This window comes from Peromyscus leucopus, chromosome 1 (genome assembly GCF_004664715.2).
Source record: "Peromyscus leucopus breed LL Stock chromosome 1, UCI_PerLeu_2.1, whole genome shotgun sequence".
Lineage (NCBI taxonomy): Eukaryota > Metazoa > Chordata > Mammalia > Rodentia > Cricetidae > Peromyscus > Peromyscus leucopus.
In genome coordinates, this window is record NC_051063.1 from 150,444,346 (window position 1) to 150,515,844 (window position 71,499).

The window sequence follows — 71,499 nt, forward strand, 5'->3', positions numbered from 1 at the left end:
AGGTCTCTATAGCATTGGAGGTACCAGTCAGAACAACATCAATCTTCTACCACCATCAAGCCCATAAGGCAGAGTACCTTTTCTGTGGAATAGGGACACGGAAGACTGACAGTGTCCTACTACTTGTCCAAAGTCTGGGCTGGGTCCTGGAGGCAGGCGTTGCATTGGGGCATCTTGCCCTGTGGTCAGTGTTGTTCACAATTCAGGTGGCATCTTTTGTCATTCAATATCTTTTTTGGAGACCTTGGGAGTCATTGCTAGGAGCTGGGGAGCTGGGAGTCTCTGTTTCCGATAGTAAGTTTTTAATCAAATAATTTAAATGTCATATTCATCAGATCATTGACAGGTTCATCTATTAAATCTATCTATCAGGATCATCTATTAAATGTATCTGAGCCAAACAAATCTAGGCCTAATCTTGAAATATCTCTAAGTTTGGTAATAATGACCAGGCTAATTTGTTCTCTTATAGATATATTAGTCACATATACCTGTCAGTTTGTTTTTATTTAAATAGAAACGTTTATGCTTTAAACTAGTATCTGGATAGCCAGATGACTAGTATTAACTTGTATTCCTTAACACAAAGGACATGCATGCAAACTCAGACATTCAAAACCAAACATACATGTGGCCACATTTTCATTCATACCTGCAGAATAGACAGACATTTTTAAAACTATCACCCTTTGGAGTCTCCATGTAACAACAGAATAACAAGAGAAAGAAATCTGAAACATGTTTACTTAAACTTTAAAGTTAGACCTTAAAGTTTTATTATATTTTTTAAACCCTCATGACATGCTTAAGTCTTTAAATTTTTACATCTTAAACTGTTTTCTCAAGTCAAAAAATCATTTATTTAAACTTTTATCTTAACCAACAATAATTTGAAACCAATTTTCTTAAATGATGGCAAGTATTTATAACACATTGAACTCAAATGACCAAAACCCATGTAAATTTTTATTTTTCCTGTGGAAACAAAAGCATAATTTCCCCAGTATCTTGAACTGGTAATTTAACATTTCTTTATTAAGCAATATCAGTGTTATGCCCAGATCAAGTCCCCAAAGAAGCCATCAGAGACCTTAGGTACAGAATGCAAAAGCAAGGTTTATACAAATGAAGTTTACAAGCCTTGGCAGGGGGCTAGTTCCAAACTTCTCACACACACAGCAGGGAGGTTGGAAGGAGCACATGCCTTTCTTTGTGAGGCTAATACAGACCACATAATTCATCTCCCACTGCCCGCATCCCTCTTTAGGTTCATATCAGTAGTTTTTCATGTTATCTTTATTTCTCATTTGTTTAGCAACCGTGTTTAGGAGTTTTATGAGCTGTCTCCCGGGTTTGGGGAGTTTGGGGAGTTTGGGATGTTTTATGACCACTTAGTCTCTGTCAGATGGTCATATATCCTAACTCTGTGTTTTCTTAAGTTTCTGTAGTTGATAAAGCCACCTGGAAAAAGGCATCTAAGTTCTTATCTACATTTAAGAATCCTGGTTTTAGCTTCTCTTTGTCTGTAGGGGATGAAGTTGGGGGGTGGTTACTGAGGTTTCACAATCAGGACAGAAAAGGGTTAACAAGAGAAATTCCTGGCTGGCAGAAGAGACTTTGAAGTTATCACAGTAAAGGAAGGGAGGGGGAGCAGTGGTCATAAAGTATGTCCTTGGCTGCCAGTGTTCCTGAAAAAAAGTTTTTGTTAACTCCTCTGACTAAAGTCAGATTCTCTGTTCAGTGTTCACACAGTTTTGTCAGTTGCAGGCAGCCATTGTCCTGTCCAGAGCAAGACATGAGAATCTTAGCCCGCCTGTACCGAGAGCATGCACCCCCACCCTCGTGAGAGCAGCCAGCTGCCTGCAGTCCTGATAGCAAGAGAGCTAGGGAGGGAGGGAGGTGGCCCTCGTTGTGCCTCTCTCTACTTCTCTCCGGGAAAATAAGGGAGGTGAGTAGCAGAAACAGATGACATTTACACAGACAATTCAAGTACCAGCACATCAGCACTGAGATGATGATGGCCTCACTCACAGCAAGCAAGCCCCTCGATTGTGGCTCGCATATCCCTCCAGTGGGCTGGGCAAAGGTCTAGTGGAGAAGAAGGAGACTGTCCCATAGCGTCCGTCACCGTCAAGTCAACAATGAGAACAGTTAACACACTACACACAAGACCAAGGGCACGCAAAAGAAAAACTTTGCCCCAACGAGACAACTAACAAAGCTCCAAGAACAATGACAGCCTGGTGTGCTCTGTGGAGAGTGACCCTCCAGGCTCAATCACACCAAAAACAATCGAGACTCTAGGATCTCTGTCCTTGATCAAACAGACATCAGGGGGCTTTCACATCCCTGTCAGTCAGACATGTACCTTATTTCTTGGAAGAGAAACAGAGTGTAAAGTAACAATGACCACAATAAAACATACAAAAAACTCACACAGAATGGCTCTAACAATTTCCCAGGACAAAATACAAAGTGGCACTTCCTTCCATCAGGGGAAAGGTACCCAAAGATGCTCCTCTCCTGAGCACTCCCTGGAGGAGACTCCTAAAATCAAATGGTCACCTCTGAGGTGGCCCCAAATGGCTCGGGACTAGGGGGTCCCTTGCCCAAATCAGGGAATGAGACGTCTCTCTTTCCCTCCCAGGATCACTGTCCGGACACGTCTGTCCCAGTGAGCCTGCAAAGTACAAATCAGTCGACTGGCACAAAACTTAACGACACAAGACAGAGACAGAGACAAGACAGAGAGCGCTCTTACCGGTAGATGTCAATAAACCTCTGGGCCCTTGAGGGTCCCGGTGGGGTCTTTTGGTCTTTTGTTCAATGTGATTTGTGGCAACCTCACTCTTACTGTCTTCTGGGACGGACACATCGTTTAATAGGTCCTCAGCAAGTGCTAGAATATGTGACACCCTACTATCCTTTTCTGAATCCTATAAAACATCTCTGATTACTCCATAGAAACTAAAGAATGCATGGGGATGTACTCTCCATCCTTAAGCAAGTTATTGATATCTTTTCCGACTTTATTCCACGTCAAAGGGTGGATGCCCGGGCCATTAATAACCAGCCAGGGACATTTTTCTTCCACGAAACAGAAAAACTTAATTAAATCTTTTTTTTTTCTTTCTTTTTGACTCTTATTCCCCTCTCCCTGAAATCTTCATTTCCTAAATGAAGAGAGCCTCTTTAGAGAGTACTTTACCCATTGATTGATGAACGGCACTTACCTCAAGGCTGCCCGCGGTGCACAAGTGATGCTGTTGGGGCACCTCTACCCTAGTGAGTCTGGCCAGACCACGTTTTCTCTTTGCCGTCCAGTAGTGAGCCGCCATGCCTCGAGCCCCACGTTCGGGCGCCACTTGACCCGTCCAGCAGGCCAGGTTATTCGAGGGTCTCGAGGAGGGACCACCTGTGAATCAATGGGGGGCGAGAGGGAAAGGAGACCAAGCGCGTGAAGAAAGACAGAGTCAGTCTGAGTTGCGTCAAGGTCTCACTTTATTGACTGGTGTTAGAGCTTATAAACAGGGCTTCAGGTAGGGAGGGGGAGCAGGAGTGAGGAGAGGACAAAGAAAATTCCTAAGGAGGGTCAGCAGGAGGTCGCTTTGGTCCCAGGCCCCTGCAGCTAGCTGATTTAAAGAGGTTTATTTAATCCTACATTCCTAGGTTAGACTAAAAGCCTCTTATTTACACGAGGCTTGATAAATCGTGGCAGGTAACACAAGGTTCAAGACACAGCTGTCCAGAGTCGGTCTCCAACATTCAATGAAGTTGTTGGCCAGTGGGGTTCCATGGAATTCCCCAAATTATCCAGGTGGTTGCTAAGATGGAGCCCCATTATCAAGGACAACACCCACACCACTCATTGAACATGGAAAAGTAGAGCTGGTGCCTACATGGAGCCTTCATCTGTAAGTTCTAGTCTCTTTGGTATAGGAAGGTGCTCTGCAGGCTTCCAAAAGAGAAATGTAAACATCAACCTAGACATAAAACCTTTGACCTAAAATCTGTCCTGCCTGAAAGATATGCTAGGGCAAGAGTGGCTCAGAACTCAATGTCTACTATGATTGAAGGCACACTCCACAAGAAGGAACCCATACCCAACACTGCTTGAGTGACCAAGAACCAGAGATTAGATAGCCCAGAAACTTAGGATAAAACCAAACTCTATTGATCTAAAATGAAAAGTATCAGTAAAATGACTCCTACTGACATCCTGCTATACTTATAGATCAGTGCCCTATTAAGTCATCACTAGAGAAGCTTCCTCCTGCAGCAGACAGGGACAGATGCAGAGACCCATAGCCCAACATTATGTGAAGAGTCCTTGGAACACACAGCTCTAAACCGAATGACTCCATCAAATCCCTCCTCTAATAGCTCAGGGAACCCCTTGGAAAATGAGATTGAAAGGGCATAAGAGTCAGAGGGAATGGGGGACAGCAGGAGAAAAGGCCCTTTGAATTGACTGATCAAGGCTCATATGAATTCACAGACACTGAAGCAGCAAGCACAGGACCTATAAGGATCTGCATCTGGTCCTCTGCATAGGTATTGTAGCTTTCAAATTAGTATTTTTATGGGACTCCTGATGATGTGAATAAGTGGGTTTCTGATTCTTGTGCTTACACTTGGGATTCTTTTCTTCCTGTTGGGCTGCTTTCTCGATGTGATAGTTGTTTTATCTAATTATATTTCATTTTATCATGTTTGGTTATCCTTTAGAAGCCTGTTCTTTTCTAATGAGACAGAAAGGGAATGGACCTGTAGTGAAGGGGAGGTGGAGTAGAAGGAGTAGAAACTGTAAAAAGGATACTATATGAGAAAATAACCTATTTTCAATAAAAAGAAAAAAGTCTTTAAAATAATTCAACCATAGAAACCACCTGAGTCATGAATATTAAAGATTAGTATACATATAAAACTGTGCTCTAAGAACAGACTGAATTAAAATAGAACTAAAAACCAAAAATGTTATATAAATGCTATTACAGGTTTGGGACAAAAGAAGTTGAGACCCATTGTCCTTCAGATGAAAACTGTATTATGAGCATTACAACTACTGGCAGCTTGATGGGGTCCTGAAGGGGAAAAAAATCTTTCAACTCTAAAGAACAAAGAGGTTCCAGCTTAGTTTTTCAAAAGAGTGAGTAAATTCCACATTATGTGATGCTATGTGCCAGTAGTCAAGGAGGAAGGCATTATATAAGGGCCAATTTATAATTCAAAACTGTTTTGGGTCTAGGCATCAGGGGAAATGGGGTTTGCCTGCAGCTGAAAGGTGGAAGGAGAGAACTCAAGATTTTGTGAGAGCTGCAAGGTCACAGCAGGTATTGTCAGCTCTACCTGAAGATCTAGAGGCTGCAGTGAGGGGTGGCCTGATTTGGGGTAGAGAGAGCTGCAGTAGTCTGTCATCTACCGAGAAACACTTGGACAACCTCCAATATGTAGTCCATTGTCTTGACAAAAGCTAGAAGAAACTCAGTGTGGAAACTAAGGTCTTCTCAACAAATGTTACTAGAATACCGAGTCATCCACACACACAAGACTTTACAACGTTCACAAAACTAACCCAGAGTGGATCCTAAGCCTAAATGTAAACTGCAAAGTGCAAAGATTGTGCAAGAGAACCCGAGAAACTAGGCACTAACAGGCGTGCCTCAAAACTTCCAGGCAACTGAGCCCGCTAGGAAACCACTCTACCAATTAAGCTAAAACACCATTCCAGTTATCCTTTCCAAATAAAAGATCTGTCACCTACTGGGAAGCTTATCCCTGCACAGAAGAGCCTCTGCTCAACAGTCTGCAGCAAACACGGCTCATGGGGCGAAGCTATCCAGAGGCCTCTAGCCTGGATCCAGTTTGCAGCCAACAAGACCATACAGAGATAGCATAGGAGGTTCCAATGGGCTGCTGACCCAGTCCTTCCCCAGCCACAGGGAGGATCTACACTTCTGACTCCAGTGGCTCAGCCGCCTGCTCCTTCAGGTCGCGGTCTGTAGCCCCTCGCTCACTACGACTGGCTTCCATGCTCCCCTATGTACTTCTCACAGCTCAAGGCCGTAGCTTTCACATCAGTCCTGTGACCATCGGGTCCCAGCCTACAGCTTGGAGTCCCAGATAGGCCTACTTCCCGCCACTCGTGATTGGACTAAGCTGCCGAATGTTCTGATTGACAATAGAGATCAGAGTGACTAGAGCTGCACCCTTACTATGGGAGTGGAGCAATTATCTTTGGGTCAGCATGGTTGGTAAGGTAGGCTCAAACCTGGACCAGCTGTCGATAGATTTGCAGTTAAGCGGGAAGTGTTCCCGCTACCCAGAGCTCTGGGCATTTTCCATTCAGGAGGCACTTTTTGTTATTATTCCTCTTTGCATAGATTGCTAACCAGTAACACCATTACACACCCAAAGTCCAAAGGAGTGATAATAAAATTTGCTGGAAAGGAGCCCAGGTCATGCCAACTTCATTCGAACCCCACATGATTTCCAGGGATCAGGAATTTACATTAAGGATTGCTCACACATTACCTCTCAGGATGCATAAGTTCAGCCAAAAGAGTGGAGTCCCAAGTTTGTAATTCCAATGCTCAGAAGGAATGGGCAGGAAGCTCATGAGTTAAAGCCCACCCTTGACTCGAGGAGAAATGTTTTGTTTGTGTTTTTTTAAACAAGAAGCAAATGACCCAACAGATATCAAAAAATTACTAATGTATGGCAAAAATGAAACTTAGAAAAAAGATTAGAGGAGATATCTATCAAATAGGCATTTTTGGAGAAGATTTGATACCAGATTTTGATTATATTTTTAATTATATTTAAAATAACAATCTATTAATTTCAGAAACAAAATCAGAATTGAATATAGTGTTTGTCAGGTCCCAAAGAAACCTGGGACAAGTCTCACTCATTACCTGCAGATCCTCCCAGCTCTTCTCAACCTGCCACGTCATGAAAACGTCTATGGCACAGGGGCTAGGTTTACCTTCCCTCAGCTTCTGATTCCTATATAATCCTGTCATTGCAGGCATGCACTCTCTTAGCCTATGGATCCCTGGCTCCTCTTTTGGTCCACTGGCCATCTCTCCTCTCTCTTTCTTTCTTTCTTTCTTTCTTTCTTTCTTTCTTTCTTTCTTTCTCTCTCTCTCTCTCTCTCTCTCTCTTTCTTTCTTCTCTCTCTCTCTCTCTCTCTCTCTCTCTCTCTCTCTCTCCTTCTCTTCTCTCCTCTTGTGGTCCACTTCAGGTTGGACCCTTCCAGATGCCTCTGGCTATACTCTCACTCATATCTGCAATAAATTCTTCCTCCTCAACCATACCTTGGAGTAGTCGTGTCCTTATTTTCTTGCAGTGGTTCACTACTGTGATCCAAGTACTTGAAAGGGGAAGTGTGTTGGTTATGCTGTGGCACTCATGGCTGGCGCAGAAAGGAAGAGAACACACAGAGGGCACACCTGCTTTTTAGGCTGGAATGCCATCACAGGCTGGTGATGTAATTAAGGACATAATCCTTACATCCCAGACTTTCACTTATTATTTTAAAAAAGCAGGTAGATGGGAATAAGTGTGTTGTTCCTCTCAAAAACTGCTTCCAGCTGACTTTTGGACGTCAGTTGGCTCTTGGAGGAATGGAGAAGGGAAGTCTTCTGAGGTAGACAGGCATTGTGGGATGCTGTGTGTCATCCATTTGCTCTGGAGACATGTATCCCTCTTTGCCATGGCTGAGAGCTTTCTGTTTGACAAGATACTCGTGACACACACACACACACACACACACACACACACACACACACACACACAAATAGAGAGAGAAAAGAATTATTATTATTTTATGTTGACATTTATCTGAGGTAGATCTGGCCTGTCCCTATGGATTTTGAAACATGTTAAGCTTTATCAGAGAAAGATTATTTTAAAGTACTTGTTTTCTTTATTAGTTTGGCATCCAGGAGACAGGGGATCAATTGTTAAAAGCATCTTACAGTAATAGATGTTTACATTAAAGTCTTTTTGTAGCACCAAAACGTCTTTGGGTCTGGGGTGTAAATACCTTTTAGCTGTTATAGTTTCTTACTTGATGATCTTTGGACTCCGGCTCTGTGGTGGTCCTGTACCATTAGCTGAACAATGAATTAGAAGAGGGAACTGGGAAGAGAAAAGCTTGTGGTGCATGAGAACTTTTTTTTGGAATTAGGAACAAGGCAAAGATCAGGGCCCTGTCTTTGTGCACATGAGAAACACAGGCAGTGGATCTGGAGTGAAGCAATGAGCTCTTATTTTAGATGGAAATCTGTTTTCATTAACTAACTCTGAAAGTTCAATTAAATCTGGTGAAGTGGGTAAGGCTGTCCTCTGTACCTGACAATAAAGGAGAGATGACATCCCAAAACTCCCAGGACTGAGTCAGTGGCTCTGGTGTCCTGAAGGAAAGAAACAGATCACTTCCCTGCTGTGTTCTGGGTTCCCTATCATGTCTGTAGCCAAGCCTAGGTCTGCTGGATGTCTTAGCTTGATATATCCATGTGTCTTGGCACTTTGGGGCAGTCAGCTGACTGGTTGTCTTTCTAGGCGGCACTTTTAACAAGGCTGCTGATGGCCTGGCAGGGCATTCGCTAGCCCATGGCCTTTTTCTCACTTAAAAGAGGAACCCAACAGCTTTTAGGAGTCAGCAAGTGCCAGCATTTGGCAATTTTGTTTTCAGGCTTTTATCTTTTCCCTGGCATACCTTAAATGCCACAGATGACTTTTTTGCCTGTGGGGTCAGGAGCCTTGCTCTCTAGATGTTTAAGTTTTAGTCTGGAAGGTCTGGGGAAAAAGAGATGGATTTTACTCCATGTCCTGAATTTTTTTCCTGATGATTGGTGGCTTAAGGACAGCTTTTGGAAGATCTGCCAGGAGGCAGACTATAAACCAATCCTTTTGGAAGGCTTGTCTGAGGCTTTAAGTTGATTTTTGGCTTAAGAGCCATCCTGACTATTGTAAACTTATTTGTATGGATCTTAGCTGCTACCAGACCCGTCTGTGCTTCTCAAGGCAGTTTGAGAATGAGTGGGTGGAGTTAAAGTGAGCTAGGGTGAAAGTCACAGAAGCCGCCCAAGCCCGCCCATTTGAGCCTACCCACTGCCTGCAGAAGTCAGACAGAAAAAGTTGCATGTGGCAGATGCAGAAGTGGGGAGGGAGAAGGGTTCAGAGCTTTAGCAAGAAGTTTGGAGATAAAGTAACTCTTTTATTTGCCTGTTCGCTGGCAGAAGTTCTCACGATGCTGTTATGTGGCCAGGTTTACCGGTATCCACCCCTATCCGACAGTGTAAGTGGTAAATGTATCCGCCCCTTTGTCCCATGGCTGTAGCTGAAAGAAAAATAAAAAAATTAAAATAACAAACCGGGATCAGACTCCAATCATGGGTGTCCCCAAGAGTGAAGAGAGCTCTAAGAATCAGCACAAGTTCACCATCATCTTCATCAAGGCCTGCAGCTGTGCTGGAGTCGGTCCACGGTGGACCCAAGACAGCATTTACCCCCTCATCAGGAGCAAAAATGTGCCTTCTCTTGCCAGAACAGCCCAAGGACAACCCACAGGGTGTCTGTCGCAAAGAATATAGCTTAGACTACAGCCGCAAGAACGGCAGACTCACTGTGGTGAAGAATCATGGCGGTATCAGTAGTGGTATCTGTATAGGGGTCCAACGGAGGCAAGGGATGTGAGCAGTCTCATGGTCTCACTGGATGGGGGAGGAGGCGGCAAGAGCAGCAGTCAGCAGGTCCTCTGTGGTCTGAGTCTGAATGGCACAAATAGCACAAAGGTCACCAGGTCATTAACAATATCCACTCTTAGCCTTCTGATAAGGAAAACAGATATTTTATCTCATCCATTGGGGAGAGGCCCCTATGTGCTTAACATTCCTGGCTCCCTACTGCTCTGGGGATATAAGGACCTTTGTGCCCCCAACATGTCCTGATTTCCCCCCAAGATGGACTGTAACTTATAAACCACATAAACCCTTTCCTCCCTGACTTGCTTTTGGTAAATGTTTAAACACATCATCAGAGAAGCAAACTAGAAGTGTATGGGTTAGCTATGGGATATAATCTTTTTGTCACATTCCAAATGTGCATTAAAACAGTATCAACACCAGACAGAGTGGCACAGAATTAGAGTTGAAAGGCGTAGCAGGAAGACTGCAACAAGTTTAAAGCTATTGAATGAGTTCCAAAAAATTCAAAAAGGAGCTAGAGAGATGGATCAAAGAGTAAAGATGAATTCCCAAGTATAAGACCCTGACTCTGAATCTCTAGTACCCACATAAGAATGTTGGGGGCTATGGGAGAGATAAGGGAATCACTGGGGTTGACTAGCTGCCAGTCTTACTTTAGGTTCAGTGAGAGACTTTGTCCCAAGGGAATAAAGCAGGTGTGTCATAGAATATGATACTCAACATCCTTCTCTGGCCACACACATATACTATATATACACTGCATTAAAAAAAAAGGTTAAAGAAGAAAACTTGGCCAATGAGTTCATTCAGTGGGTAAAGGAACCTACAGCCAAACCTGATGGGCACTCACATGGTAGAAAAAAAGAACAATTGTCACAAGTTATCCTCTGAACTCTATAAGTGCATATATGTGTACCCCCACATAAATAAATAAATAAAATGCAAAAACAAAAAAAGAAAATAAAAAACAAGAAAAGCTTGCTAATTAAAAGAAAAGGATAAAACAAAAAATGAAAAAAAAAAAACAAAAAAAAACACAATTACGAGGCCTGGCCAGTGGGTGGACCAGTAATGGTTACCAAGACTCAGAAAGTAGACCTGGGTCCCCGGCTCCCAGAGAAGAAGAAAAAGAAGGTGGCTGCAGAGGTCACAGATCCAGAGACTCAATACTCAGTCTTAAACAGTAATGATTATTTTGTCGATGGCTCTCCTCCAAGGGCCACATTCCCCTCTAACAATGTGGGTGAAGGGCAGGTCTCTGAGATGCCACTGAGCAAGAGAAAGAAGAAAAAAATGTCCCCTAGTGCTCACTTGGGGGAGCGCCTGAAGTCTGAGGCCACAGGAGCGGGACGGAAAAAGTTCCCCAGCCCTAAAAGGCAGGTCCGCAAGCAGTCAACAGAATGCCTCAGTGGAGAGAAGAAAAAGAAGAGGAGGAAGTCCTTACCACAGGCTACCTCCCAGTGCTCAGGGCTGAAGACCTCCCTAGACCCCAAGCATGCTGAGAAGGTAAGCAAAGCTGGTAAGAAGTCCAAAAAACACAGGAAAGAAAAAAGGTTCTGAACACTGAAGCCTTTCCTCCCCAGGACCCTTGGCTCTGTGAGGCTGGGGATGCTCTGCACCCATGCTCAGAGTGGGCAGAGGCCGGGGAGCAGGCAGCCTTGGGGCAGAAAAGGAAACAGGGGAGATCCAGAGAGCACAGCATGAAGAAGAAAAAGAAGAGCCACCAAGAGGGAGACATCCTCCCAGTCCACTCCAAGCTCTCCATGGAGAACGGCCTGAAGAAAGGAAGTAAGAAGTCAGTCAGAGTGAAGCTTTGGACTATATCCCTATAGACAGCCCAAAGGCCTCTGGGAAGAAAGGCAAACCCAAGAAAAAGGTGGACCAGCCGGATGGTGAAGGGCTGGCTGTGAGAAGGAGGAAAAAGAAGAGGAAAGAGAGTGAAGTAAAGGAAGACCCTGGGCAGGAGGAAGAAGAGGAGTCGGACACAGACCTGGAGGTGGTACTGGAAAAAAAAGGCAACATGGATGAGGCCTGCATAGATCAGGTGAGGCGGGAAGCCTTGCAAGAAGAGATTGATCGTGAGTCGGGCAAGACAGAGGCTTCAGAACCCAAGAAGTGGACGGGAACCCAGTTTGGCCAGTGGGACACTGCTGGCTTTGAAAACGAAGAACAGAAGCTGAAATTCCTGAAGCTTATGGGTGGCTTTAAGCATCTTTCCCCATCATTCAGCCACTCTCCCAGCATGTCTAGCAGGTTCAACATGGACCTGGACAAGAAGTCTTCAGACACGCTCCAGTAGAATCTCCAGCGGGACTATGACCGGGCCATGAGCTGGAAGTACAATCGTGGGACTGGCCTGGGCTTCTCCTCTGAGGCCCGCAAAGTCTTCTACATTGACCTTAACGCCTCCAAGTCTATCAAGTTGCAAGATTAAACTTTATTGCTCTGTTCCTGTTCTTGATCAGTTTTGCATCTGCCAAGTTGGTCTGAATTAATCACCTGCAGATAATTGAGGACCACTCACGATGAGTTTTGGACAAGCAGGTGGAAGCTGCTTGTGTGTCAGGAGCCAGTACCAGTGGCTAAAACCTCCTATTTTCTATATTAAACCTTCCATTTCTTTGGGTGAAAGTGTTTTAAGTAATAGTTGCGAGCCGTTGTTGACATATGCAGGGCCCTGACTAAAGTGTTTTCCTGCATTGATGTCTTTAAACCTAATTATGGAATGAGTGCTATTCTCCTCTCCATCTTCTAGATGCCGAAAGTTAAGTTCAGGGATAAAGTAATAAAATTGCCCAGAATCACCTTCCATTAAGTGCCACCAAGAGTACATCACCCAGCATCGCCAATGATCAGTGAATGGAGAAAGCAAGCGTTGTGCTGTGTCTTCCATGGGACCAAGAAGTTTGTTTCCTTTTGTCCTCATCAGGAAGCCAGGGAGGTGCGCCAAGCAGATGTGGCCAAGCTTCTCCTCTGTGGGAGATACACGTCAGCGCTGGCTGCTTTCCTGCTGTGATCCTTCCTTTGGAGTGCTGTGCTTGGACCTGACGGGCCTGTGCATTGACTGCACCTCAGACAGGACATTGAACAGCAGGGAATCCTGCATGTGGACCCTGGCAGAGTCAGAATTGTGTTCACGGGACAGACAACCTTGGACATCTTGTGTGAAGTCAAATGTAAGGAGGAATGGAGAAGAAGGTCCTTCATCTGCTGTGGGCACCGTCCCCACCCTGAGGAAGATTCTATGTGCAGTGTGGGGTTTTCTGAGGGAAAAGAATCTATGTATACCATGCTTTGTATCCATTTACTTTATTTCTCTAGGACAAAATTCTATCTATACAACTTCAGTTCTCTCCTGACATCCAGTTCCTCTCTGTACCTACTTTTTCTGTCCCCTCATAGCCCTAGTAATAACTAAGCCCTTATGCTTTTGATCTCATATTCATCCTCTATTCCTTCATCCTGCATCTTTCCTCCTTACTCCTGGCTCTGAGAAAACTCTACAAGAGATCTGCCATGCCATCTATAGAATCTCTGCATTTGTCTCTTCTCTCTGGCCATGTGGCCCTACTACTATCTACAGAATCCTGCCCACCCTTCACAATACCTGGATATGCAAAAACCTCCTTTGTTCTGAGTCAATTGCTCTGTAATGCCATTTTCCTGTCTGGGGAAGGGAAGTCTGAGCTTCATTTTCACAAGAAACAGCTATGCATGTACAGCCTGCTTATCTCTAAGGCTCTGCAGGGGTGTTAGCTATCTAGTGGATCAACATCTGAGAAGCTTACATTGTTTGCCAATATGGTCTAGTAGCAAATCGGCCCACAGGAATTTCTTAACAGAAGACAGCTGAAATATTAAAAACTGAATAACACCAAATACTTTTTGATAAATGGCTTCCTCTAGAAAAATGCCTTGAAATTTCAAGGTATAGTTTTAATATACAACTGAATCTCTACAATATATTCTTATGGTCTGCTAGATTTTCCAATCAAATGGACTTAAAATGTAAGCTGGTGTAGCTATTCTAATATCTAACAAAGTAGACTTCAAACTAAAATTAATCAAAAGAGATAGAGAAGGACATTACATACTCATCATAGGAAAGATCCATCAAGATGAAGTCTCAATTCTGAATATTTATGCCCCCAATACAAGGGTATACACATAAGTAAAAGAAACATTACTAAAGTTTAAATCACACATCAAATCCCATACACTAAGAGTGAGAGGCTTCAACTCCCCACTCTCACCAATGGACAGGTCTGTCAGACAGACTTAACAGAAAAATGAGGGAACTAACAGACACAGTAAATAAGACAAAATGACAGCCTACAGAATGGGAAAATATCTTCACCAACCCCACATCTGACAAAGGGCTGATCTTAAAATATTTAAAGAATTCAAGAAACTAGACATCAAAGTACTGAACAATCCATTTAAAAAATGGGCTACAGTGCCAAACAGAATTCTCAACAGAAGAATCTCAAATTGTTGAAAGACATTTAAGGAATTGCTCAACAGCCTTAGTTAACAGGGAAATGCAAATCAAAATGACTCTGAGATACCATCTTATGTGGACAAATTTCTAAACAGTCTTATTAAATAAGAAACACAGAGCCAAATACAGATGTAACAGCCAAAGAGATCAGAGCAAATAGCCATGACTAGCCTTAGCTTCCACAGAGAGAGCTTCTTCCCGTATAACCTGTGTTTTTATTGCCTTCCTATTCTGCCTTCTCATTGGCTCCAAACCCAGTCACATGGCTTCATCTTCACTGCATGTCTATACAGACCTCCAGGTCTCTATGGTTGGTAATGGGATTAATGGCTTGTGTCACCACACTTGGCTGTGTCCTTGACCACACAGAGACTCTCCCTGCCATGTGATCAGATTAAGGGCATAGGCTACCACCACCTGACTTCTGTTTATGGCTTGTTGACCTCTGATACCCAGGCAAACTATTTATTAACATACAAATAAAATATCACATTTCCTCACAAATAAAGTATCACCATAATCTTACACCTGTTAGAATGGTTAAGATCAAAAACACTGGAGAAAGCTTATGTTAGAGGATGTGGAGTAAGGGGAACACTCCTGCACTGTTGGTAGGAGTGCAAACTTATACAGCCACTTTGGAAATGAGTATGGAGGTTTATCAGAAAATTGGGAATCAATTTTCCTCAAGACCCAGCTATACCTGAGTCAGAAAGCAGCCACTTTAACTTTTCTTCCCCACTTAATATGGATCTTTCTGTGAAAAAAGACGTATTTGGGTGTGGTTTGTGCCTAAGTGGGGATCTGAGAGGGCACTCAAGCTCTGTGTGTGTAAGAGGGGGGGTGTCTTCTTCACTGTATAATAGTTCTCTCTGTTAAAAATCCATTTTATCTAGACATAGCCATGTTACCTACAGCACTGTTAATACTCCACATACAAAAACAAAACTCGGGGTCTTTTAATGAAAAGCCAGTGGAAAACTAGCACTGAATTCACAGTGAAGTATTTTGTATTCTAGGTGTAAAGCAAACCAGGCTAACTCACTGATGGGATGATAAATGGCGCTGTTTGCAGTGCTGGCTACCATGTGGAAAGGTCACAATCACGACAGAACCCAGTGGTAGTTTTTAGAGCTTTATTAGGAGGGAAAAGGGGGAAGGAGAGCCAGTGCTTGGGGGAGGGAGCAGAACAGAGAGCAGAGAACAAAGAGAGAGGGTGGGGGTCCATGTCCAGCTTTCTAAGGCACAGATTGTGACCATGCCATATGTACATAGACACCAGTGCCCGTTGATGATGTAAGATGCAAGACCCCAAGCTGTGCATGTGCTGGAGTGAGGGCAGGATCCTAACACTCACAAGGTTCATATTTAGCAACAAAATTCCTAGAAAGCTTATGCAGTTAAGAAAGTTTGCTGCTCTTGAAGAGGATTGAAGTTTGGATCCCAGCACCCATATCAACACCCAAATCCATGTACCTGAGTTTTAAGGAATCTGATGCCCTCTTTGGGTCTCCATAAGCTTCTGCATGCATAGTGTGCCCATGTGTGCATACTTTCAGGCAGACACATATGTATGTAAAATTATCTTTAAAAATTGAAAAGAAGAGCTAGCTGGGAGTTGGTAGCTCACACCCTTAATCCCAGCACTCAGGAGGAAGAGCCAGGTTGAACTCTGTGAGTTCAAGATCCAGGACAGGCACCAAAACTACACTGAGAAACCCTGTTTCAAAAAAACAACAACAAATAAAATGAAAAGAAGAAAGAAAACAACTATAGCACTGTGGCCAGGAGTTGCGTTTGGATTTCACACAAGTGATTCATGGGGTTTTGTTGTTTGAGACAGGGTCTCTCATTATGTGTCCCTAGCTGTTCTGAAATGCTCTATGTAGACCAGACTGGCCTCAAACACACAGAGATCCACCAGCCTGTTCCTCCAGAGTGCTGGGATTAAAGATGTGTGCCATCATGCCCAGCTGTTTGTCTTTTGAGACAGGGTCTCTTTGTGTTACCAAGCTGGCCTCTGACTTCTGGGTGTAAGTGATCCCCCTGCCTTACTCTTAGATAGTTGGCTGAAACTAATTATAGTTGTGTATCAGAATGCACCTTCAAGTTTTCTAGTTTGGGGTTTTGTTTTTGTTGTTGTTTGTCCATTTGTTTTGGTATTTTATATAAAGTCTTGCCATGTAATCAACCCTTGGTGATCACTACATAGTCATAGTCCAGGCTGGTTTCCAATCTTCTCTAGACTAGAATTACAGGCATGAGTCATCTTTATATTTTTATTTAAATTATGTGTACTAGATTGTCTATGTATGGCACCAATGCAGAAATATGCCCCCCCTACCTTAGCCCAGTGAGAATTCACTCCACACACACAGGAAAAATAAGAGTCAAAAAGCTTTTTAATGATAGTTGGAGTTTGGCTATTGCTAATGTACAGAGGAGCTGGGTGGGAATAGAATATTTTGTTAACTTATATATCCTTTAGACTTAGGAATTCTACAAATGCTGTCATCCTTAAACCTCTTTCAGGTCTTGTCCCCAGGCAACACTGAACAATTTAAACAGACAAGAGACTATAAGTTTGGCCACTTAGGCATATGGGAGATTTATACAGCAAAGTTATTGCCAGAATTATTTCTAAGTACATCAGTGTTTTTCTTTTCAAATATCTTGCCCGTCTGGCAGATTTATACTTTTCCTGAGAAGAGCTCAGGGAACTTAATGACAGACAAGGACTTAATGGTGGTTGTGACTCTGTGTTGTTCCCTTGAGCTGCCCTTTAGAGGCATGTTTTTTGATATGGGGCTTTGATATGGGGATGAGTCGTATTGCTGGTAGTAAGTCAAGATTGCTTCCTTTTGTTATAGGAATGGAGCCAGACTGGAGGTCAGTCAGGGAACAAACATCACTATAACCTTTCTCAGCAACCCTAAACTTCAATTGTACAAAATTTTCTTCCTCACAGTTTCTAACAAGCCTGTTTAGTACACTAATTATCTTCCAGTCATATTGGAGACAGCTCCTTTAGTAGAATTCAACTTTGTGTAACTTAATATTTCCTAAGCAAGTTTATTAGTAAATCCTTTATAGTATCAATTTTATTCACATTTCTCCTGCATCAGTATAAGCATGTGTGCAGTGCCCCCAGAAGCCAGAAGAGAGTGTTGCATCCCTGGGAGTTGGAGTCACAGGTTGTTGTGAGCTGCTGAGAACCCAGCTCCATCCTCTGCTATAGCAATACACACTATTGATTGCTGAGCCTCTTATGGGTCTGTGGTCATTCAGAGATACACCAGTCTGACCACGGATATATTTTTAACAAAGATGAGGCACCAAGGCTTCCTCCAGGATACAGGATTCCTAAATGTAACCAAGAGCCACATAAGTCAGGGATTTGTTTACAAACACACACACACACACACACACACACACACACACACACACACACACACACACACCCCATAAAGTTATATTCTGTTTTTCAAGCAGATGTCTTGCACGTGTCCTGGTTATCTCCAGCAAAACATGCTTTTGTTTACAGAAGCAGAAACAGCGGATACCTCCGGGACCATCTTATACACACAACAGTTTTGTTAAAGCTGTACAAGACCAGGCCATTACAAAACAACCTTTAACATTTAGATGTACAATTTTGCTTTGTAGTTAAACTTTTAAACATAAAACTACCCATCAACATAACTAACGTTAGCCATCACAAGCAAATCTCCTGCCACCATACGGCTTTTTAAACACCAAAGCATTTCACATTTGACAGCACCAGCTCCTAGAAAATAGAAAGAATCCTATTTTAATTCGAATATGGCAGTGCAAATGTCCAGTAGAGAAGGAAAAAGTATGGGCGATTTTACATATCAACCCAAAATATCTCAGCTTCTGTGTCTGGTTTTTGTGAAGGCCATTATTTCCACTTGTGGATAAGAAACATTTGTATATCAGTTACTAGCTGATAAAGCTTTAGGAAGGGGTTTTAACTTTAATATTCAATTAATTGGGGTCAGGCTTCTGCCTTAAAATATCAGTTAGGGAGAACAAGTTAGTCTTACTATGGGGCTAGAGAGATAGGGCAGAGGGAATCCTACGACCTCTTCTGGTTTTTATGAGAACTTGCACCCGTACCTCGCCCCCCCCCCCCCCCCCCCCCGCAACCACTGCACCCCTCTCCTGTCACTCTAGAAGGCAAAAAGCTGGAAACCCCATCCAATCGAAAGCACTGTTATAAGAGTTTCCAATCAGATTCCCTGACAGACTAGGGGGCGGACTTTCTTCCGAACTAAGGTTCTCTTACCACCTCTCCCCGACACCCCCATCCTCCGTCCCCTCTTGGGATCTGTCCTGCTCTTCTTTTAGGTCTAGGTATATGGAATTCTCTGTCTCATCCTGTCGCCAGTAACTTGCTGATCGCTGCTGCGGGGAGCGACACAGTGAGGACGCGGGGGTCTAGGAACCGGAAATGGTGAGCGTGTGGCGTCCAGACTTGGGCTCTGTGTCGGCCCTCCGCACCTTCCCGCCCTGCCCCTTCGGGCCGTCCTGTCTTTCCCCGCACTGGACTTGCGCCTGGGCTGTCGGGATCACGGGCACCGGGCTGGGGTGGCCAAGAGCGGCGTTCGAAGGTGGTCTGACCGGGAGTCCCCGGGCCAGCGTTCGAGCCTCTCTGTCCTTTCCGCCTAGGGCTCTCCATGCGCTTCTGGGTTTATGTGTCTATCTGCGAGTCTTTGGGGTTTTTGAATCTAACTCTCCAAATCTAGGTCTGTGAGCGCCTTTATCCACTATGGCTTTGCTGTCGCGGGCTGGTCTCACCACCCTCAGGAAGCATCCCTTGAGTCATTTGGGGTCAGTAGGACATCAGCTAGATTCTCACTGATACTAACTTTTAACTTTCAGCTTGTTTCTCTTTGTGCGGTGAGGGGGCGGTTACTGAGAATAGAACCTAGGATTTCCTACATGCTAAACAAGAGCTTTATTACCGCTGATGTTGATCTTTTCCCTTTAATTATTGCTATTGTTTATTATTATTATTATTATTATTATTATTATTATTTTAAAGGCAGAGTCCCTCTGTGTAGCCCTGGCTGGCATGTAACTAGCTATGTAGACTCATTTTTTTTTCTTTACTTTTTTGAGACAAGGTCTTAACTTTTTAGATGATCCAGACTGAATTTGTGATCTTTCTTCCTCAGTTATCCAAAATGGAATAACAGATCTGCACTATGAAGGCTGGCTCCAGTTCTTTGTAGAAGTGGAGAGAGGAGCTCAGGGAAGGGGATAATACTTGGCAGATGCCCAGGAGTCATTTGCCCATCTGTCTCCTCTGCTCCCCCTTGTTGCTTATGGGTTTAGGAGTGGTTAAGGGATTCTCAGAAGCTGAATGGGTGTCTCCTTAAAGTGTTCCTGCACCCAGCCAGTGTTCTTGAAGTACAAAGTGCTGCCGGGAGAATCCAAGATGCACACAGTGAAAGAGATTTGGAGATTTGGCAGAGGTCCTCAGAGACTGAGCAGGCAAGAGTGAGAGATAAACTGAAAAGCCACAGTTAGGGCCCTCGGCCAGGCAATAGGGGATGGGAAGGTTGACTCCTGCTCCCCACTTGCTGTCTCACCTGGTAGAGGCGCTGGCACATGGGAACAGGCTTATTTAGGGGAGGACATGATTTCAGAATCACAGGATCTGGGGAGTATACAGAGTCAGTCTCCTCCTTTGCCCACGCTGTGTGTGTCCCAGAAACTCTAGGCTTTTTCAGATTTCTCTTAGGATAGGACCATTGCTGTGACAGGGCTGAGTACAGGCCACTGAGTCCCAGGGGAAGAGAGGAAGGCTTTGAAAACTGAAAGGGTAAAGAAGTGGGAGAGCAGGGACTACAGGCTTGTTATGGGGACACACAGGGGTCATATACCTGCTATGGGTCCACAGACCTGGTAAGGGAAAACATAGACTATGTAACCTGTCCCCAGAGAGTGAGGCAGGAGGAAGAATCTAATGTTCAAATGTTCCGGACCACCTTGGGATACAGAGCCATTTCAAGGACAGCCTAAGCTAGTTAGTGAGACCATGTCTCAAACATACAAAGAAAGTAGGATAATTCACAGGCAAGTCTGCTATCTCTGTTTCCCACCAATAAAGTACAAATGTGTTCTTATATTATTGAGAAAGCAGTGGCTGATTGCCTCTCTGCCTCCTCCACTACCCTTAACCTGTCTGTGCCTGGGGAGGTGGGTCCAGTAGCTGTCCTACACCACTGCAGTTCTTTCTGTGCCTTTGTGTTTGTGTGTCTGGGTGTTGTTCTGAATCTGTGTGATGTTTCTTTCTTTGAATGTCACTGACTGGCTTTGACTGTCACAAGCTATGGCATATGAACCCACTCTGCTTTATCTGTGCTTTTACTTTGTCTTTGTTCAATATCTACATCTATTCAACAGAAACCATTTTTCTGAGACCCCAGAGTTCTAAGACATGGATTGGAGTACTGATTCCCATTTCCTTACTTGGTAACTTTGATTAGCCTCTTCTTTGAGCTATTTTCTTGTGTATGTGAGTGTGTATTTATATATATATAAAATATATATAATTTTGGAAGGAACCTGGAGATTTGTGCATATTAGGCAGATTCTGTGCCATGATACAGTGTATCCCAGTGTGGCCTTTAACTTGCCATCTTCCTGTATTGGCTCCTAAAGTAGCTGGGATTATAGACCTGCACCATCAGGATTGGCACTGGGTCCTGTTTTTGAAGTAAAGAGAGAAACCCAGGGCAGGGACAGGCACTTTGGAGGCACCCAGACATTAGTTGCTCTTCTGTCACCCCTGCTTCTGCTTGTGATGAATCTAGGGGCCAGTGTGTGTGCACAGAGGCTATGAATTGATCTGGCCTGGTGTAGTCCCTGCACCTTGCCAACTTCACACAAGGTGGTCTTTAAGGAATCTGGATGACCCAGTGAAAAAGACTTGTAAACAGAGGTAGAGACATAGTGAGAGACACAGATCAAAATTCCCACCAGCTGGCTACACGTAGAGCCCGAGACCTGGCACTGGGGTGGTAGTGGAGATTGATTCCTGTTTCCCTACTTTCAGCGTCTGGGAAGGCTTGGCAGGGGGCAGCTGAAATTACTGTGTGGGGACATGACTCAGAAGACTGATTCAGGTATTCTCCCGTGTACCCTGATACAGGGAGCTTTCCAAGATTTCACCTGGGATAAGCCACTGCTGTGTTTGAGTTCTGCACAGTCAGTCTAGGGCAGGACACAGGGAAAGACTGTAGAAATCAGGAGACAGGAATGGGAACTGTACCCTAAACTTGGCCAGGGGCACATGGGTCCTCTGGTTCTTTATCTGTGTGTCCTGTGTCTGCAAATCTCTCCCTAATTCCTTGTCTCCCATCATCTTCTTTCTTCCTCCTCCTCCTCCTCTTCTTCTTCTTTTCCTTTCTTTTTCTTGCAGGTAGATCTCTGTTGACAAGCCTGGCCTGGGCCAGAAGTGGAATGATTTTACCATTGCTTGTCTCCTTGAAGTATTGGTTTGGCTGTCATGGGACTGCAGAAGACTGTGGCTGCACTAGGCCCAGGAAAACATCTAATAGCTGGAAGAGACCATGCTGATGGTCCCCAGTCTATAAAGATGTACTAAGGACAAAAGTGTCTTTGGGAGGTCTATCGGGGGAGGGATGCCGGCCTTCTAGATGTACAGGAGAAAAGACAATGTGAGCGAAGAAATCAGGGTGTTAGCAAGGAGGTGATGGTCTCAGGTAGGGGATATAGCCTGCAGAAGTCTGAGGACTAATTGAGGAGAAATAGTTGTGAGGGAAGAGAGTGGAGGGAGAGGGTGTGAGAGAAGATATTTGGTGAGAGTCTGAGGATATCAGAGTCTGAAGGAGAGAACATAGTAGCAGTTTGGTGTTAAGAGAAGTCGTTCTGAGGGAGAAGAGAATGAGGGAAAGATGTATAAGGGTTGATATTTTTAAAAATTAATTTTATTTCTTGAAATTATAATTGCATCATTTTCTTTTCTTTCCTCCTTCCAAACTCTCCCATTTAACTTCCACCATGCTTTCTTTTAAATTTATGTCTCTTTTTTCTTTAATTGTTGGTGTGTTTTCCTAAATACAAAAGTACAACCTGTTCAGTTTGTATAATGTTACTTGTATGTATGTGTTTTCAGGGCTGACTATTTGGCACTGGATGGCCAGTTGGTGTGTTCTTCCCTGGGAAAAACAACTTATCCCACTCTCGGCATTCTTCAGTTGCCTGTAGTTATTTGTCTGGAGTTAAGGCCTCCTTGGCTTTTCTCTGTCCATGTTATTATGTCTGTTGGTGTTGTCCTTGTTCAGGTCAAATTTCAGCAGCCATGTTGGTGAGACTTTGTGGGGGTAGCTTCTGACATTTCTAGGAGACACAATCTCACAGCAAATTCTCTATTTCTCTGGCTTCTATAGTCATTCTGCACCCTCTTTGGCAATGGTCACTGAGCCTTGGGTGCAAGAGTTGTGTTGTAGATGTATTAGTTGGGCTTTGGCTCCCCAACTTTGCATTTTTTGAGGGAAATCCTGCCTCATACTGGAAACCTAGACAACTACCCAGGACTAGTGAAGTCATGGATTTTGGAAGAGAACCTACAACTGCCACTTTACTAAACCAGCATAATTTCTTAACTACATTCTAAATATTTGAACTTATAACCATAGGTAAGTGAAGTTCTCACCTCTCATTGAGGAAACAATGACCTTATAACCATAGGTAAGTGAAGTTCTCACCTCTCATTGAGGAAATTGCAGCAGAGGGATGAAATTTTGAGGGGATCTGAGAGTGTATGTAAATTGTGAAGGAGAAGGAGCGTTTGAGGAGATCTGAGGGTGGAAGCATAGCCTATGGAAAGTGTGAGGACCTGAGTTCAAACCCCCAGAACCTACATCAAAGCTGGGCACATAGTGTGAATGTTTGCAATTTCAGTGCCCCTAAAAAGAGATGGAAGATACAGACAGAAGAATCTCAAGAAGCTGGCAGGCCAGCTAGCCTGGTATATCTTATAGAAAAGCAACAAAAGAGACTGTCTCAAGTTGGAAGGCAAAAACTGATACTTAAGATTGTCCTCTGATTTCCATGTGGATGCTCATATTCATATTCTCTGTCTCTCTGTCTCTGTCTCTGTCTCTGTCTCTCTCTCTCTTACACACACACACACACACACACACACACACACACACACACAGAGGAAAATTTTTGCTAGTGAAATAACTTAATCAGTTAAGTGCTTGCTGCACAAACATGAAGGTCTGAGTTTAATCCATAACCTACTAAAAAAATAATGACAGAGGATACTGGAAAGATGGCTCAAGAGTACTTGCTGCTCTTGCAGAGGACCTGAATTTGGTTCTCAGCACCACTGTGGGGCTGTTCATGGCTCCCTATAGCTCCAGCTCCAAGGGATCTAACACTGTGGGCAGCTGTACTCACCTGCACATACACACATACACATAATTAAAAATAATAGTTCTTTAAAAGAATGCTGGTGAAGACAGATAAATTCTTGGGGCTCACCGGCTAGCTAGCCTTGCTTAATTATAAAGAAGTTCTATGTGGAAAGTAGGAGAGCCTGTCTCAAAAACAAAGTGGACTTATACTGAGGAAAGCACTCAAGGTTAACTTCTAGCCCCCATACACAACCACAGATTTAAACACACCCACAAATTTACACACACACACATACACACACTCACAATACTAATGCCCTCACCCCCAGGAAAAAAATAAGGGGACATGAGAGTCCTTTTAGAGTCTAGTATCTATCTCCAGCTGAGAATCAAGAATTCAAGAAAAATTAACAAGAGTTGCTATGAAGGTTGCCTTTGTAAAGACAACAAATTTCAAATAAGAATGTCAAAATAGCAGTGAACTATGTTTACAACCTATGAGTACATGACCTTTTACAAATATGACCTTTCCTATTAACCTGGAATTTTCTGGACATCACCCAAACAGGACTATACATTACTAACAATAAAACATCTGAAGTTCTACAGTCCTTGATATACCTACCAGGTAAATCTTGTAAGCCTGTCCAGTACAGTTCGGGAACTACCCTGTTATCTTATTTAAGTTCCTAAGTAATCCTTTGAAACACCAGGTCTCTAGTCCTCAAAGTGACTACTTCTCAAAATCCTATCTGTCTGTCTACCTATTTATCATTGACCTAAAGAAACTTAAGAGTGGCTCTTGAAAATCCCACATCACTAGTGGGTGTGTGCTCTTCTTTCCCTTCCTTTGTCTTAGCTTCCTGCTTAAATTGCATTGATAAATTCCAACTCTGTTTCATACTGGCTTCTCCTGAGATTTTTATTTTTTATGTAATGAAGTCAAGAATTCTGGCTTATGGGACTAGAGAGATGGCTTAGTACCAAAGAGCACATATCACTCTTCTAGAGGACTCAGCTTTGATTCCCAGCACCCATATCAGGTAGCTCACAATTACCTGTATCTTCAGCTTCATGGGATCTAATTCTTCTGGCTTCTGTAGGCTCTAGCACATGTGCTCCATAATTAAAAGTAACTTTAAAAAAGAATCCTGGCTTTACCTGAGTGGCAGTCGGGTAAAGAACACCTCAGGTTGCTGAAGGGAGCAGGAGAAAATCATTTTCCACTTTTGCTCACAATGCAAATGGTTTCTGAGGATTTAGAGGAAGTGGAGGGGCAGAGGTACCTGGGACCCATAAAATAAGGAAATGAAGGGAGAAGTGGGAAGGGGCAAGGAAAGTCATTGCCCTGTTGCTGAAACATTTCCTATAGCCTTCCACTACTCAAAAAAGATCCAGTGCCCACAGCAGCCTCCTGTCCAGTGCCATCATGGAGATGCAGAATCAAGATAAACACCCTTCTAGGCCTGCCAACAAATTCCTGAAATTCCTCCTCCCTACAAACATTCCCATGAAACTTTTCCTTTCCGCACTGTGATCAACTTTTTGTTCTTTATGGTAAATTTCAGACAGTGTTTTGTTATTTTCCTCTGAATTCTGAGCAGTGTATTTTCAGGAATTAAATTCTGTTCATGAACATTTCACACAAGTAATCTGTGAAGATTCTTGCCTGACCCCGTGTTAACAATCTTTGTGCCTCTCTTGTCTCCTCTAGGCACACACACCTTACCAGAATGCATTTGGTTTTAGCTTCCCTCTTGCTTAATTTACAGGGTTGTGTGTCCTCATCCCAGCCTATATCTCCCAGGTTTCAGGTATTAGAACCACCTAGAACTAGGCAACTAGAACTACTAGGTGCTTGAAGTAGCCATGTCTCTGGGTCTTGGAGTGCCTAGTGAATATCAGTCCTTGGGTCAACAATAGCCTGAGATGGGATGTGCAGCTTCTTAAGAGACCACCTGGGTGAACTGCAATTGGGAGAAATGTCTTTCTATACTCTTCATCTCAGAATCATTTGAAATGACCATAGTGTTATAGTCAATATTCCAATTTCTGTTCTTTTGAATTCTGTTCAAATTCCATTCTGTTGCTATGACAAACATCATAAACAAAACAGCTTCTGGATGAAGGAGTTTATTTCAACTTACTTTTTCAACTTACTTTTTCAGGTCATGGTCTATCACTGAGGGAAGGCAGGGCAGGAACTTGAAGCAGAAAGCATGAAATAAGCTGCTTGCTGGTTTGTTCTTTGGCTCACACCCAGCTAAGCTGTTAAAACAACCCAAGATTACCTGTCCGGAGGTAGCATTACCCACAGAGGGCTGTAACTTTCCTATATTAATCAACAATGAAAATAATTCCTCACAGACATGGCCACTGACCAATCTGATCTGGGCATTCTCATAGTTGAGACTCTCTCAGAGGCTGCCAGCTCAGGATAATTAGGAAAAATACATACCAACAACAATTGACTATATGATACTTTTATTATCCGTGTATGTGGGTGTTTTTGTTTACATGATGTGTTTGTGTTTGATGTCAACATCTGACATGTTGAAGTCAGAGAAAACTTTTGTAGACTCCATTCTCTTCCACTTTCAGTAATTGAACTGAAGACATCAAGCTTGCTGAGACATAATTTTTATTTTAAAAATAACTATTTTTATATATGTATGTTTTGCCTGCATATGTGTCTGTGTACCATATGAGTACCTGGTGGCCTTGGAGGCCAGAAGATGATATCACATCCCTAGACTACAGTTACAGACAGTTGTGAGGTGCCATGTGGGTGCTGTGAATCGAACCCTGGTCCCCTGCAAGAGCACACAGTGCTTTTAATTGCTGCACTCCAGCCCTGTTTAATTTTTTTAAAGAAGTAACTTAATACTTTGTAAAATATTTGTACTAATTTTATATTCTTCCTCTTTAAAATTATTTCATACAGGTGAAATACATTTTTTTTATTACACACTTACCTAATTGTCTATTCACAACAAATCTCCCTGAGTACTTTTATGGTTTTTTGTTTGTTTTTGGTTTTTGGTGGTGGTGATGGTGTGTATCTGTGTCCTACTACATTTTACTAGGATGTTTTTGTATAGAGAAGGTTTATTTACTTAAGCAAGGGTGCCTTCCCAGTGACCACACCAATGAGAAATATGACACCCCTTCTTCTAGCATCTTTTAACAGCTTAGAGCTCCATTGAGAAAGGTGAGGCCTTATTGCCTATCCCCCATCCATGATGAACTGTTAATGTGCAAGTAGGCACTGTAGCTATGAGTTCCTAGAAGCAATAGGCATGCCGTTTCTGAAAGACAGTGTTTCTTAGTACTGCTTCCCATGCCCTCTTCAGTAATGTTCCCTGAGCCTTGGAGGGGATAAGAATAGGTGTGCCATGTACTGGCTGAGCAGTCAACACTCACTTATTCTCAGCATGCTGACCAGTTACAAGTCTCTATATATTAACTGTTGCCCACTGTGAACAAGTTTCTCTGACCAAGACTGAGAGCAGTTCTACATAATTTAACATTCTTTACCACAGAGTATGAGGGGTTGCCTTTAGCCACACCCTTGTCCTTTCAAATACTTGTACTGTTTTTTGTTTTGTTTTTGAAACAGAGTCTCTCTTTGTAGACCATGCTGGCCTAGAACTCACAAAAAAACTGCCTGCCTCTGCCTCCCTTGAGTAGAGTGCTGGGATTAAGGTGTGCATAACCATTCACATAGCTGTGTTGAGAGAGCATTATGTTCTTTCTGCATTACTCCTGGGCATTTCAGCCCATGGAAGTGGTTACATGCCCACTTAAGACCATTTGTTTTTCTGAGGTCCAGAAGGATTTGCATGCGTCCAGATTCCTTTATTCCTAGAGCTTGGGCTGGGGTGGGGGTGTTAGCCTGTATTCCTTCAAATCACCTGTATTAGAACTGAGGCACTCAATGCATGGACAGATTTAATGGCCCTGGAGGTTGCAGTGGCTCGAGACTGGCCATTAGACTTTTGTAGTGAAACTGCTTAGAAACCTCTTTTAAAAAATTTCTTGGACCTCTGCATTAACACAGTTAAGATATTTATGTTAAATTTTCTTCCATGATACAAATCAAGCAATACCTTCTATAAGACACTATCTTTGTTTCTTTCTTGTTATAAAATACACGGACAAAAGCAACTTAGAAGAGAAAGGGTTTATTTCAAATCACAGTTTATGAACATAGTCCATTGATGCAGGGAAGTTATAGTTGCAGGGGCTTGAGGTAGCTGGTCTCATTGGATCCATAGTCACAACAAAGGGAACACTGAATGTTTGCATGCTTAGCTCCCTCTCTCCTTTCTTGAAATTCCTTTGAAATAATACATCCATAGTGGTCAAGTCCTTTCACCTCAGTCAAGGTATTTTAAAACAACAACAGAAAAAAAAAAAAAGACTCCTATGACAACTTAATCTAAACAATTTGTCATTGAGGTTCCCTTCCATGATTCCACATCCTGTTAAGTCTTCAGCGGAAACCATAGACAGAGCATAGTGAACTCCTCATTTTATGTTCCCAAAGCTGAGTACTTGGGGTTTAAAAAGAAATGTGTCATTACAGGGTTCTGTATCATTTGAGGACATCTCTTTGGACTTTACCTGGGATGAGTGGAAGGATCTTGATTCTGCTCAGAGGACACTCTACAGGGATGTAATGTTAGAGAATTATAGAAGCCTCATGTTTTTGGGTAAGTCTGACCTGTAACTCTGTGCACCAGTTAAATTCTTAGTTGATAATTATAAGAAGTTTTGCTGACTCGTTTTCTTTCTTTCTGGTTTTTGTTTGTTTGTTTGTTTTTTGTTGTTTTTGTTTTTCAAGACAAGGTTTCTCTGTGTAGTCCTGGCTATCCTGGAACATGCTCTGTAAAACAGGCTGGCCTTAAACTCAGAGATCCACCTGCCTCTGCCTCCCAATTGCTGTATCTTAGAGTTTTATTGCTGTAAAGAGACACCATGACTACAGCAACTTTTTTTATTTTTTTACTTCTTTTTTTTTTAATTTATTTTACATATCATCTACAGATCCCCTTCTTATTCTTCCTCTCAATACTCCCACCCCTCCCCAATCCACCCCCCATCCCCTCTTCCAAAAGGGTAAGTTTGCCCATGGGAGGCAGCAAAGCCTGGTACATTCAGTTGAGGCAGGACCCAGTCCCTCCCCACTGCCTCAAGGGTGAGCAAGGTATTCAACCATAGGTAATGTGACCAAGGAATACATCCTGATCACACTATCAGGGGCCCCTCAAACAGACCCAGCTACACAACTATCTCCGGTATGCAGAGGGTCTAGTCTGGTCCCATGCAGGTTCCATAGCTGTTGGTCTATAATTCATGAGTTCCTATGGGCTTGGTTCATTTGTCTCTATAGATTACCCCATCATGATCTTGAACCTCTTGCTTATATAGTCCCTCTTCCCTCTTTTAGAATGGACTCCTGGAGCTCGGCCTGGTGCTTGGTTGTTTGTCCCTGCATTTACTTCCATCAGTCACTGGATGAAAGCTCTATGATGACAGTGTATTCACCAATCTGATTACTAGGGTAGGGGAGTTCAGGCACACTCACCACTATTGCTAGTAGTCTGATCTGGGTCATCCTTGTGGATTCCTGGAAATTTCCCTAGCATCAGCTTTCTCTCTTACCCCATAATGTCTCCCTCTATTAAGATGTCTCTTTCATTGCTCTCCCACACCGTCCCTGCCCCAGCTCAACCATCCTGCTCCCTCATGTTCTTATCCTCTATCCCCTCCCCTCTATTGTCCCCGCTCATCCCCAATTTACTCATGGTGATCTCTGTTTCCTCCTAAGGTGACCCATATGTCCCTCTTAGGTTCCTGTTTGTTTCCTAGCTTCTCTGGAGCTATGGGTTGTAGTCTGATTATCCTTATGGCAACTCTTATAAAGGAAAACATTTAATTCAGGCTGGCTTACAGTTTCAGAGGTTTAGTCCATTATCATCACAGTGGGGAGTATGACTGCTGGGAGTATGGAGCCATGCAGGTAGACATGGTGCTGGACAAGGAGCTGAGAGTTCTGCATCTTGATCCGCAGACAACAGAAGGAGACTGTATCATACACTGAATATAGCTTGGGCATAGGAGACCTCAAAGCCCAACCCCACACTGGCACACTTCCTCCAACAAGATGACACATCTGAATAGTGCCACTTTCTATGAGCCAAGCATTCAAACACATGAGTCTGTGGGGGCCATACCTATTCAGACAACCACATGCTGGGATTAAAGGCATTCGCCAACTCTACCTGACTAGGATTATTGCTGACTTTTAATACAAATTATATATTATACATTTAACTAACATGTACTAATAGCACATATTTATGGAGAACTTACACAGTTATATATTTATGATGTAACACTTAAAATTTAATGATGAGATGCAGGTGATCATTAAATTGGGCAGCTTAGGCATTGCTTGTCTGTATTGGGAATATTTAACATCTCTCTGACAGGTATTTTAAAATATTCAACTAATTGCTATGTACCATCTATCACTCATCAGCTAGGTGGTGATGGTGCATGCATGTCTTTAAGCTCAGCAATCAGGAGGCAGAGGCAGATGAATCTCTGAGGTCAAGACCAGCCTTTTCTACAGAATGATCCAGGAGAGCCAGGACTACACAGAGATCCCTGTCTTGAGTGGGGTGGGAGGAAGTTACTCATCACTTCCATAGGCATCTTAGTAAATACTACCTATCTTTTTTCCATTCCCCTCGCCCTTTTAACTTTTCCACACACTAATAATTACTGTTTTTTTTTTTCCCTCTGGTGCTGCAGGGAGCCTTAGCTTGCAAGTAAGATGAAAACTGTTGGGTGTTTTTTTATATTTGTTGTTGTAATGTTTTATGACATATTTAGATTATGCCTTTGGATTTCCTGAGCAGACATAAAGTGTTGGTTTTATGAGTTACACAGGATGATCAAAGAAAGAGGGTCAATCAGGCTCTGAGGCAGCAGAGGTCCAACCTTAATGGACTGAACCTATAACAGCCATGTGGAAGCATATTTATGGATTGTTACACTAAAGTATTTTGGATAAAACAGATTCCTCATACCAAAGCCTCTGATCTAATCCATATGTTTTGTGAAGGAAAACATCACACCCCCACAAATTTAGTTCGTATTGTACACTGTTTGCTGTACCCAATAATGCATGACGTTCCAGGTGTGTCAGGACTGTCTTGTGACTAAAGTCATGGAAAGGCTTTAAAGCTCCTTCAGAAAAACAACTCTATAAATCACAGAAAATAATCACCATTTTTACCTTCAGCACAGTGGCTGTGCCCTAGTCTACTGTTATTTCAGCCAGCAATTGCAACTCTGAAATTACCGACCTACTTCTCCAGAAGTTGCCTGGCCACTCAGGCTGCAACCTAGTGGGAATTCTGTTCCTGAAGGCACCAGCTCTGTTGCTGCCACTGAATGTACCTTTAACTAAATCTATTGCTCTGTTTATAAATAAGACTCAAGATTCAAAGGCTGGGGTGAAAACTTGCAAGCTTAGAGAGGCTGAGTAGCAAAAAGCTGGTTTTCTCTCCCTCTTGACATCTCTGAAAGACTGTACCTCTACTCTGCCAAACCAGAAAAACCTGTGCCACTCCAAATCCCACCCAACTACTTCCTATGTCTCTCTATCTCTCCTGGAAGCCCTTTGATGTTTTATTACTTTGTCAATTAGTTGCTAACTTAGCCTCCTTACCCAATGTTAATTGTAGGCAAAGTTTTCCTGTCCCGACCACCTGCTCCCAAATAAACCACTCAGGGTCTTAATATTAATTATAAATGCTAAGCCAATAGCTCAGGGTTATTACTAACTAGCTCTTACTTTAATTAACCCATTTCTATTAATCTATTTGCTACCCTGAGGCTCATGGCATTTGACTCTCGGGCATATCTTGCTTCCTCTCCATCTGCTTGGCAACTCCTCTGACTCCATCCTTCTTTTTTCCAGTGTCCTTAGTTTGGTTGTCCTACCTATTCTTCCTGCCTGGCTACCGGCCAGTCAGCTTTTTATTAAACCAGTCTGAGAGATAGATTGTCACCGTGTACATAAGGATTATTCTACGGTATTTCCTTTTTTTACCTAATTAAAAAGGAAGGTTTTAACTTTAATACTGTAAGATTATATACAACAAAAACAATTATTAAGTAAGAATTACTGTTACAATGTCCAGTCCAATTGTATTTGACAAAATTGGAGAAAATATTCTATTATCCATCTTATCTTTGTGAGTCTAAAGTTTTATATCTAATTTACCTTTTATCATAACTAAGGAAAACTTTAAGTCTAATTATTTAGTCTTTAACTCCCTTAAAGACCCCAGAAGGGTGAAATGTTATCAAATGACAGAGACATCTGGCTGTCTAGACAATCACCCAAAGTTTTTCTGCAACATTGATGCAACCATCTTTGTCCTACAGGCCTATTATATCTGACAGACTTTTTTTTGTGAAGCAAAGAATTTTGAAGGACTGTGCTACCTTGTCTTGGCAAAGTTTAACAGTCACTTATTTTGCATCTTACCACTCTGGTTTGGACAGTATATTGTCAGAAATTGAGGCAAGGGCAGTTCCTTTGCCCAAATGGCTAGCTTTTGACATAAAGAAAATAAACCCCATATGGAGTTTCTTCGATGCCCATCATCTTCTCTCAAATAAATTAGTGCTGCCTGGAGCAGACATGTTTCATTGTCACAAAAAGTCTTATGTTGTTAAAATATTTTAAATACCATACTCTGTAGGTCTTTGAAGTGTTTGAAGACCATATATCTATCCAAATATATCTGTTTAACCTCTAAAACATACCTAATATGACTACAAGTTTGATTTTATAGGTGACTCTTAACCTTTATTTCTTAATTATACACTACATTTTTAAATGAGTTGTATAAGCACAGTATCTCAAACAAGAGTAGAAACAAATAGATAATATAACAGAAATAACTTTAAATAGGTATCAATAAATTAAAATCCATACCACTGAAAAATATTTTGATGTTAGTAGTTGCTTTGGGATTAAAGTAAATTCAATATTCTACCCCTTTTTTCCTATTATTTCTATATCATATTCTCATGTTTTCTTTGGAAGACGATCTTTGAATTTAACTGTTGTTTAGCTTTTTTTTTTTTCTATGACCAATAACAACCCAACCTCCTTTAAATGATAAAAAGCATCCATAACCAATATTTTGGGAATGTGGGCATCATTCTCTAGATTATTGCATGTTGTTTGTGGGTGTTTGTGAGAAAATTTAGGATAATTGTTAAGTCTTGGCTATAGTAGTCTGTGAGGCTGGATCATCTTAGCCAGCAGCCTTGAAGTTGTTCTGGATGCTGGATCAACTGGGCCATCTGTTTTTATTGGAGTTTGATCCCGTTGCTCTGAAAATACATAAATTTTTAAAGATAACATAAATATCTGTATTAATAAAACTATAGACTGCATATTTATTGTACACAAATCAGCCAAAGATTGTAGATGTAACCAACCGTCTTATTAAATAAGAAACACAGAACCAATGTAAAAGAGAAAGCCAAGAGGTCAGAGCTCAGAGCTAAAAATCTTACCCTGCTTACTGCGGTGCTCCTAGCTCTCCGAAAAAGACCTACTTCCTGTGTGTATGTCTTTAAATAGTCTTTCTATTATGCCGTCTCATTGGTTGTAAACCCAAACATATGACAGTGCCTCGTCACTGCCTGTAAGTACAGCCCTCCAGGTCTTAAAGGCGTATGTCTCCAATGCTGGCTGTATCCCTGAACACACAAAGATCTATGGGATTAAAGATGTGCACTACCACCGCCACACTCTTTCTATGGCTCTAATAGCTCTGACCCCCGGGCAACTTTATTTATTAACATGCAATTAAAATCACATTTCATTACAAATAGAATACCACCATATTTCCCCTTTTCTATTTTAATAAAAAGAAAAAAAGCAAAAGTTATAACTAACATAAGAAAAACTATATACAAAAGTACAATAATTATATATAATATATACAAGTAATAGATACCTAAACAATGTCTAGTCCATTTGTATTTGACAAATCAGAGAAAATAATTCCATTATCTATCCTATTTTGGTAAGTCCAAAAATGTATCTAATTTACTTTCTATCCTAATTAATCTTCAACTATAACTAACTAATCTTCAACTATAACTAACTAATCTTCAACTCCCTCAGAGACCCAAGAAGGAGATAATATTAGCTAACAAAAATAAAAACAGGAAGTGCATGCAAGCAACTTCCAGAAATTTTTTGAGTTGACAGAAACAGCCAGCTGCCTGGACAGTCACCTGAGGATTCTCCACAGTGTTGGGGCATCATCTTCAGCCTATAGGCTTAGCGTATCAGACAGACTCATTTGTGAAGTAGGATGTACACAAGATCAACAGTTCAACCTCACGTTGGGTGAGAGCAGTCCATGTACCAGAAACACCTGAATTCTACTAGTGTCATGTCATGATTCAGGATTTTAAATTCTGGAAATTGTTGATGGTTTTTTAATTCAGCTGTCCAATCTTCTTGGCTGAGTATATATGGCTTCATCTCAGCATCCCCTTCTTCTCCACATCCCTCTATTAAATGCCAGTCTACTATCGAGAGGCATGAGCTTTCAGCTGCTGTTCCATTGCACAACAGAAGCCATCGGTCTACTGCCTGTTAAGCTGCCTTAAAAAAAAAGGGCACTGTACCTTTTCCAAATTGTGAAGGACACTTCAGGGATGGGGCCGTATTGTCCTGGCCTCAGAAGATGCCTTTTGATAAAGCCATAACCACACTTGTTGTTGCAATAATCAGTAGTCCTTTGTTTCGTGTCCTGTCTGTCCATTTTGTCCTGTTGATTCGAGGATACTTTGTTGTCCAGTGGCTAAATTTGCCACAATGAAAGTTAACTCCATATGCAGTTTCTTCAATGCCCATATTTTCTCTGAAGTAGATTGGTACTGCCAGGAGCCAACATGTCTCAAAAAAGAAAAATTTCTAAGTTATTAAAACATTTTAAATGCCATATTCTGTAGATCTCTGAAGGGGTTGAAGATGACCTGTCTAGAATATATCTGCTCAATTTTTAAAACATATCTAATATGACTACAAGTTCTATTGTAATGTCTAACTACTAACTTTCATTTCTTTATATCCTAATATTTGGTAATAATAACGTTCAAGGATCAGAAAATTGCATTACATTGTTAAATGAATGGTATAAATACAATTAGAAATATACATATAGCATTTTCTAACAATATCAATTTCAAATTTGTATACAATATAAAACAATCCAATCCAATGTAAAGTATTTAAAACTAGTAATTGTCTCTTTTTTTCTTTCTCTCTTTGTCTTTCTTTTTTTTTTTTAAACAAGAGTATCTAATCTCCTTTGCTTAGCCTTTTTCCTAACCCTTGACAACAACTTGTAACCAACCCCCCTAAACAATGAAAATTATCCGAGACCCAAAACCCATTAAAAAGACCAAAAAAACCACCCACCCCACATCACCTCTTTGGGAATGTGGGCATCGTATTCTTAAAATTGCTTCCTGCTGGGTATAGGTGAAGTTATCTTTATCCTGAAAGAAAAATTTTAGGTTAATTTTGTCAAATTCTAGGAAAGGTAACTATATCCTTCATTATTATCCAGTCTGTGTATAATGCCAAATTTCAGGGTTTATCTCAAGTCCTTATTCAAGTAGTCTTTGAGACTGGATCATCTCAGCTAGTCATCTCAAAATTGCTCTGAGCACTTTGTAGTTCAAAGCTGATCTGTAGATGATGTTTGTCAGCTTAATGATATTATTATTGTCCACGTGGAATTGTTGTTTTTGTGGGGCCCCATCTTCTTCCTGGAGACTTCAGTTGGTGTTAGGCCTGGCCGTGATTTCCTGCAGAAAACTGATAAGAGACTCAAACAGTCATAAATATATATATATATATATATATATATATATATATATATATATATATTTGCAGTTAATTGAAGCCTTTTTTCTAGAATTAGTTAGTACTCTATATGAACATTCATATCTTAACAAAGTTTAAAATGTATAGATATCTATATATCTATATATATTAATCTTGTAAATTTTGATATAAAATTCATACTTTAAGAAAAGTTTAAAGAATCAGAATAGAATCAAAGAGTTGAGATTAGTAATAGAATAGTCCCTTAATTAATTTGGCTTTTGTCCTGTCCCATAGCAGAAGATGGCTCTTTTATTCTGGCATGATACAGGGAGTTTGCATTTTCCTTTTAACAACATGCTTGAGTTTAAAGAAGGAGAGAGCCATTCTCCAACTCCAAAGTGAGCTTTAAATTTTAATTGAACTGGGACTATTAGAAGACCAATAGTGTTAAATCTTTAGAGAAAAGCAGAAACAGACATTTAGGAAGACATAAAATTTTTTAGATAATATATACCCATACGCCATTTCACTCAGTTTCCTGGGATAGATGATTTGTCCCTTTTCTTCAGTTGTCTCATTTGTCTTGTGTTCTTCAGATTCCTTAACCTTCATTCTCCTAAAAGACAAAAACAAAAACCTTTCCCCAAGACTAATTTTGGGGATGTTCCTTTTTGGCAATTTATATCTGATTAAATGAAAAGGCATGTGTTACTGGTACAAGTTAGTTCAAATTGGATGTTCATGCTGGTTGATGAACTATCACCTCCTCTAATTAAGAGGTTTCTCTTGTTCAAACCAAACCTTTATCAATTTTGATGGTACCCACAGCTTATCTTCTCCTGTAGAAACAAAAGCAAAACCTCATCCCCAATGTAATACATACCTTGGTTTCCATTCTGAGGTCAGCACATCCTTAAAGTATATAGGCTGATATAATTCTGAAGTTTTTTCTATTATCCAATGTCTCTCTGCAGCTGTTGTTCCTTTCTCATTGGCATTGAGAAAATTCAAAGTTAATAGAGCATTATGCAGTCTATTTCTGGGGTTTTTTGTTACCCCTATCTGTTTATTTAGCATACCCTTTAGAGTTCTGTTTGATCTTTCTATAACTGCTTGACCTGTAGGATTATGTGGTATACCTGTAATATGCTTTATATTATAATAAGCAAAAAACTATTTCATTTTAACAGAGACATATGATGGAGCATAGTCAGTTTTGATTTGTGCAGGTATACCCATGATGGCTATAACTTCTAGCAAATGAGTGATTACAGAATCAGCTTTTTCAGAACTTAAAACAGTTGCCCATTGAAATCCTGAATAAGTTTCAATGGTGTGGTGTACATATTTCAATTTTCCAAATTCTGTAAAGTGAAACACATCCATCTGCCAGATTTCATTCCTCTGTGTACCCTTTGGTTTACGTCCTGCTGGTAAAGGCATTTGATTGTAGAAGGACCAAGTAGGACATTTCTTTACTATGTCTTTGGCTTGTTGCCAGGTTATGGAAAAATCCTTTTTTAAACCTTTACTATTGACATGATTTTTTATGGAATTCTGAGGCCTCCAGCACATTTCCTATCAATAATTTATCAATCTCATCATTGCCTTGTGCTAGAGGGCCTGGCAGACCAGTATGGCATCGAATGTGAGTTATATATAAAGGATGACTCCTTTTCCTGATTGTACCTTATAATTGAATAAATAGTGAAGTTAATTATGAAGCATCAGGGATAAATTCTGCAGTCTCAATATGTAACACCACTCTTTCAGCATACTGAGAGTCAGTTACTATGTTGAGAGGTTCTGAAAAATCCATTAATACCAAAAGAATAGCATACAATTCTGATTTTGAACTGAATTTTACGGACTTTGAACCACTCTACTCTAAATTTTCTGATTTGTAACCTGCCTTTCCGTCTTTGTTGGCATCTGTATAAAATGTATGAACTCCAGATATGGGTTTTTCCCATACAATTCGAGGCAAGATCCAATCATCTCTCTTTATAAGATCAATTCTATTGCTTTTGGGATATTTGCTGTTAATTTCTCCCAAAAAATTACTGCAAGCTCTTTGCCAAGGTTCACTTTCTGTCCATAATTTTTCAATGTCCTCCTTAGTTAATGGTACGACAATTTCTGCTGGGTCTATGCCTGCTAATTGACGAAGTCTCAATTTTCCTTTGTAAATCAAGTCAGAGATTTTTTCCACATAAGTTTTTAATTTTTTATTTGGTTTATTTGGTAAAAATATCCATTCCAATATAATATCTTCCCTCTGCATTAATATTCCAGTAGGAGAACGCCTAGAAGGTAAAATAACCAAAATGCAATCCAGCTTTGGATCAATACGATCCACGTGTCCTTCATGCACTTTTTTTTCTACCAAGGCCAATTCTTTCTCAGCTTCGGGTGATAATTCTCTTGGACTATTTAAGTCCTTGTCACCTTCTAAGGTTCTGAACAAATTAGTCAGTTCATCATTTTTTACCCCAACAATAGTTCGTAGATGAGAAATGTCTCCAAATAATCTTTGAAAGTCATTAAGAGTCTGTAGTCTATCTCTCCGAATTTGCACCTTTTGGGGTCTAATTTTTTGTAGCTCTATTTTATATCCTAAATAATTAATAGAATCTCCTCTTTGTATCATTTCAGGAGCAATTTGTAATCCCCAGCAAGGCAAAATTTTCTTTACTTCTTTAAATATTATTTCTAAAGTATCTGCATTTGAGTCAGCTAGTAAAATATCATCCATATAATGATAAATTATAGATTTAGGAAATTCCAATGGCTGTTGTACAAAATATTGGCACAGAGTTGGGCTATTTAACATTCCCTGTGGGAGGACCCTCCATTGAAATCTTTTACCGGTTGAGAATTATTATAAGTAGGCACTGTAAAAGAAAATCTTTCTCTGTCTTTTTCTTGTAAGGGTATTGAAAAGAAACAGTCTTTCAAATCAATAACTATGAGAGGCCATCCTTTTGGTAACAGAGTAGGCAAAGGAATTCCAGATTGTAGAGAGCCCATTGGCTGAATTACTTTGTTAATTGCTCTAAGGTCTGTTACCATTCTCCATTTACCAGATTTCTTTTTAATAACAAATACAGGAGAATTCCAAGGGCTGGTTGATTCTTCAATATGCTGAGCATTTAACTGTTCTACCAGCTCTTCTAAAGCCTGGAGTTTCTCTGTTGTTAAAGGCCATTGCTGGATCCATACAGGCTTGTCTGTTAACCATTTTAAAGGTAGAGCTGTTGGTGTCTTTGGAAGATCATCAGTTGTTGTGCCCTTTTCTTGTATAACATGGATGGCTGGTGACCACTCATTAGAACAATATCTTCTAATATTTCTCTCAGAAATATGTGCTAGTTTATGATTTGTTTCTGAGATCGGAGGGATGTTAATCTGAGTATTCTATTGTTGCAACAAGTCTTGACCCCACAGGTTCATAGCTATGTTAGCCACATATGGTTTTACTTTTCCTCTCTGTCCTTCTGAACCTCTACATTCGAGCCATCTTGCACTCTGTTTCACCTGAGATAATGCCCCAATTCCTAACAGTTGAACGTTTACCTCCTGAAGAGGCCAAGTTGGATGCCAAAATTCTGGTGTAATTATGGTAACGGCTGCACCTGTGTCTACCAGACCAGACAACAAAACACCATTTATTTTTATCGTTAATTTTGGTCTTTGTTCATTAATAGAAGTTTGCCAAAAAAATTTTCTTTATGTTTTCTCCTGAATTTTCTATTCTCTCTGTTTCATCATCCTGATCAGCATGATTTATTCCAATAGGCATTTGGTTATTTAATTGCTCTGAGTAGGGGTTTCCTCTACAGCTGCAGGAAAGGTTTGAACTGCATTTGCTATGGGGGCCTGCATGAGGCCCCTCTGGGAATTTCCCGAAGACTGAGGCAAAGGATTACCCTGTCTGTCCTTTGTTGATCTACATTCATTGGTCCAGTGTTTTCCGTTACCACACCTTCTGCATACTCCAGAAGGAAGGGGCATTCTGTTGCCATTGTTCCTAGAAGAAACATTGTTTTTAGGAATGACCTTTTTACAGTCCCTTTTCAAATGTCCTTGCTTTCCACATCCAAAACATCTAACATTCCTCAAACCTTTTGAAATTGCTTCCCCTACCCACATATCATGCTCATCAACCTCAACATTAACCGTTTCTCTAATCCAATCTTCCAAAGGTGCAGATCTTGCCTTTAACGGCCTGATTATTTTTTTGCATGCTGCATTCACATTCTCGAAGACCAAAGATTCAATTATTATCTTACTACCTTCTGAATCCGAGACCATTCTCTTTACTGCTGAAGCCAGTCTTTGTAAAAAAATCTGTGAAAGATTCTTTTGAGCCTTGCATAACCTTAGTAAATGACTCAGATTTTTTTCCCGGTTCCTCAACTCTGTCCCATGCATTCAAGGCTGCCATTCAACATAAAATTAGGGTTTGGACATCATATAAACATTGTATTTGTACTGAAGCATATTGGCCTTCTCTAATAAGCTGATCCTGGCAAACTTGTATTCCTTTATCCCTCCATTGTTTTTCTATGTTTTTAGCTTCATCCTTGAACCAAGTTAAAAATTGAAGCCTCTGGCTGGGTTCAAGAACAGCTTGTGCCAGCTCCCACTAATCCTGTGGTACAGTCCTATTATATGTTGACCAAGAGTTTAACATTTGCTTTACATATGGGGAATGCATTCCATAAGATACTATAGCCCCCTTAATCCTTTTTAAATCCAACATTTCAATTGGAGCCCAAATAATTTGTGTAGTCATTTGATCAGGCAACTGCTGTACAATTACAGGATAAATTAAGGGTAACTGTGTGAAAATAGGCTTTTTTTCTGTAACCTCATGATCCAAACTTGAAACAACTTCACTGTTAATTTCTTCTGTCTGAATTTTTATAGGTTTAACAAGTTTTTCTAAAGCTGTCATCCTGGCACTTAAATTGACTATCTTTTTAAATAGTAAAATGAGGATAAGCATAGTGATAAACTGCATAATTCCAACAATACTAATCTTCTCATATAGTTGTTCCATTGTCAGACTGCCTAAAATTTCAAACAAAACCCAATTTTCTTCCAATGTACACATAAAACCCATTTTTTTTTTAATGTGGAAAAAATTTCTCTTTTAAATAGTTTCCTTTAAAATATCTGATATGTTATGACATACCAAATCTGCGTAGAACAGTAGAAATCCAAGGAAATTTCAAAACAGCCACCTAGTGTCCGAGGTGTGAAGAGAGAGAGAGAGAGAGAGAGAGAGAGAGAGAGAGAGAGAGAGAGAGAGCAAGCAAGAAAGCGTAGCCGGCTAAAGCTTAAATCCAGCCATGTGTTCCCTTTTGAGCCCAGTGAAGGCTTGGCTCTTGCTTCCTTAAGCTCCGACCACGTGCGTTGGCTTTACAGGCAGGGTCCTGTTCGGCAGGTCAGGCCTGAGTTGTTTGTAGCACCGGCTTTAAGCAAGCAGATCACGATTAGTCTGGCCTGAGGCCAAGCCGACCTGGGCCTGGGCTAGGGAGCTGGCCGCTCGGACTAGGGAGCTGACTGCCTGGACTAGGGAGCCAACCGCCCTTACATGAAACTGGACCTGCCAGCAAGCCAAGCGGTTTTTAATGGATTCTTGTCATGTTGGGCGCCAGATGTAGATGTAACCAACCATCTTATTAAATAAGAAACACAGAACCAATGTAAAAGAGAAAGCCAAGAGGTCAGAGCTCAGAGCTAAAATCTTACCCTTCTTCCTGCGGTGCTCCTAGCTCTCTGAAAAAGACCTACTACTTCCTGTGAGACTATTTAAAGACATACAAAAGATAATTTTTTTTGTTTCATATTTGAGCAGATAAAATATGCGATATGTATTTTGTAGGGTTTTTTGTTGTTGTTGTTTATTTCTTTATGTTTGTAGTCAGGATTTTCAGGGGTTTCCTCAATCAAACCTGGTTTCTTCTAACCCAAAATGAATCCACAGCTTCTCATTTCCTGTGGAAATCAAAGCATAACCTTTCCCTCAAAGTAACATGCCTTTTGACTTTAATTTTGAAGTCAAGCTATTTTTAAAATATATAGGTTGGTTTGATCTACCAGGTTTCATAATCCAGTGTCTCTTGCAGCCAAATAATTTAAAGACAACACAATAACATATAGGATCCAGACTATCTTTGTATTTTCTATTTTTATGTGGCTTTTAAAATATTACTTTACTCCCCTTTTAAAGACTTTATTTTTTAAAACTACATATTTCTTTTTTATGACTGTCTCCACCTTCTCTTTTTTTTTCTCTCAAGCCTATATATATATTTTTAAGCACACTGTAACCCATTTAGAGAGTTTTTTTTCTGTCTGAATCTGTGTTTACTATATATCTGTAACCTTTTTTGTCTGTATGAGCAAAACCCCAATGCACATAGCATGGAGCTGGGAGACACAGCTCTGTACCTTGGACCATGTGAGAGACTGTAGGAACCTGGCATGCAGTTTAGCTCCATGCTGGTAGCTGCCAGGAGATGTGTCTCTATACTGCAACAGCATGGGAGTCATGAGGCTAGGAATTCTCAGCTCCATCAGGCATTATGTGTATGTACATGGCCCTAGATGTTGGATGCCATTTGTAGGTGAAATTTTCCTGTCCCAACTACCTGCTCCCAAATAACCACTCAAGGTCTTAATATTAATTATAAATGATAGGCCAATAGCTCAGGGTTATTACTAACTAGCTCTTACAACTTAAATTAGCCCATTTCTATTAATCTATGTGCTGCCCTGAGGCTTGTGGCATTTACCTCTCTGGCATGTCCTACTTCATCTCCATCTGAATTCCTCTATTTGGTTGTCCCACCTATACTTCCTGCCTAGCTACCAGATTGTCAGCTTTTTTTAGACCAATTGGAGTGACAAATCTTCACAGTGTACAAAAAGATTATTCCACAGCAGGTAACCATGATTAAAGTTAATTTTATTTAATCAGAAAATCAGGGTTTGCAGTGTGATCAAATGATGCTCACAGTTTTCTGCAGTGATTTCTCCCAGGTCTAAATACCTCCAACAAACAACTGTTTCCTTCTGATGTTTACCCTAGATACAGTGAAAAACAACTATTTATTCTAATGTTTACCCTAGATACAATGACTCTACTAGATTTCCATTACAATAAACAGACATCTATTCACAACTATGAAGTGAGTAGATAAACCCAAAGAAAGATTCCATCAGGCTTAGAGAATAAATGAAAATACTGGGATTCTTAGAAAACAAGGGCATTCAGTCAATTGTACTACCAAAAAGTCCCAACATACTCAGTTTATACCTATGTGTGTCACATAATTGGCTAAAAGTCAATCCTGAATGTAATATTTTTCATTTTCTTTTTTCTTTTTGTTTTTCTGAGACAAGGTTTCTCTTTGAAGCTTTGGGGCCTGCCCTAGAACTCTCTCTGTAGACCAGATTGACCTTGAACTCACAGAGATCCACCTGTCTGTTCCTCCTGAGTGCTGGGATTAAAGGTGTGCACCACCACTAACCAGAGTAATAATATTTTTCTAATCTATAGCATGGAATGGATTGTGATTCATGCTTTTTGTGGGTAAAGGGGTTGGTTTCCTGAAACAAGGTTTTACTGTTGGGGTAATCATTATTGTGTGTAATTTTATATAATTTATCTGAGGTTAGCCTTGAGTACACTATATACCTGAAGCTAACCTTTAAATATATATATATTTAATATTTATATTAATATAAATTTTAATATAATAATATATTATATAATAAATATATAATATATTTGATATTGATATTATATATATAGTATGTGTGTGTTTGTGTGTGTGTGTGTGTGTGTGTGTGTGTGTGTGTGTGTTGTGTGTACCTTAGTGCAGGAACCTGTGGGGGTCAGAAAAGGGCATCAGATCCCCTGGGACTAGAGTTATAGATGGTTGTGAGCTGCTGTATGGATCTGGCAAACTGAACTCCAGTCCTCTGTGAGTGCAGTAAGTGTTCTTAACCACTGAGCCATCTGCTCATCCCCTCACATTTAAAATTTTGTATGTTTGTTTCTTGAGACAAGGTTTTTCTGTGTAGCCCTGGGTGTCCTGGAACTCTGTAGACCAGGGAAGCCTCAAACTCACAGATCCACCTTCCTGTGCCTCCTGTTTGGTCATATAGTATTACTTATGTATGTCTTTAGGACTGACTGTTTGGCGCTGGACAGCCAATGTACTTATCTTTTCTCCTTGGTTTGTATAAAACAGACATGTAGGGATGGTGAGTAGCCCAATATGTTAAGGTGCTTATTTATTTGTATTTATTTTTGGTAATGCTGAACATTACATGCAGAATCTTGGCCATACTACATATGCCCCTTACCAAATGACCATAATGACAAGTCCACTTTTCTTTAAGATTCATTTCATTTTATGTGTATGAGGATTTTGCTTGCATGTTTGTGTATGTACCAAGTACATGCATGGTGACTATAGAGATCAGAAGAGGGCATCAGGTACCTTGGAACTGGAGTTAGAAATGGTTGTGAGGCACCATGTGGGTGCTGGGAACCAACTTGAATCCTAAGCGAGAGCAACAAATGTTCTTAACCACTGAGCTACCTCTCTAGGCCCAACAAGACCATTTTTAATATTTGTTTACTACATGTATTTATTTATTTTTTGTATTTATATTTGAGTATGAACATGCTATGTCATATGTATGAAGGATGGAGAACAACTTTCAGCAGTTACTACTCTCATTCCACAATGTGGGGATAGAGTCTGTAGTCATCATTGATACCACTGCAAAAGAATCTTCTTTGTTCATAACAGCAGGTGGCATACTTCCACATGGTTGCTGTTGACAGCACAGACTGAACTGCATCATGGGCCAAGGACACTAACTTGACTTTCAGCAGCAGTACAAACTACAGACATCCACATGACCTTTGGTGGTAACATGGACCATGGTCATCAACATGGCTCCAGTGGGATCACAGGCCATGGATATTCACATGGCCTCTGGCAGTAACACCAGTATCAGCATGGCCTCCTGTAGCAACATGGTCTATGAGCATCAACAAGGCCTATGGCAGTAGCACAGACCATGGATATCAATAAGACCTCTTAGCCACAGCAAGGACCATGGACACTAACATAGCCCTCAGTGGTACCTTGGACCATAGACATCAACATGGCCCCCAGTAGGAGCACAGACAGTGGACACCCACATGGACTCTGGCAGTAACACAGATTACTGACATTGACATGGCCTCTGGTGGCAGCGTAGATGACAGACAGCAGCATGGTCTCAGGAAGCAGTCCAGGCCATGGACATCCATATGTCTTTCAGTGGTAAAATAGACCACAAACATCAACATGGTCATAGGTGGCTGCACAGATCACAGACATGAACATGGCCTCCAATAGACCACAGACATCATCAATATGGTATCCATTGGCAGCACAGATCATGGATGCCAGTTTGGCCTCTACAGACCACTGAAACCAGCACATCACCTGGCTATAGCATGGACAACAGATACCACATGGCCTCTTGTGACAGCACAGACCATGGATATCTTTTGAGGAGGTCCAATCCAGAAAATGAACCATTCTTCATCTTCAACATCCTTTCATTGCTCAGTCAGGGCAATTGTATGACTGGGCAGTGATTTCAGGAGCACAGCCTGTGAGAGCTCCAGGCTGCTTAAAACCACCCTGCCAGCACTACTCGGCAAAGCTCCTCAGTCCACTGCAGCGGTGGCCTGAGGATGAGCTCTTCTATTAAGCAACAACATGTTCTTTGTCTGCTGGGGCCACACTCCCATACCATTCCCATACCCTTCACTGCTGCAGCTCTAGTTTCACCATTCTTCATCATGCATCTCTGCTCTGCCATCTTTTCCTTCCATTTTCATGAGAGCACTTTTAAAAAGTACCTTTTCATAAGACCTGCCTTTTTGTAATTGTTCAGGAGATACTGTGGGCTCTGAAGAGTCCTCTCCTAAGCATCTCCCCTCAGAGCCTCCATGGGTCTCAGGCCCCTTGAGCTGCTCCTTGGTCCCACAGGTGCTGGCAGCTCCCTCTGTCTTGAATAAAATCTTTTTTTTAAATTTATTTAATGTATATGGGTTTTGTATGTATGTGTATCCATGTACCACATGAAAGCCTGATTTCCTGGGAGGCCAGAAGTGCATATTAGATCCTCCAAAACTGAATGGTCGTGCACCATTGTGTAGGTGCTGAGAATTGAACCCACATCCTCTGCAAGAGCAGTAAGTGCTCTTAACCACTGAGACTTCTCTCCAGCTCCAGTATTGAACCTTTTCTTTTTTCTTTGCTTTCTGTTTTTTGTTGATTTGTTTATTATTGTTTTTTTAGACATGGTTTTATTTGGCTGGTCTGAAACTTGATACATAGACCAGGCTGGTCTCAAACTCATAGAAATGCGGCTTACTCTGGCTCCTAAATGCTGGGATTAAATACATGCCTTGGTCCTGAGTGGCCATTTTTAAGGAGGTTATTCTGAATTTCTCAGCAAATTTGTTCTTCGTGCACACAGAAGATATGAAGATTGTTGTTTGACTTCTGGTTTTGTCACATGTTATATCATCCATTAGCCCTGGTTTAGAGTATAAGGTTTTCTCTTTATAGCATCATTTATAAATAACCTCACCTTTACATTCCCCTTTCTCCTTTAGATGTTATTGTTTCTTTACCTTATCGGGTTTATGTGTCTTTATTAGTAAACTAAGAGTGGTGAAAGCATATCATGATGTGTTCCTAGGGCTTGCTCCACTCCCCTAGGAGTCAACTCCTGTTGACTGCAGTTTTGTTGTATATAGTCATAGTTTATTGACTGAAGTTTTTTTTCTGAAGATAAAAATACCTTTTATACATCCATTGTAGTCATATGACTGTTTTTGTTGTGATAGTACTGATTTTTTGAGACAGGATCTTACTGTGCAAATTTGGCTGCCCTGGAACTCACAGAAATCAGTTTGCTCTGACTCCTGACTACTAGGATAAATGGTGGATGCCACTATATCTAGAAATACAGCTATTTATTGTTTAGTGCATGATATGAGGGTTTCAAATTTCCATATGGTAAAGGCTGCATTCCTAGTATGAATCACACATGACCATAGCTTCTAATTGTTTTATGTGCTGTGTTGATTTTTTTTGTTGTTGTTGAGAATCTTTGTGCCTGTGTTCATTGGGGTCAATGTACCTTAGGTTTGTTTGCTGTATCCATGTGTAGCTTTGAAGTCATTGTAATGCTGGTGAATATGGTGACAGCTAAAAAGCATGGCTGTACCTCTAGTGGGTGTTATTATATATTCAACATTAGACTTTCTTCTTAAACTGTTGAGAATTCTCTTCGTCTTGCTATTTTTCTATTTGATTATAATGTGACATAGAGTCATTTGTTGATGTATGCCTTATCTCTCCTGTTTCTTCTTTGATATATTTTCTAAATAATACACATAGAAGGCACATTTGTTTTTCAATGATGATGCACATATTTTAAATTATCTTTATATTCTTTCAGTTTTCTAAAATCTGCCTGGATTATTTAATTTATTCATTTTTGAGAAAGTATTTCACTATATAGCCCTGGCTGGCCTAAGACTCATTAAATAGACCAGGCTGACCTTTAACTCAAAGTGATCTACCTACCTCTGCCTTATAAATGCTGGAATTAAGTATGTGCTTAACCGCACCCACTAGTTTAGTTTACTTAAAGCATTTTTTTGTTGTTGTTTTGTTTTTGAGTTGTGATGCATGCCTTTAATTCTGGCACTCAGGAGGCAGAGCCAAAGTTTGAAGCTAATTTGATCTATACAGGGAGTTCCAGGGCACCCAAGATTACATGGAAAGAAACTGAAGAGTTCTGCACTTCATACTCATTCAGTTATTGCCATTTTATAAAGCTTTCAAAGTTGTCTTTAATTTCTGTCTCTTTCCTTGTCTGTCATTCACCACACAAGCCATTCCAGTTAAACTTTGATTCTAACCACACCACTGAAGGTGCCCTCTTCAGCATTCTCAATACCTATTTTGCCAACTTCTTTGCTCAATTCATTCTCTATTCCTTCCTTAATTTCTAAAGACTCACCAACACAGCAGGCCACCTTTCCCTTGATTGCCTCCCCATGGGCTTTAGTGACTATTTAATGTTGTATTCCAAGTTGTAGGTGCTAAGGAAACAATCTGCTATTCAGCTATACAAAATGGTTAACTGACAACCTCATCTTGTAGGCTATGGATCCACTTAGACTTTGAGTCAAGGACATGCTCTTCCCCAGCCTATCACCAAGTAGGCCTGGTCATCTCTACATATGTCAGTATCCTCTAGTGAGCAACCTTTTCTGCAGGACTCCCAGTTTTGTGATCAAAGACCCTTAGACCAGTGTTTTGGTCTTAAGCCTCCCCTGTTCAATCTGCTTCCTCCTCACTCTGCACAGGTATCAGATCTTAACTGGAAGACTTGACCAGCACTAATTCCTTTACCCTTTACTACTCACAAGCAACCTCACCCACCACCTCTTATCAGCCTCATTCCATTTCAGCACTTAAAGCATTTTTTAAAATTCATTTTTATTTATGCCATGTCTATGCAGTGCCTGCAGAGGATAAAAGAGTGTTAGGTTTGCTGGAACTAGAGTTACAGGTGATTGTGTACCACCTGATAAGGGTGTGAGGAGCTGAATCTGGGTCTGTACGAGTATCAAATGTTCTTAACCACTGAGCTATCTCTTCAGTCCTTCAGCTGATTGTTTTTATGATTATTCTCTCCAGTATAATTTGTCTTAAATGTTATCTTAAGGTTACCATTGCTGTGAAGAGACACCATGACTATAGCAACTCTTACAAGGAAAACATTTAATTGAGGGGACTTGCTTACAGTTTTAGAGGTTCAGTCCATTATCATCATGGCAGGGAGTATGGTGGTGTGCAGGCAGGCATGGTGCTGGAGGAGCTTAGAATCCTACATCTTACAGGTAACAGGAAGTCAACTGACAGTCACATTGAGGAAAGCTTGAGCAAAAGACACCTCAAAGCCCATCCCTACAGTGAAACATTTCCTCAAACAAGGCCACACCTCCTAATAGTGCCACTACCTTTGGGAACCATTTTCTTTCAAACTACCATAAATATCTTTTGTTGTTGTTGTTCTAATTTTATTGTGTTTTCTTTTTTATTTACCTCTGTTTCCTTAAAATTTTCTGAAAATGCTGATTGAAAGTGATAATCCAGTCAGTGAAGAATGTTAGTATAAACCCTCTAATGAAAGTTTCTGATTCATTGATCAAAGCACAGGTCCTTAATTAGATTTCTTGTCTTTCATTAGTGGACTGAACCTAACACTTTTGCAAATTTTGTTTATTATTTCCCACTTACAGGACACTGCACGACCAAACCTGAGTTGATCTTCAAGTTAGAGCATGGATTTGGGCCATGGAGTTTAGCAGAAGCCTCTATCCAGAGCCTTCCAGGTTGGTAAATGTGTACTGAGCAAGGGAGGTCAGCAAGAGGACAGTTCATCCTGTTGGTCATGTTAAATGCTTTTCATCAACTTACCTACTCCCAACCAGACTTTTGATTTTTGCAATTTCTGGAAAGAATTAGCCATATCAACCCATTACCTTGTTTTGGTTGTTTCTGATGTGTATTTTCCTTACCCTGTTGTCTGTGGTGATGTATTGTGTCCCACAAAATATTGTGCAATCTAATAAAGTTTATCTGAGGATCAGAGGAAAAAGATAGCCACTATAGTAAGCATAGAGGTCAGGCAATGGTAGCACATGCTTTTAATCCTATTACTCAGGAGGCAGAGTTCTGTCTGGATTGCTGTGAGTTCAAGGCCACACTGGGAACAGAGGCATGTGTGTGGTATATACCCCTAATCCCAGCACTAACCATAAAGGTCTGGAGTTCTGGACAGACAGACAGGAAGTGACAGAGCTAGGCAGGAAGAAGAAGTGATATAGCTAAACAGAGAGAGGAAATGAGATGGCAGAACAGAAAGGCATATAGGCATGGGTATATAGGAAGTAGGTCTCTTTAGAGACTGAGGAAGGGTAAGGTGAGGTTGGTGTGGCTTTTCCTATGCCTCTGATCTTTCAGGTTTTACACACACACACACACACACACACACACACACACACACACACATGCCCCACAGCCAAAAAAAAAAAAAAAAAAACAGCTAAACAACAAAGGAGATTAAATTTAGGGTTGCTGTTTAAAGAGAGGGGGGAGGGAAGAGGATACAGATAAGGAGTATATTATTGAATCTGCTTATAAAAAGGAACTATTTGTTTTAAATATTTTACATTGAATTGGATTTTTCTGTATTATATACAAATTTTGTATTGGACTCACTAAAATAGGATAAATAATGAAATTTTTTAGTGGCACACACCCTTAATCCTAGCATTCCAGTGAGTTCAAGGCCACAATGGAAACAGCCAGGCATAGTGACATACACCTTTAATCCCAGGACTTGAGATCTCATTTCTTGCTTGGGAAAGACACACGCCTTTAATCCCAGCAAGTGATGGCAGGAAGTAGAAAGGTTTGTAAGGCCTGAGGATTAGGAATTAGAAGCTTCTAGGCTTTTATCAACAGTTCAACTGAGATCCATTCGGGAAGGACTTAGAAGTTTCAGTCTGAGAATTTGTGGAAACAAGGTCAGATGAGGAGTTGTCAAGGTAAGGTTGGCTGTGGCTTGTTCAGCTACTCTGATCTTTCAGAATTCACCCCAATATCTGGCCCTGGTTTTTTATTAGTAAGACCATTTAAGATCCGTGTTACAGTTGTCTTAGTTTGGGTTTTATTGCTGTGGAAAGACACCATGACCATTATTATTATGGAGGGAAACATGGTGACATACCAGCAGACATGGTATCGAAGGAGAAGCTGAGAGTTCTACATCTTAATCTGCAGGCAGCAAAAGGAGACTGTGTATCACACTGGGTGTAGTTTGAGCATATAGGACCTCAGAACTTACCTCCACAGTGACACATTTCTTCCAACAAGGCCATACCTTCTAATAATGCAAAACCTTTATGGGCTAAGAATTCAAACACATGAGTATGGGGGCCATACCTATTCAAACCACCACACCTATTTTCTACTTTCCTTGCTCTGAAATAGGATTAAAAAAGGAAACCCTTTTTATTATCTCATTTACATCTTATTATTATTACTTGTTTTTTTCAGACAAGTTTCTGTGTGTAGCCTTGACTATACTGGAACTCATTATGTAGAGCAGGCTAGCCTTGAACTCACAGCGATATGCCTGCCTTTGTTTCAGTGTGCTGGGATTAAAGGTGTGTGCCACTATACCTAGCATAATATTTATTAATTTTTACCTGAAATTTGTACTTCAATAATCACACATTCTGTAGTGTATCACTTTTTACTTTAATTTATTAATTCATCTGTTTACATTTATTTATTGTGTGTGTGTGCTTGTACACATTATGGCTCACTATTGTGGAGACCAGAGGACAATTTGTGGAAGTTGGCTCTCCTCCTACCATTTGGGTTCTTAGGATAGAATTCATGCCATCATACTTGCAGCAAGTTTCTTTACCCTTGGTTCCATCTTGCAGGCTCTAATTTGTTTTTATATTTATTCTATGTTTATATCTGGTTTATTTTGGTAGCAGTGTTGTTATTGCAATTTGCTTTCTCTTCTCTTAGTAGTGATGGAGATTGAGGCTACAAATGAAGGCTGCTGATGGAAAAGACCCTGACATAAAATGAGAAGAGCTAGCCATCCCTACACCTGCACCAATGGCACTCTGGAAACTCAGTCATTGTGGCAAAAGAGCAAGCAAAAGTGTCAACTGTGCCACAATATGATCACTCTAATAACTTAACTCAGTGACTGAATTGTCATTTGTGTGACTGGGGTAGTTAGAGGCCTTAGTGAGGAAGGTACTGTTCATGTGTTGCTAAATGGACCTGATGTGCCTGTCAGATTGCTGGTTAAATATTTATGCATGTATCTATAGATTAATGCCAGTGTCAGCTTTGGTCAGAGAAGCTTACTTTTGCAGTGAGTACTGGTTACAGTAGGATTCATGATTGGTCAAAGTGCTAAAACATGAATGTGTTGGACATGGTAGTGAGTCAGGAAGATCTCTGTGAGTTATTAAGCCAGCCCAGTCTACATAGTGAGTTCCATTACAGCCAGGACTATATAGAGAGATTATATCTCAAAAAGAAAAGGAAAAAAAGGGGGGAAGGAGAAGAGGGGAAATAAATGAATGGAGTGATCCATCCAAACTGAGAACATTTCATTTAATGTAAGGGACAATACAGGGTCTTCACTCTTGAGTCTTTTTGAAACAGATGTTAATTTTATAATGAGCAGAAAAGCAAGCAAAAGAAACCAAGAAATACAAGTTAAGAAAGAAATAAGTGATAATTCAATTTTCAGGTGACATGACTCTATATTTCAATGACCATAAGGGCTCTTAAACATTGTCTGTAAGTAACAAGGTACACAATAAACATAGCAAATTGGTTACATCGCCTTCCCTCCCTCCTTTTTCTGCTAAGAGTAAGATCCAGGTCTTAACATTTACCAAGTGCCATAATTTATTGATAGGGCTTCAAGCTGACAGTAACTTGTTTTGAAACAGCATCTCATGTAGCCTAGAATGACCTTGATTTTTAATTTAAGATCACCTTGAATTTCTAAAATGGTGTCACCTTGCCTAGTTTTATGTAGTGCTGGGGACTGAAGCCAGGACTTTGCTGGGCAAACACTCTACCAGCTGAATTTCATCCTTAGCTTCCAATATCTTTTCTACATTTGAAAAATGAACATGTTGAGGAGGAAATGAAGAAAACAATGTAATTTAAAATTACCTTAAAAAAAAAACCTAAGCTATTTAGGAATACTCTAAATTGTGTATACTGCTAAAACTTTAACACAGTTTTGAAATTGAGGTGCTAGCAACATAGCTCAGTGGATAAAGGGACTTGAGTTCAATCCAAGACTATTATTGTGGAAGGAGAGAATCATTATGTATTTGTCCTCTGACCTCCACACATGTGGTTTGGTTTGTGTGCACCCCCACATATAAACAAATAATTAAATGTAATTTTTTAAAAGGGAGATTGAAGAAGACACTAAAGACCTCACATGTTCCTATATTAATGCAATTAATATACTCAAAATTAATGCAATTAGTATACTCAAAACTTATTTTTTAAGTTTATTATTATTATTCAGTGTTTGGGCATGGTGTGCATAACAGGGCCATGTGTTTTATAGCATGTATGTGGGAGTCAAAAGACTATATGGAGTTCTTTCCTTCCACCTTTATGTAAGTTCTAATGATTGAAGTCACATTACCAGGCTTGCACAGCAAGCATCTTTTCCAGCTGAGCTATCTAGCCAGCCCCTCAAATATCCTTTTTTGTGGTGAGGGGGGTTGTTGTTGTTTTTTCGAGACAGGGTTTCTCCGTGTAGTTTTGGTGCCTGTCCTGGATCTTGCTCTGTAGACCAGGCTGGCCTCAAACTCACAGAGATCCACCTAGCTCTGCCTCCCAAGTGCTAGGATTAAAGGCTTGTGCCACCACTGCCCATCGAATATCCTTTTAATGAAAGCTATCTATACATTCAAGACATTCCCAGGAAATGATAACTTATTCTTTAGAAAACAGGAAAATATAAACATGTAATTGTTTTACAGAAGAAATAAGTCCAGCCAGCCAATGGAATCCTGTAGAAAAGGTGTGATGCTGGACATACCTGCTTCCAAAGAATGCTACAAGAGCTATATTAGCAAAAATAGTAAGCTGTTGGCAGAAACCATTATTACAGACACTGTAATGGACTAACACAATGATGCAAAAGTATATTCACACAACTGTAGCCATCTTATTCTCAAATTACAAAGAATCTGTATTTCATGAAAAGGACTTTAAAAGAGAGTTTTATAAAAAGTAGATCTCTGCACATAAAAGACTGAACCTAGACAGGTATTTCTTCCCCTGTACTTATGGAAGAGACCTTAATAGAAGGGCTTTAATTTTGAAACAGCTGGAGAAATTCATGTGAATACAATTGAATAAGCCAAGTATTTTGACTTTTGAATAGAATGTAAACACCTGTGGAATGTGAATGTATAGCAGGGCATGGTGATTCATGAGTAAAACCCCCAAAGTCAGAGGAGTTCAAGGTCATCTTCCACATACTAAGTTTAAGACCAGAAAATGACAGATGAGACTAGATTTCAAACAAAAACAGCTACAACAACATAAAATGAATACATTTCATAAATTTAAAATTTCTACCCAGCAATAACCAGAGTGGAGAAGTATCCATAGAAAAGAAATACCTTTGCTAGGTAATCATTCAATATGGGATTAATACTGAGAATATGTCAAGAAAGAACACATACACACAGTTGGTGATAATATAGAATTATTCAGCTGTATAATCCAGGTCTCCTGTGTCTGGCTATATGTGTGATAGGATTAAGTATACAGTGGCTGCCCCTCAAGTCCCATGCTCACAGTAACCAAGATATGATATCATCCTTTGTGCTCATCACTAGATTCATCATAAAAGATGAGGCACATTTCTGGTGTATTAGTCAACTGTGAGAAGAATCAGATTGGTCTAGGCATGGTGGTACACACCTTTAATCTCATGGAGTATTCAGTGTTTATTTGCAAGATGAAGTAAATAATTTGTATATTCTTCATGAAGAAATAAAATGTGTACCATTATCAAAAGTCAATATTATTTTATAGTTTCTATGAGAATGAGAAGACACATGAAAAAGATTTTAGAGTTATTCATGTATGGGGATATTTTCAATGTCATTTTAGGTGTTCATAAAACGACTGTCCCAATTGAGAATGACCAGGAATATCACAAGGGACTTTTGTGGCAAGTTGAAATCACCAACAGGCAGATATCAAATGAAGAAATTGTTGAAGTAAGTAAAATATTTAACTTAAGTTCTTAACATATTTCAGATGTAAATGTAAACATAAAGATTGGAAATTAGGAATCTCTCTTCAGGAACTTATCTCAGGTCAACAAGATGGCTCAGTTTGTAAAGGGACTTGTCACCAAGCCTGGCCATCTGAGTTTGATCCCCATGTCCCATGTGGTAGATGATGAAAAAAAACCCTGAAATTTGTTTTGTTCCTCACATATGTGTGCCATGGCATACATATATACACACAAACACCAATATAATTTGAAAAATGAAAGAAATTAACACAGGCCTGGGAAGATTGTTTAGTCAGTAAAATGCTAGACATAGCATGAGAACATGAGTTTGTATACTCAGCACCCATATATAAAGACAGCTGTGGTGATATGTATCTCTGACTAGTGCTATAAAAACAGAGAGATTAGGGTTACTGGCTTTCCTGGCCTATGATTCCATCCCAACTAGGAAGGTTCAGGCCCAGTGAGAGACCTTTTCATAAAATAAAAATAAATATAGTGAATAGTGATTTATGAAAAGACTGAACAGCAACCTTTAGTAACCTCACATATTCATACACAGACACACATAAACTTGTATATACACATTTGTTCCCTTTTATATACTTACAAAGGAGCTTACAGCTGAGCGTCTTTGTCTATTGTGTGGTTGTTAAGATTACAGCTGGAGAAGAACATGATAACTTTAATGATAATGGAAAATTATTCTGACATCCTGATCATTAATTTGCCATAATCTCAGTCAAAGTTGAAAGTGATGTTGTCAATATATTTGACCAGTGATATTGTTAAAGACAATATTATTTATGCATAAATTTTCATATTAAATAGATCTCTGGTAAACTCAATAAATATTAGATATCTTTATATATGACATTTATCTATATAGAACAAGATAGATTCTAAACCAAAATTAGAAAGCATGTTCTAGGAAAAAGCCCTGTGGCTGTATAAAATATAACTAATTCCTCTGTATCAAGGCAGAACTGACGGTGGCACAGAAAATCTGCCAGGGGACATCTTATGAAGGGAAAGCATGTGTGAAGATGTTTTGCCAGCAGTCACAGCACACAAGGGATCAGAGCACACTCGCATGTGAGACAACTTTCAGTTATAAGTCACTTCTCAATAATCGTCAGAGCCCTTTAGAGGAAACATTCTGTACATATAGACAGTGCAGGAATACATTCTCTTGGAAGTCACACCTCACTGAACATCAGAGAAGTTGTATAGATGAGAAGCCATATGAAAGTTCAGGATATGGGAAAGCTTCCCACACCAAGTCTCAGCATCAGATTACTCATACAGATGAGAAGCCCTACAAATGTCTGGAATGTGGGAAATACTTCTACTACAAGTCACAAATCACTGAACATCAGAGAAGTCATACAGGTGAGAAGCCTTATGAGTGTACAGAATGTGGAAAATCTTTCAGCTATAAGTCACATCTCACTGTCCACCAGAGAAGTCATACAGGTGAAAAGCCACATGAATGTACAGAATGTAGGAAAGTTTTTTACTATAAGTCACAACTCACTCGACACCAAAGAAGTCATACAGGAGAGAAACCCTATGAATGTGTGAAATGTGGAAAATCTTTCTACTGTAACACGCATCTTTCTCTACATCAGAGAATTCATGTAAGTGAGAAACCTTATGAGTGTACAGAATGTGGAAAAACTTTCTCTTTCAGTGCGTGCCTCACTCGACATCAAAGGACTCATACAGATGAGAAGCCATATGAATGTACACAGTGCCCCAAAGTTTTCCACTTTAAGAAACAACTTACTCATCATCTGAAAAGTCATACTGCTGAGAAGCGCTTTGAATGTAAACAATGTGGAAAAGCATTTTACTGGAGGTCTAACCTTAGTGTGCATCAGAAAACTCATAGTGGTGAGAAGCCTTTTGAATGTAAACAATGTGGAAAAACATTTTACTGTAAGTCCCACCTCACTGTACATCAGAGAACTCATATAAGTGAAAAGCTCTATCAATGTACAGAATGTAGGAAAGCATTCTATTCTCAGACACAGCTTACTGTACATCAGAAAACTCACACTGATGAGAAGCCATATGAATGTAAGCAATGTGGGAAAACATTCTACAGCAAGTCTGGGCTTACTGCACATCAGAAAACTCACACAGGTGAGAAGCCCTATGGATGTAAACAATGTGGAAAAGCATTCTATAATAAGTATTTGCTCATTGAGCATCATCGAGTTCATACAGGTGAGAAGCCCTATCAATGTACAGAATGCAAGAAAGCATTCTACTGCAAGAAATATCTTTCTCTACATCAGAAAACTCATGCAAGTGAGAAGTCATTTCATTGTGCAGAATGTGGGAAAGCCTTTTCCTGGATGTCACACCTCACTCAACATCAGAGAATTCATACAGGTGTGAAGCCCTATGCATGTGAACAATGTAGGAAAGCTTACTACTTCAAGAAGCAGCTCACTCGACATCAAAGAACTCATACACATGAGAAGTCATTAGATGTAAATAATGCAGGAGAACAATTCAAAGCAAATGCAACTTCTCTGTGTATGAAAGAATTCATACAAAGGAGAAACTCTGTAAGTGTACCAAATGCAGAAATTTTTCTTCCTCATGTCACACCTTACTCAAAGTCAGATGAGAAAGCCTAAGGATGTAAAGAATCAATGAAATTTTACTAAAATGTATAATCAGAAAGCTTGCAGGTGAAAATCTGATTAATTTTAAAAGTATGGTGAACTTCTAGTGTAAATCAGCTGTTACTCTACCAAGGAACACATACCACAGTGAGACATATCTCTGTAAAGATTGAAGGCATGGTACCACAGTTCTCTGTAAGAGAAGCCATATGTATGGATCCTATGAAGTTAAAAACTGTAGAAAAGCTGTGTCATTTTTCACTTGACTTGAATATACTGTGAGTAACACTGAATGTTAAGAACAGAGGAAAGCTTTCTAATATTAAACCTCCTGAATTCATACCTGGAAACTTATGCAGGTGTGGAGCCCAATAAAATTAATGAAAATGGACATGTTTTGTTTTTTTGAGGCAGGGTTTCTATGTGTAGTTTCAAACTCACAGAGATCCTCCTGGCTCTGCCTCCTGAGTGCTGGGATTAAAGTTGTGCACCACCACCACCCAGTCTGACATGTTTTAAAATAGAAATCAGGCTTCTACATTAGAAACTTCATATATGATATGCCAAGTACAGCAAAAATTGTAGTGATGTATATTACCACATGCTTTCAATTCTAGATCCTCATCCTGCAGTTTTATTGAGACTCTGTGACTGAAGGCTATCCTTAGCAACAGATGATCTTGTTCCATATGATTAAAAGCAGTAAAGCCTACTTGAAGTGTCCCATGTCAGGTAAAGACAATGCAACCCATATATTTAAAACCCTAAGAATATAAAGAGTGCCAAAAATTTTAAATTGAACTTGAAATTGATCTGGCATTAGAAACCCAATAGAGGTGGTTAACCAGAGGAGTCCAATTTGAAAACACTTCAGTAGTCAAACTGAGTTTATTACAGATTTGCCAGTAAAGTATAGATGTAAGGATTCTAGAAAAGGCATTCAGCCATGCTCCCACAGTACCAGCCATCAGATAACTCATGCAAGTGAGAGCGCATTTGAAGTTTAGAAGTACACTTGGCTTAAATGTGGCTCAGTGGCAGTAGGCTTATGAGTCTTGTATTTACACAGAAGTTTTCATGTGTCATCTTGGTTTAGAATATTTACATTCATGGGGCATTTGTATATCAGGTAGAATAGTCTATAAGTTTTAATGTCCCATCAGATATGAACATTTTAATGTGTCACATTTTTATAATTGTTTAGTTTTGAGACAATCTTGATGTGTAGCTTGAGTGTCCTCTGATTTCTGCATGTGCATAGTTAGGTACCTTCCCCCTACACACATATAGAAAATATACACACAGTAGAAAAATATCAAAATTTTTTATGTATTACGAAATTGTATAACAAAACATCAGGATATGTCATTTTCATGTTACTCTTCGAATGGAATTTTGCTTAAATGTGCTATTAAAAGTTAAAATGTTCAACTATAACCCAATAAAGAAACATAATAATGTACCTTGCCAATATCCATTAGGCAACTTTTTTTTATTTTGGGGGGCTTTTTTTCCTTATTGTAATGCTTTGAATCAAAACCACAGACTCGGGCATTCTAGACAAGTGCTCTATCCTGAGATATAGGTTCCTAGGCAATGTTTTGATGAATTTGTGGTCATTGGAACTTTGTAGTTCAGTCTAATCTATTACAGCCCATACATACATAAATATCTGTGCTTTGTGGATAGTAGACTTTATTTCCTTGAGTGGCTTCATCAAAACCATATAGAATATGTGCAGTTTGTTTAAAAATATAGGAACTGAAGGTCAGAGTGTACCTTAATAATAGGGCATATGCTTCTGCATGTATATTTTATAACTGTAATCCCAGCACATACAAAGGATATAGACATTTAAAGACAGGAAGCATAATATAAAGAAAAGGTATCAGATTCAAAGTCATTTCTTTGTGACCTTGACCAACTATGCTGCACATTCTAAACTTTAAGATACTTCGCCAAATAGTGCCTCCAATTTGAATATCAAACACTCAGAACATAGACATCAGACAGAGATTCCATGTAGCTGCACAGCATGTAGTGACTATGTCCCCCAAATTGTTAAGTTACCCACTATTTTAAAGAAGCTTAGGGGATTATTTATGAAGCAAATACAACTAAAACCAATAAACTCAAAGATAAATAAAATATATAAAGCATTTAGGAATGAGAAACATATTTTAATCAGAATAAAATATGCACAGTAGATAACATCATAAAAATGAGAGGCACAACATCAATGGAATAACATTTAAGTAAAGAGGGGAAAATAAAAATCAGATACAAAGTTTCGTGTTTTGCAGTCTTTAAAGAGTCAAGTAGAGGACCGGTGCAATTCAAGTTATACATAATTTCATAAAAAATAAAATTAAAATAAATGCTGATGAGAATCTTGAATTACATATGTTTATTGTGTATGTATATGTCCATATTCCATAGTGTGTGTGTGTGTGTGTGTATGTGTGTGTGTGCGCGTGCGCGCATGTGTGTGGGTAGGTTTGAAGGCAACTTCCTTTGAACCTCTAAATATAACATTAGGAATAAGCATTTTTGCAGATGTAATTAAGCTGGAGACCAGGATATGAATGATGTCATCTGGATTCTCCAGAAAAAAAAAAAAAACTAAATAATACTGTCCTCATAAGGAGAAACAGCAGAAGTGGTGTGAAGAATGCCTATGTTCTTAACTACTCTCTTGGCCAAGGCAGTAGGTTCACAAGTTCAGAACCAGTCTGGGCTACAGAGTGAGTACAGGTCCACATGAACGATAATGATGCTATTTCATAAGAAAAAGTACAAAAAATGGGCTGAGAAGTTGATAAAAATAGAACACTATAATCAAGAAATTAGGAGGTGAAAACAATAAGATTAAAGATAAGATCACTCTTGAGCTATATAGTGAAGTTCATGCCAGCATGATCTACATGAGACTTTATCTTAAAAGACTTCTAGCCAGGCAGTGGTGTCACATGCCTTTAATCCTAAACTCAGGAGGCAGAGGCTGGCAGATTCTGAGTTAGAGGCCAGCCTGGGCTACAAAATGAGTTCTAGGAAAGGCTCCAAAGCTACACAGAGAAACCCTATTTCAAAAATACAACAACAAAAAATACTTCTAAACCAAATCAAGTAAGGCTTTTCTGTATGAATACCCATCCCCAACTAAGTATAGCTCAGAAACATGAACACTTGGGAACACTATTCTAACAGGTGTCTCTGGGAAGAGGTCAATATAATAGCAGGGGATATGCAACTGAAGACTGTAGATGTAACCGTCTTATTAAATAAGAAACACAGAGCCAATGCAAAGATGAAAGCCCAAGAGGTCAGAGCGATAGCTAAGAGCTAAAAACCTTACCCTTCCCTGTCGCTGCTATCTTCCTCAGCAAGAGACCTACTCCTGTCTGTTTGTCTTTTTTATAGACTTTCTATTCTGCCTTCTCATTGGTTGTAAACCCAACCACATGACCTCCTCATCACTGCCTGTCTGTACAGACCTCCAGGTCTTCTATGGTTGGTATTGAGATTAAAGGCGTGTGTCTCCATGCTGGCTGTATCCTTGAACACACAGAGATGCGTCTAGCTCTGCCTCCCAAGAGCTGGGATTAAAGGCATGCACCACCACTGCCCAGTTTCTGCTATGGCTTGCTATTAGCTCTGACCCCCAGGCAACTTTATTTATTAACATCTAAATAAAATCACATTTCAGTACAATTAAAATATCACCATAGAAGACAATGACTCACTTCTCCCAGAACATATTTTCTCAGTATGTCACTGGGACAGAATATGAAGGCCATTACTGAATTCTAGGATAAATAAGAATCACCCTTCACATTAACTCAGTGGCTTGGGTCTGCCTTAAAACTTGCTCACAGGATAAAGTGACTGCTGGAAGCTATTTTAACATCAAGTCCCAATCACATGTCCAATCTATAAGATCTGTTAAGGAGTTACCTGCCCAACTCAAAAGCTTAAGACCCTGCTTCAGTGAGCCTTTTAGAGAGCTCTGCTTTCTCTAACAAGACCCAAGAATGAATTCTTCCTTTCTTGGTTCTGTAATACCTTTTTATGTTCCTTTTTGCTATCCTCTTGATGTCCTATATAATATATCCTATTGCAGGAATTCACATAGACAACTCTTCTCCAGAAGACCTAAGACTATTCCTGGACTAGGGTTCACATTTACTGAGTTAATTACCCATTCCATAGCTACAGTCAGTGAAAACATTTTTGGGTTCCTATACAGAACTTTGTGTTTCTTCTCATACTGATTATTGTTGTTACAGTCATTACCTGCCTTCCTAAAATCAAACTACAGTGCCACTTTTAATCAGTATGACTTTCATTATCCTGCTACTCCTGTCCTTGACCATACAATCAATACTTTTCCAAAATATCATCACGTGCTCTTCAGTCCTGGACGACTGCTTGATTTTCCTACCTTAATGATGATTAACCTAGAACTTTTCAAATAAACCAGACTGGGCACCGGAGAGATGGCATGGTAGTTTAACAGCAGTGCCTGCTCATCCAGAAGACCCAGATTTGATTCCTAGGACACACACAGTGGCTAACAACTCTGTATAACTCCAGTTTCAGACTATCTGATAAGCTCTTCTGGATTCTGTGGGCATCAGGTATGCAAGTAGTACAGACATATATACAGGCAAAACCTTGCAATCCATAAAACCTTACAAATAAACCAAATTTGCAATCTTACTACTTCCAACACTCTCTGGCTGAATGCAAAGGTATCTGATTCCTTATGTCTCAGTCTTTGTCAGTTGAGGGTTCAATCTTATTAAGTCATATATTAAGCTTCTAAGCTAGGTCTCCATTTGTATTAAGGCCATCAGCCACTTGGAATATTCCATTCTCGTGGGCAACCATAGGACATAGAAGGCACAGTACATAGGACAACAAAGAATATGTTTCCTTTTTTAAAACACCCTCAATTGCCACACAGCAGAGGCATGTCCTATCATTATACCTGACAAAACTTATGTAAAAATTCAATTTCATCAAGCTGAAGACTTGCATATGTTGGACCTATCTTTGAAGGGTTTGTACCTCCTAAAAAAAAACTATTAACATCATCTTGCACAGACCAGAGAGATGGCTCAGCCATTAAGAACACTGGCTGCTCTTCCAGAGGACCTGGGTTCAGTTCCCAGCACCCACATGGCAGCTCACAACTGTCTCTAAGTCCAATTCCAGTGAATCTGATACCCTCACACAGAAATGCTTGAAAGCAAAACACCAATGCACGTAAAAAGAAATCATTTTTTAAAATTGTTTCCCTCTCTAGTTAACACCAGGGTTTTAAAAATAGAGTTCAAGAAGTTCCACCTATTTGGAAAAACGAAACACCTTTTGGATACCCAATCTAACTTCAATCTTTCCCTCGACTGGTTTTTATTTCCTGCTATTTCTTTTGTGCCCAAACATGCTCCTTTTCTGGAATAATTAATCATTATTTTCTGTGTTTGGGTGTGTATCCTGCATGTATGTGTACTACATATTTGCCTGGTACCTTTGAAGGCCAGAAGAGGGCAAAATTTCTTGAAACTGAGTTACAAACAATTTTGACCCATCATGTAGGTGCTAGGAATTGAACCCAGGTCCTTTGAAAGAGCATCCAGTATTCTTTAACTGCTGACATAACTCTTAAGCCCATTAACCATGTATTTTTTTTCACTTGTATATTGCCACATGTCTTAGTTACTTTTCTGTTTCCGGTAATTAAAGATCATGATGAAGCAGCTTGTAAACGAAAATGTTTGATTTGGGTCTGACAGTTGATCTGTGACTATTATGGTGGAAGCATGACAACAGGCAGGTAGGCATGGTGTTGGAGTAGTTGATAACTTATGTCTTTATGCAAAAGTTCATTACAGTGAAACAGAGGGGGGGTGTAACATGGGGATTTGAAACAAAGCCCACACCAGTAACATCTCCCACAAGTCCATATTTCCTAATCCTTCCCAAACAATTCCACCAACTGGGTAGCAAGTATTCCAATATATGAGCCCACAGGGTTCATTCTTGTTTAAATAACCATACCACATGTCTTTTCTAAGGAGCCTTCCTCCTGTGAAACAGTGTCTTTTCTTGTCTACTGACTATTTAGATTATCATTTGTACAGCCTTGTACTTAGTGAAGAAATGAAGAAATACCCCAAAGAAGCATCTTCAAGGGCTTTGCATTTCTATCCAGAGCTTATTAATGATTCACTAGGCACCATAGGACAGTAGAAAAAACTGCCAGAAGTATAAAACATGGGCCCAGGCTACCCCTGAGATCTCAGCTCTGCAGAAACAGGTAGCCCATGAGTTTGGCATTAGCCTAAGAAACAGAAGACCCTATTTTAAAAAGCAAAATGGAGAAAGGCAATCTTACTTCTAGTTGGAAAAGTGCATTGTGTTTTGCATTTGTTCATGTCTCTGCATAATTTGCAGATTCAAACGTTTAAAAATATAAGACTTTGGAAGCTACAGGCAGGTGATTTAAAAATATACTAGGCAAGATTTTTTTTTTATTTTTAAAAATTATGTGTGTAGGTGTTTTGCCTGTATGTATGTCTGGGGGTCACCTTTGGGCCTGGTCCCCAGGGAGGTGATGATTAAGTTTGGTCCTGGAGTTACAGGTGGCTGTGTGCTACCATGTGGATGCTGGGAATTGCACCTGTATCCTTTGGAAGAGCAGCCAGTGCTCTTAACCACTGAGCCTCTCTCCAGCCCAGGTCTCACTATGTAGACCAGGCTGACTTCAAACCTACCAGATCTTCCTACTTCTGCTGCTTGAGTGCTGGGGCTAGAGGAATGTACCACCATAGCCAGCAGGAATTCTTTTTAACAGAAGAAAAACTAAGCAATAAGGTAACTAGCAACTTCAAGTATTAAAATTAAAGGAGTTAACACCCTTTCACCAAATCCACCCTAGAAGACAACACAGATTTGCAATACATGCCATATGAAGAGATTTGTGTGCAGAGTAAGATTGAACCACATACATGCATTATGTTTAGAAAATAACTAATGTACATGCAATGTACATGCACACACACATACAAATTTAAAAGATGAAAGACCATACATGACATTGATCCCATCTCTATGACAAGGAACAAGCCAGTCAAAACATCAAATAAATGGGTTCTCAAATTAACTACATGGTCAAAAATTAGTCTCCTGGTGATCAGAGAAAACCAGATAACTTCTGAATGAATTCATTCATACACATAATGATTGTAGCCTTAAGGTAATTGTAGATTAGAGTAACTAACTGAACATAGTTGACTATGTTAATGTCAATCAATGCGGCCTGAGCTTACTAGCATAACCCTATAACCCTCACATTGTACCTCATAAACACCTACAATGTGACAAATCAGCTGGCCATAGCTCTTTGATTTTTACCTGGATATAAATCACAGATAAAGAGCAGTAACCCTACAAGTCTCCTGCTCCCCCTGCCTGCTGCACTACCAACTGCTGTCAAGAGAGGCAAAACCTGTTACAAAACCAGCATGATAAACATAGTTTAGGACACATGCTTTTACTCCTAAAGATGAAAGCAAATTTGCATTATAGTGAGATAGATTTGCTTGTTTATGTTTACCTAAAATTGAGTGATGGTTGAATATTTGATACTATAGGACACAGAATATCTGTGGTATTTTTCAGAGTTGATATTTTGATTTTAAATTCACCAGTATTGAGAAAAGTTTCACATAAATATGTAGTTTTTTAAAAAGCTACAGAAGTATATTTAGGGGCATTTCAGAAATTATTGGAAACTTTGCCATTATTCTAAGACAAAGTTCATTTAATAATTCCTTTATATTATATATTTCTTCATATCATCAACCCAGTGAACAGCTGTCTCTATCATCCATCTATCTATCTATCTATCTATCTATCTATCTATCTATCTATCTTGAATCAGAGTATCACTATGTAGCCCTGGAGCTTGCTATGTAGACCAGCTGGCCTCAAACTAATAGAAATCTGCCTGCCTCTGCCTCCTGAGTGCTGGGACTAAAGGCATATGCTATGAGGTCTAGCTTTGTTTTGTTTTTGAAAAATGGTCTCACTAAAGCTCAGACTGACTTAGCCCAAGCCTCTCTCAAAATAATAGAAATCCTCCTGCCTCTGTTTCTTGGTGCTGGAATGGCAGATATGAAACCACATGCCCAGCTGAAAGAGATTTTTTTTCCTTAGATTTATTTTATTTTTTATTTTTAATCTGTCTCTGTCTCTGTCTCTCTCTGTCTGTCTGTCTCTCTCTGTCTGTCTGTCTCTCTCTCTCTCTCTCTCTCTCTCTCGTGTGTGTGTGTGTGTGTGTGTGTGTGTGTGTGTGTGTGTGTGTGTGTTTGACATATAACTTTCCTCCTTTGGAGACCAGAGAATTCAGATGTCCCTTGAGCTGAAGGTACAGATGATTGTGAGCTGACATAGGTACTAGCAATTAGACTCTGGTCTTCTTCAATAGCAGCACATGCTCTTAACCATGCCATCCCTCTAGGCCCTCAAAGAGAATTTTAAGAAATTATTTATTGATTTTATATGTTGTACTATTTTCCCTGCATGTATGGTTTGTATGCCACATGTGTGCCTGTTGCTTGCAGAGATTGGAAGAAGGCATATAATCTGGAAATGTAGTTACAGATGGTTGTGAGTTGCCATATGGGTGCTGAGAACCAAGCTCCAAGTCCCTTACAAGAGCAAGTGTTGTTAGACACTGAGTAGTCTTCTACTGCTTTTTTATTCACATTACCAATTCAGACTACACTACTAAATAAGACTACTCAAAAGAAGCCGTTATTAGACCTAATGTTGCAACACTAAGTAATACAGCAGAGGTTGTTGTCCTAGCCTATTCACCAAGTGAGTTGACTGGGTGGCTTATATAAGAAGAGAAGGAATGTTTGCAACAAGTATAGCAACCTCTTATGAACTTGAAATTTGTTATTCCATTAATCATTTTTTTTTAGTAGAACCAGTCACAAAAGTCTCTCTGATAGTTTGCCAGAAATGGCCCTCTCTGATCCAGGTAGGAATGGTTACAAGATTACCTAGACTCTAGATTCTAGAATTTATTGAGCTTTCTGATAGCAAAAACAAAAACAAAAAAACAACAACAACAAACAAAGATGATTGGAGATGGCATTCAGGTTATAGAATGCATGATCAGGTTGGACATGGTCCTAGACTCTACCTCTAGCATGAAATAAATTAGTTCTGGTGGTGCCTACCTATAATTCTACCAATTACGACATAGAGGTAGTAGGATCAGACATCCAAGGAAATTATCCCATAGGTTTCTTGAGGTATCCATGAAGTGTTTATAACCACTAGTTTGGTAAAAGATGGTATAGTCTGAAGTTTGATAGTCCTCTCCCCCAAGGAGTCTAGGACGACAAGGGAGAATGTAACAGCTACCTGTATGGCGTTCATACTGCCCCAGTATCTCTGCTTATTTATAAGCAGTTAGCATCAGTATGAGAGTTCAGAATTAAATTCTCAAAGAACTTCTGACTAACAGAACAGGTGACCTTAATGGTTAATGACCTTTGTTAGTGAAGACTCAGATAGATTCTTTTCATCTATCTGAGTTACTCTGTCAATAACATTTTTAAGTTAAAAATGAAGCAAAGCAACAACAAAAACCTTACACTAATGCTCACTCTAATATTTAGTAATGTAGAGATTGGAGGATCATGAGTTCTATTAGATCATGGGCCTGTAAATTTAAGACCAGCTCTACAGGCTAGAGAAATGAAGCTATGTTTCCCCAGCTGCTCTGGCCCTTATCCTACAGATGTAGTAAGAATGTGTAAACAAATGTACTTCCTTATCTCTGCTGCTCTGATGGCTACCCAAGCTGTTTTGGGGTATAGTCAGGTTCAAAGGTTTTCTCTCTTGCATACTCTCAGGCTGACATGAGTGTGCCCCCTCAACATTCATGGAAAACACCCATACACATAAAATAAAGTAGTAACTCAGAAAAAGAAAAAGTCATCATCCAATCAACCAACTAACCAAACAAAAAGATCTAGGTATGGCTTTCAACTGTAATCTTAGCACTTAGGTTGAAGATGAAGACTGTCATGAATTTGAGGCCATCCTAGGCAATACAGCCAGTTCCTAACTGGATTACATAGTGAGTTCTATATCAGCTATTGGAGCTATATTGCAAAATCTTGCTTCAAAAAAGAGGCAGAGAGAGGGAGGTAAAAAATAAAAATTATAGTTAGAGACATGAAATACCTATTTCACTAATATGTAGATCAATAGCAGTATAAAAAGCATCATTGAACTGATTAAATCTAATCTTGTACTTCCATTAACAATAGTAAAGTACAAATTCTTCCCAAGATCATATAAATTTTTCACCCATAAAACTAATTTCTGAATCAAAATTATATAAGAATAGTACACATATAAAAGTGTTCCCTATGAGCATACTGAATTGGGGCTAGAAAGATGGGTCAGTGGCTAAGAGCACTGGCTGTTCTTCCAGAGGACCCATGTTCAATTTCCAGCACCAACATGGCAACTCACAAATGTCTGCACCACCAGTTCCAGGGGATTTGACACCCTCTGACATGAAGGTAAAGCACCAATGCACATAAAATAAAAAATAATTTTTTTTAGAAAGAGCATACTGAATTAAAATAGCAATAAAATACAGAAATGGTAGATACAGAAAAGCTATTACAGGTTTGGGGCAAAGGAAGTTGAAACACACTGTCCTTCAGATGAGAACTTATTGTGAGCATTATGGCATCTTACTACTGGCAGCACAATGGGCTCCTGAAGAAGAAAAAAGACTTCAGTTCTAGAGAGCAAAGAGCATTTCTGACTTACAGGTTTTTAAAAAGAATTGGTAAATTCCATATAATGTGATCTATATGCCACTAGTAAAAGAGGAAAAGGGCCAATTTTTAATTCAAAACTGTCTTGGGTCTAGGCATCAGGGGGAATTGGGCTTACCTGTAGCTGCAAGGTGGAAGGACAGAACTCAACTTTTTGTGAGAGCTACAAGGTCACAGCAGATGTCAGAAAGCTGCAGCAAGGGAACCTGTCATCTACCAAGAAATGACCAGCTAGTGTCTTCAATGACAGGGTACTAATGACGAGGTTCCAGGGGATGAGAAAGATACAGAGATAGAAATTAGAGAAGATAAATTTGGGGTTGGGAGGTCTTGTACAAGCTATATATTTTGTCAATCAAAGCTATTAAGAAGTATAGCATCTTATACACTATTTCCAGGGGTGAAATGGGATAGAGTCAGCAGAATCTATCATACAATGGAGCAAAGTTAACAGGAGGCTAATCAAGCAATGTTGCACAAAGGGAACACAGGGTAATTCAAGAACATTAGACTGAGGATAAAGTGGCTTGGGCCTGATAACTCTACCCTCTTCATGAGAAAAAGCCAAATTCTCAGACGCTGAAAACTTAACTTTTTCGATACCCAAGCATCAGCCATAGACTGGTCTTTCCAAGTCCACTTCTGAGCAAGGACACAGAACTAGAGTCCTTTTTTTCCTTTCACTAGCATCTCTGACAATGCCTTGGATCAATCTGTCTCTCAAGAAAGAAATACTTGAACAACTTTGAAATAATTGGAGATTAAATCGCAAAGTTTAAGAATGCATGAGTCAAAAAGTGATCCTAAGAGAAATCAAAATGTTTTTTTTAATTAAATCCAAATCTTATGAAAATTGATGGCAAACAGCATAAGTGCTCCTAGGAAAATTAAACCACAAAAGCATACACTGAAAATGTAGAGAGAAAAAAAAATACATCATTTAACCTTCTACATTAGGAACTGGAGAAAGAACCTAAATCAAGCACAGGAAAGTAACAATACCAAGTCTTGTTTTTGTTTTCATTGTTGCTTTTCAACTGGCGTCTCTCAATGTAGCCCTTGCTGTTGTAAAATTTCCTAGGTAAACTAGGGTGATGCTCTGAACTCAGAGATCCACCTGCCTCTCTACCTTGTGAGTGCTGGGATTAAAGATGTATGTTACCATCCCTGATTTATCATTTACCACCAAGCCTTCTGTTGGCTTGCATCTGCCAAAAGAAGGTAGGCACTATAATTCTTATTCTCCTTGCCCTGTGACACCTCTCCGTTTTCATGTCCTTGACTCAACATTCTCTCCTAAGCCCCAGCAAATACTAAAAAGTGAAAATTTTTGAAAAATATTTTCTAAGGCATGATGATGTATCATGTTCTAAAGTATAGAAGTATAAAATGCTAACTTAAGTTATTCAATAACCAGATTTCTTAGAAAATTTTCAAAATTAGGAACATATATTCCAACTTTTGGGAAACTTTGTTACTTAGGTGTATGAGTACATTGCCTGCATGTATGTCTGTGTAGATTGTATTGCCCTCAGAGGCCAGACGAGGACATCAGATCCCCTGGTATTAGAAGTATAGATGGTTGTGAGCTGCCATGTGGATACTTGGAATAGGACCCAGGTCCTCTGGAAGAGTACACATCCATCTTCATACCCCAGGATTTTTTTTTGGCAAACACATTTATAGCACTACTGTGGAACTCATAGGAAAAGAGAATCCACATCATTTCTACATGAAAATTACATACTTCATTTCATTTTACACATTTATTTATTTGTAATCAAAGTCTCTATATATCCTTGGCTAGCCTTGGTCTCATAAAAATTGTTCCTGTCTCCTGAGTGCTGGGGTCATGTGCCACCATTCCCTTTTGTGGAATATTAGTTTAAGATGTGTTGTATTCATTTATGTTGTGGAATATTAGTTTAATGATGAAAAGATATGTTGCATTCTTTTATGTTTTATATGTTACTTCATCTGCCTAAAACACCTGATTGGTCTAATAAAGAGCTAAGCAGCCAATAGCTAGGTAGTAAAAGGGATAAATGGGGCTAGTGGATAGAGAGAATAAATAGAAGGAGAAATCTAGGAAAGGAATGAGGAGCAAGAAAAGGAGGTGAGGAGGACACCAGGGGCCAGCCACATGGCCAGCCACAGACTAAGAAGGAAAGAATGATATACAGAATAAAGAAAAGCAAAAAGCTCAAAGACAAAACATAGTTAAAGAAAAACAGGATAATTTATGTTAGAAAACCTAGCTACAAACAAGCTAAGCAAAGGCCAGGAATTCATAAGTAAGAATAACATCCATGTATTTATTTGGGATGTGGGTAGCAGGCCCTCAAAGAGTTAAAAAAAAACTACAATTCCCAGACCTCTGTTTTATCTATTCTTTTTATTTTGTTGAACACATTAATTCTTCAGGTGGAAGAACCTCTATGTATTATTTAAGAATAAAGACTACCATTCCAGTGGTATGATGGCTCAGCCCTGTAATCTACTAGGCTCACTGAAGCAGGAGGATTGTTGAATTATGAGCCAATTCAGCTTCAGGGATGGACTAGGAGCTAGACAGATCCTAAGATACAATCAAGACAATGGGTCATGGAGATTTAATGAAGATGGCATTCTTACAGCTTTTTCCTCACCCTCCTGACCCAAGACAAAGGCCTGGAATGTTATCAGCTTCCTCTTTTTTTTTTCTAAGTTGACCCACCCAAAATTAGAGAAGGGGACCTTCTCTATACCACCAGAAACAAATCTGAAGCTGTGGGCCTATCAGCTTCTATTTGTTTAAGTTAACCAATCTGGAATTAGGGGAAGGGAAATGACGAGGGATAATCACCAGAAAAGACTGCTTAGACATTGGTTTAAACCAATAGAAAGTTTATTATCCAGCTAGCAACTACACTGGTTGTTTGGCATCACAGTATAGTCCCAACCCTTTATCAAGGTGAGCTTTTAAACATGAAAAAAAAATATGTTCTAAGTTGACATACTTCAGTTAACAAGAACAGCTAGCCAGAAGTAGAACTATAGAAGCAAAAAAGCAAGGTTTGTACATTTTGAGTCCTTCCCAGAACTATGTGGACTTTGATGGATTAGGCCTTTGTTTTAGTTTTGGCAGGTGTTATTGTCTATGTGCTCAGTTTTACAGCCTGAATGGTACTTACATCATGGAGTTAGTTGTGCTAAGGTCTGGGGTCACACTAAGTTCTGGGGCTCTGTTACATTCTTCACTGGTCTTAGTGAATGAGTCAAATCATGGACTCATCCTGTTTTAATTTAAGATGCAGTGGTATACTGTTAATCCAGTAAAAATGAGAATTAAAAGTACAGCCAGTGCTGATTGCAGAGTAGTTAGCCAGTGACTAAGAGAACACAGACCGGTT

The 71,499-nt window shown here is 39.9% G+C and overlaps 1 protein-coding gene and 1 pseudogene across 1 annotated transcript; both read left to right on the top strand.

Annotated features, from left to right (window-relative positions):
• Window positions 1-10,787: 10,787 nt before the first annotated feature.
• LOC114708993 lies at window positions 10,788-12,150 on the top strand (annotated as a pseudogene).
• A 6,349-nt stretch (window positions 12,151-18,499) lies between these two features.
• On the top strand, window positions 18,500-57,617 carry LOC114708992 (zinc finger protein 33B-like). The gene is made up of 5 exons (XM_028892609.2): window positions 18,500-18,694; window positions 28,225-28,351; window positions 49,001-49,093; window positions 54,459-54,568; window positions 55,569-57,617. The coding sequence occupies exons 1-5, from the start codon at window positions 18,692-18,694 to the stop codon at window positions 57,237-57,239; spliced, it is 2,004 nt and encodes a 667-aa protein (XP_028748442.1). The 5' UTR covers window positions 18,500-18,691; the 3' UTR covers window positions 57,240-57,617.
• Window positions 57,618-71,499: the final 13,882 nt, after the last annotated feature.

Excerpts from the sequence above, each read along its gene's own strand:
- LOC114708992 (XM_028892609.2), top strand. Across the intron at positions 28,352-49,000 it reads TAGAAGCCTCATGTTTTTGG|GACACTGCACGACCAAACCT; the intron begins GTAAGTCTGACC and ends TCCCACTTACAG. Across the intron at positions 54,569-55,568 it reads CAAATGAAGAAATTGTTGAA|GCAGAACTGACGGTGGCACA; the intron begins GTAAGTAAAATA and ends CTCTGTATCAAG.